We start from the raw sequence: 72,089 nt of genomic DNA, 5'->3' as shown, positions 1-72,089 counted from the left end.
GATAAAAATAATGCAAATTTGTTCTTCTAATTTTTACAGCTAGCAATTATGAATGAACTATCTATCTTCATTATGATATCAGACTTTATTAGAACCGTTGGTCAGTTTGGCTACATACCCTTGTGATTCTACGGTAAGTCTCATTAGCGCCCTCTGCTTCAAAAGGAGGCTTTCCGACTAAGAATTCATAGCAGAGTACACCTAAACTCCACAGGTCTACCTTGTCGTCATGCATGCGTCCCTCGATCATCTCAGGAGGGAGGTAGTCCATCGTGCCACATAGGGTGTTTCGCCTGGATAAAGATAAAGCAATGCAACTTAATAGGATCATCATCATGCAGATACCATGGAATTTGTAATGCAACATTATTCCTGCCCCAAATTTCTCTGAAAACAGGAATGCTGTTGAGGGTGGGACTAAGACAGAGCATTGATTCTGAAAATTTTACAAGGATTATAAATAACATAAGATCGGCTTTGTTTGGATTAATGTGCAGATTTACATTAGTTAGTAGTCATAGCATTCTTCGGTTTGACATACTAGCATATGATTTACAAGTTTTCATTTTGGAGGGAAAGGAAGGAGTTAGATTGTCTGAAATATATATTGTGATATAAGATAATGTAATTCTAGAAGCTTGGTTTGCGAATTCATTGAAGTTTCAAAGTAACAGAATTTCAATATCATTGTGACATTATGTAATCTTCCAAGATTTTCAAGCAGGGTGTTCTACATAACTTTTTAAATGAATTGCCCAGTCAGGCAAATAAATTTTTAAATAGTTGGAATATACTTGCCCAAAAATCTATTTCACTTGCTTGAAAAAAAATCATTGATTTTCAAAAGAAAGTTTTGCGGTTTTGAAAACCATTGACCTTTTTCTCTCTTTTAACATGAACTGATCTACTTTGTTATGGCATTTCTTTTTTCTAAAGTGATTTCATCTTGCCTGCCATGACCAAAATTAAGGTCAATTATCATATCGACTCTAATTTTGGTCATTCTACTGTGAGAATTTTGCTTGCCCAATTCGGGCAAGTAGTTTTGGTTTTCACTTCAAAACACTTGCCAGACTCTAAACTTTTACTTGCCCCAGGCAGTCGGGCAAGTGCTTATGTAGCACCCTGCTTTCAAGATTACCAAAGAAGAAGTTTACCTTGATGAAGGAGCATGAACAGACCAACCAAAGTCAGCAATCTTAAGATCACCTAGAAGACCTAAAAGAAGATTCTCTGGTTTGATGTCACGGTGGATGACTTTCTTAGAATGACAGTAATTTAGGGCATCGGCTAGCTCACGAATATACTGAAGAGGGAAGAGCAAAAATGCACGACATATATCATGTACTTTTTATTTAAAAAGAAAAATTGTTCAAGCTAGTGAGGTGACCGAAAATAAATATAAAAGCAAAAATGTAACCCCCCAAAAAAAATGACGAACAAACAAATCCGACTGTTAGTTCAAAACTTGTAAGACCACTGTTTAATTCTATTTTTCATGGTGGACTTGTCCCGCAACAATCTCTATGGAAATGCAATTAAACTAAAATAATTTGGAACATTTTGTATAAATTTGTAAAAATCTGTATTTATACTTACAGTTGCTGTTCTTTGCTCATCAAATCTCCCTACTTTCTGCAATTGCTTGTAAAGTTCTCCACGAGGAGCATATTCTAAAATTAAGTATACTCTACTGTCATCATAGAAATAACCAAAGAGCCTGAGAATATTGGGATGCCTGATAATAGAAAAGGATAACAGAAGTAGATATCAATAAATATTAGATAGCCAAGACAGATAGCCAAGCGCGATTGGTCCATAACGCATCACGTGATATGATTGAAATCAATGTATTTTCCCAGCCGGTCCACCTTCGATGAATATATTGACCAACCGGTCCATGAATATATTTTTCTACGTGTATGGCGCCCTCTTGTGGATTAGATGTTACCATGCATTATCGGCCTGCCTTGGGTCCTGGACCTGGACTGGGCTCAAACTTAGATTTAGATCTAGAGCTAGGCCTAAACAAAGTTGATTTGAATAGAAAAGGGTCATTCACTGCGTTAGACTAACGTTACTTAGATATCTATAGATCAAGATCTAACGTTAGATCTATACCAGTTCAATCAATCACTGTGAATATCATAAACATGCTGCACGCATCGTTGGCCTAACTTTATCTTCATCATTAGAGGCTATCTAATATAACAAATATTGACTGATGGGATGTGTAAAAAAAAATAATTCTTTGGACCACCTAAAGGATTAATATTTTCCCTCGTGATCATATTTTCCCTCAGCGCTGCACGCTTCGGGAAAATATAACCCCTCGGGGAAAATACAAATCCGGCGGTCCAAAGAATGTTTATATTACATACCGCATTAGTCAATATCTGTATAATATATGCTAAAAAAAACAACACAAAACAACAACAAAATAAATAAAAAAGATGTATGGGGGAAATAACATTATTTCAGATAACAAGCTCCAGTGATATAAGAAGTCGACCATCTAGTAAACACAAGGTCATAAATAATGAATGGAGCTTGTAAAATTGTGATGTAGATCCTAACCAAATGATTGGTTGAAACCTATCACATGACCACAGTCATTTATTAAACCTAAAAATAACAGGTTAATTTGCTTTTGACTGGCAAAAATGATTAGTACTATTTGACCAGTCATGGTTTTGAGATGATAGGATCCACATCACTGTCTTAGAAAACATATAATACACATGTATCAATTTGCTACCGGGGCATTAGAATAGTTAAACACCTTTTTAACCAGGCTTGATGGAATTCTTCCAAAGGTACCCTAATATATGTTTTAATCCTTACTAATGTCCTTGATGTGTAGATAATCATGGATTTAAAATAGAATCATCATAATTGTCCTAAAATATCTGCAATACACCAAAATTGGTACACTTACAACATAGTTTAAGGGGCAGAAGAAAGTAAAGTTGAGCAAATCAAGAGTTCCAGTATTACGAATCTGGGCCTGGATACACGAAGGTTAGCGATTAATTGCTAATTTGAAAGAACAATTTTGATTGGTTCCCAGTCAATCTACTAAGCAAAATGTGCATGCAACATTGATCTTGAAAGGCCATTTCATTTAGTGATTAATGACTAACTTTGTTAGTTTTATGGGACCCTGATATGAATGCCAACGAACCATACAGGGTCACACAAATCATAACTTTCCTAATAGAATACCTTGGGTAAATTTGCCATGACTTTTCACAAGATATTGACTAATTTTTCTAAAATCTCTGTCGTTTTTTGCTTTTGGAAAAGATGTATTCAAATGACACAAGCTTCCAGATATTAACTGACCTGTATGAACCTGATAAAGCTTCTACAACCTACCTAAGATGAGACTGGATTTCAATCTCTCTCCTCAACTGATGCTCCACTTGAGCCTTCTGAAGCTGAGACTTAAAGAGCACCTTGAGGGCCACGATATACTTGGTCTGTTTCTCACGTGCCAGGTAAACACTCCCAAACTTGCCCTTGCCCAACGGACGACCAATATCGAAGTCTTTCAACTTCCATGATTTCCTGTGTAAAGATGAATTGTGAAAATAAATGGTAATTGCAATTAGAGAAGAGGCAATGAGTAAAAACCTGAAAACAGCTGATTAACTCCATACATATTTATAACAAAAAAATTGGTGTCTAGCCAAAATTAAATGTTTCATGATCATTCATGATTATCACAAGAAGCTTGCGACAAGGTTGCCACTCAGTCACGCTAAGCTTACAGTGGCAACCCCTGCAACCTTCTTACATTGCTATGTTATAGAAAATACAACTTTGTTCGTTGTTTTCATTGCCAAATCTTTTGCTATGTCCCATGTATTTTCTATGTTCATTTGTTTGCAAATAATGGTGCAGAAATCAGTAAATGAAATGAATGGTTAAATAAACATTATAGCAGAACTTGCTGATTTAATCTTGCATGACTGGTCCCGTATGTAATGCATATATATATCAACAAAAACATTTGATAGTTCATCATGCATTGTGTTTCAAAGTGTTAACATGGCTTGCAATTAAAACTGTTCTTACTTCTGTTCATTGGGGTTTTCATCTTGTTTTCTGGTTTGCCCATGTCCACTCTCAGCTGGTTTGACAGGCTGTGTTCTGGCCTGGGCTGTTGTACCTCTGTTCAGAGAAGCAACCTGATAATAAAAGAAGACAAGATTTTAACAGTTAGTTTAAAATGTTCTCCCTGTGGATTGCATGAATTCAAGCAAAAGTTATTCAAAGAACAACTGATTTGAAAAAGAAAAAAAATGAAAACCCATGATTTATTGTTCGAAATAGACATGAAATACTCCAAAAATTTGCTTTGCCCAATTGATCGTGGGCCCGGCAGCCGCTGTGCAGTGCCAGATCGACGACGCTCTATCCCTTTCAAGGTTCAATGTAAAAATCAATACTTCAAGCGGGTAAAAAAAGGTCTACCATATGTTACCAAGTTTAAAATAAAAGAATGACTAGGCAGGAATATGGATAGTTCACATACAAAATTGGGAAGCTACAGCTGATAAATAACACCTTTTCATTCAACATGACCAATACCATACAATTCTTGTTTACCGGGAGAATTTACTCAAACTTTGCCTATCAATTTCTTACATACTTAAGGGCACAACTAACATTGCTTTTTCTAATTTCAGGTTGGACATTTCACCATAATAATAAATTTTCTCAATCAGAGCTGGATGGCTGTACATGTATGAAAGCTGATGAAAATATGAAAATTTAAGTGACCAATTTAGGGCTAAATTCTACAGTCTACACTCACATTGAAGTAGAGTAATCAATAGTATGAAAAGATACATAGGAAAAAATAATCGTGTACGTGTAACGACCCACAATTTGCAATTTCATTTGCAAGCAAAAAAAAATAAAAATTCTTTTACAAATTTGCATGGTAAATGTTTAAATATTACATTTTTAACTCTTATTTGATTTTTTAATAAGAAGCTTGAGAGGTGGAAGGTGATTGATAGGAAGGGAACAGAAGAAGGGTCCATATGGAGTGTGGTGACAGGAGAGGACTGGGTAGGAGGTAGGAGGCCAGTTCCCTGATCATCTCCTTAACTCACATAGGAATTTTTAACAGTTGTGGCCTGAACAGTCACAGTCTGGGACTGATAGACCGGCGGATGACCGACCGATGACCTAATGGCCTTAGTGGGTGTGGTTCTTACGTTTGAGCCATTTGGCTTAAGGATCCTCTTTGGTCCCGCGTTGGCCCTTGGTACACTAACGGGTGTCATGTGTGCCTGATGGAAAAATCGAAATTTGAAAACATGAATGAAAAGATCAAATTCCAAATGGAATTATACAATTCATATATTAATCATTATGGAAACATGGAAAGGTTTCATTTAAATCCTGGTATAAATCCCAATGTAACTATGGAAATTCAAATTCTAAACAATTGAGACTCAATTTATAAGCACATTTGACTTAGTTTTCTTTAACATTTTAGCATGATTGAGTCTACATGAAACATACATGTAAGAATGTTACACTACAATGTAAAAAAAAGAAAAAGAAATGGATTCCAATAATTTGGCAGAGACTAAAGACTAAAAACATACCCTAAATTAAACTGGACTTAAGTGTGTTGTCCAAAGTGTTGGTGTCATACTCATACTGTGATGATTTGTGTGCATAAAAAGTCAGTCACAGAGACACAAACATAATCTTATCACTTAGCTTGCATTCAATAAGAAATCAAGTATGTGCACATGATTGCACTTCAAATTTTATGCAACTACCCCCTAAGGAGTGCTTTTATTGGTTGAAACATGTACAAAAGAACAACATCTTGAAGCAATTTTTTTTTTTCAAATTTACAAGAAGCTGGGAGGAAAATGGTATTGGTAAACAAACCTTCGATGGCATGTGGGCTTGAGAAGAATTCTCTTTGCCATATTCTGAAGTCATCTGTGTGAATAAAGAAATGAAAGACGTGTGTGTTACTGTGTTATTGGTAAAACTGGTTTCGAACTGTCTCCATTAGTATTAACCCAGAGAGCTCTGGCCCCAAGAAGCAGGCAAGAGCCCAGTAGGTAACCATATGCTGCCATAGGTAACAAATACTAACATGGGTACCTTCAAGGTTGGGGTACCAAAAACACCCCAAATTAAAGAAAAAAAAAAGAAGAATAGAAATCACACACCCATCTTGGATGAAGGTCTAACTGATTGCATGAATCCTGACATCAAGGCAGAAGCCAGAGCTGCCAGACCCTCAAAAAAGGGGAAAAAAGGCTGTGTTCGTTCACTCACTTTCAAAATTGCAAACAAAACTGTCCGATCGATATACCAAGGCAGGGCACATGCGCAAAATAGACTTGGCCAAAATTTGCGCATGCGCCCTCGGTATATCGATCGGACAGTTTTGTTTGCAATTTTGAAAGTGAGTGAATGAAAGTGGCCCTTTTTGAGGGTCTGGCTACTGCCTCGATGTCAGGACTCATGCAGTCCATTTTTTCTTTCTTTATTGTGAGAGTTTTTTGTACCCCAACCTCGAAGGTACCCATCTTAGTATATTTATTTATTTATTAACTGTGACAGCCTATGGCTATCTTCTGGGCTCAGGCTTGCTCTGGGTTACATTAGTACAAGATAAAGATTTCTATCATACATATATAATTTCTCAATGATCCTGAGCACTTAATATTTCTAAATCAAGCAAATGTGATTTGAACTGATGTTGACATGCCCAATCATAAGTCAAGTGGAGCACAGTCAATATTGGAGCCAATATTTTGAGGTTTTTTTTTTTAAAGAATAAATATCTTCCATTTTAGAATTTTTTCATTTGGTATTAAGTTTGAGAGACAGATTTTGGTGTAATGCAATGTACATGTAGGCTGACTTTGAGCAAATTTCCCCATCAGAAATTGTTCACAAATGTCATGGCTAGTCTCTCAGTCAAATTTCAAGGTCAATAAACAATATACCCACTGCTTTTCAAAATGTCACAACCGGGAATTACTGTATTTCAACTCATATCTCAACGTTATCTTTCAAATTCTCAGTCAGACATCGCTTTCACTTCATTTCGGGTAATTTTCAAACTGAGCCAAAATTTTGTGTTGATGCAATACTTGAAAAAATACTTGTCAAGTTGTCATACTCTTTACATCCATGATCCATGTACACCTTATAATTTCTGGCAAGAATATACCATTCCAATATGCACAGCCGGAAAGGGGAAAAACGGAGTAGAAAAAAGGTGTGGGAAACAAAAGGGAATGGCATGGATGGCAATTTTTATATTTTTTCCTGTGTGGAAGCACAATTTTGTATGAAGAGAGAAGAACGTCTCGTTTAGGTTTTTATTCTTTTAACCAAAAAAGAAGGGGAAAAAGAACAAAGCTATATCTTTCTTCCCTTTTCTCCTTTCGCTTTTTCTTTTTCTCCTTTTTTTCTCCCCCTCTTTTTATTTTGGGAGCGTTGGGGGGGGGGCGACTGTCCCCACCCGGCTACGCGCCTGGGCACGGCCATAAAGAACGGCAATTACATGTAATGCCAATCATGCCAATGAATGTGACATTGCCAATGATGATGGCCGAGCAAAATAAAATAAAATGGCAACCATATGCATGGACAGTTTCATCAACACTGAGTCTATTACAACAAGAATGAACAAGCACCACTGGCACAGTCAATCAAAAGCAAGTCCAACATAACAACAATCCAACGGCAAAATACATTTCAATGTCTTTCTCTATAAATAAATCATAATTCCCATTGAAAATTGCATGGGCTTCAATCATAGCCATAGGGCATGTACTGTCTCTGGTATAGCGGACCCGCACCGGCAGTGCAGTGCAGCGCGGCGATTCACACTCAGTCACACAACTTAATTTCTAAATGCAATCAAGACTCAACCACAAAAAACACGTCTGTTTGTCAACTTATAATAATAATTACCTCGGAAATGACGAACTGTAATATTGGCTAACAGAATGATGAACTTCACTTGAAAAAAAAAAACCTATAATCTTGCAAATGATGGATATCTTGATAGGGATTTTCGCGGAAAACTCGATCACACAGCTCAATGACAACAATGCGGCTGGTTGGTTTCCTTTTAAATTTCAAGCCAAAATCGCGCAACGCCATTGGCTGACACCGCTTCGTGACGTTTTTAGGGACTAGGTGCGACACAAGGCCTGATTAGATTTTTTAAAAGTTGAAATAACATTTTTTTTCAAACAATTTTTTTTTTCGGCATAAAAAAGTACTCCTATGTGTTTTTTTAAGATCGCATGCTTGATTTATTATTATTTATTTGTTTACAAATTATAATTTCTCCTATTAAAGCTTGCTAAGTTTTAAGCAAGTTAAAGCAGGACAAAAAAAAAACTTTCTTAGCCAAGGGCTAATGATGTCTTTTTTATATTACATGTACAAGGCCAAATTTTTCTAGCTCGCTTCGTTCGCTGGCGACTTTTACAAATTTTGTCCTACTTTGAAATATTTTGTATAATATCCGCAACTGCTTTGAAGTAATGTGTTGCATCCGCGGTTTGATAAAAAAAAAATGCCATCTGCAATGTTTAAAGGACAAGTCCACCCCAGAAAAAAGATAATTTGAATAAAAAGAGAAAAATCCAACAATCATAACGCTGAAAATTTCATCAAAATCGGATGTAAAATAAGAAAGTTATGAAGAAGAAAGTTATAATTTTCGCTCAATTTCACACAACAGTTATATGCACCTCTGCGGCCATTATGCAAATGAGGGGACTGATGACATCACGCATTATTTTGTATTTTATTATCTGAAATATAAAATATTCTGATTTTCTCACCCATGTCATTTGAAATCGAGCTTTATTCCTCCCTGAACTTGTGGAATTAACATCGTTTAACATTATGTAGTTCAGTCAAGTTTAACATTATTGTCAATTCTGTATAATTTGAAATATTGTATAATTCAAACAATAAAAAAAAAAGAAATAGTGAGTAATGGACATCATAATAGACTCTCGCATTTGCATATCACTGAGTTGTGCATAAAACTGTTTTGAGAAAGATATGCGAAACTTTAAAATGTCATAACTTTCTCATTTTACATCCGATTTTGATGAAGTTTTCAGTGTTGTGCTGGTTAGATTTTTCTCTATTTATTCAAATCAACATTTTTCTTGGGTGGACTTGACCTTTAAAATATCACGAGGTTTCCGGGGCTCCGCTCCGGACCAGTGACGGCACCGAGCGGGCCGAGGCACGGGTGCATTTTTACCCCAAGTGAGTTCATGAGTTGCCCCCCCCCCCCCCACTTGCCCCCCTCCCGAAATTTTGAAGAAAAAAAAAGATGTGTAGTAAATGTTGTCATAAGCATCCTATCAAAGCTGCAAAGTGCTCAAAACAACTTTTTCGTTCTTTAATTTTGAAAATGTTAATTCCCATCCATTCACTGTATTTCCCAACAATCATGTCAGCACAAATCTTTCAGCTTATCACTATAAAAAAAATCAAAATTTCGCTCGCGCTTGCAGTAACTGATGACTGAGATAAGTAAATTATCTGTTCACATGGGTGAAATATGCTTCTCGGAATTAGGGTTTTCATTATTTCGTTTTAAGCGAGATCCTCCATGCGTATTCATAATTTTTATAAGTTTTCGGCCCGTGCTATACGCGCTCGCAGCCAGTTATAGCCATCCGATTCATGAAAAGTTGTTAGAACGTCCAGAGTATATCATCTCAGGTTATTAAAAAAAATCATTATTTTGGTGATAGTCATGCATGATCCAGTGCAAGCAGCCAGTCACAGATCCCTCTTCAAGTCAATTGTGCCTACATTGAAAAAAAAAATAGCTCACGCATCATTCTCGCTCGATTTTGTGAAATAGGCAAAAAAAATTGTGTTGCCCCATATTTTTAAAACAAATTTTTGCCGCGCGCGCCATGCTGTGCCCCCAAGATCTTTTATCACGCATTGAACTCAATTATGCTCTGGCACAATCACAAAAATCCTGTTCATGTCGACCGGGAAATTTTTGGCTTCCCCCCCGGCCACTGAGTGACCCCTGTTAAACCCCTGTCCAGGATCTGAGCAGGGACATTTCCCCGTTCTATCCAGGCTTATCAAAATAATAAACTTTGGCATGTTCAGAAGGGTGAGAATAAAAAAAAATGATTTTTTAAAATTGATATATAGGGCCTAGGGAATCAATGCACCCGAAAGAAAATATAGATAAATGATGAGTATAAGATGAACAAAGAATTACAAACTAAAAGTGTGTTGCACTTTGCGAAAGTGAATAGAGGCATTGGAAATTGCCTTTTTTCATTGATAAAGGTACAGTGAATTAACTTGACCTCAACACAATTATTTTTTATAAAAGTAATGCAAACAAGTATGCAATATCCTTGGAATTCGGGCATGGAACACAGTCGACCAGGGGGTGTTTCATCAATATTTTCGTCCGACAAGTTGTCAGATCTGACAACTTTCCTGGATTCTGATTGGTTGAGAAGCACTGTTACTATAGTAACTGTCGGATAAAACAGGACTTGTGGGATAAAACGTCCGACAAGTCCTTTCATGAAACGCTCCCCGGTTATCTCAATCACTGTGCATCTCCCATATTAGACTTGAGTACTGTTGCCCTTCTGAATATGCTCAAGGTTGCTTATGAGCCTGGTTAGATCAAGAAAATTTCCATGGTCAGAAATCCCTCATCAGATTCTGAATGATCGAAGTGGGTTGATATGCTTGGACAGTGCAGGGACGTGAGAGGGAGAAATATATATGGAAACTTGGAATGGGCTGAAAAGCACCACTGTTAGATAATAGAATGTGTATTCAAAACCGCTGAAGCAAGATATTTAATTGAAAATGATTTTTATTCTTGGAATTAATAAAGCCGTATATCAGAGGGACATTTTTTTTTTTGGGGGGGACGCGCTGTAGTTGCATTGTTCAATTTCAGGACAAAATCATACATGAAGTTTCAAAAATTTTAGCTCGCGCTTGCACGATATAAACATGATTAATAGGAGATTATTGTGTATTTATCTTGTTTTATAAGAATAAAGCTATAAGGTGACAGTAGTACCTCTTCCTTCAAATAAAGAAACAAATTAACTTTGAGTAGCCGATCCGGGGGAAAATATCACCGGTGAGAAAAAACAATCATCCCCCCCTATTGAAGAAGGCTCTATCCGCCCCCTTTTCTTCTTCTTCTTCCTTTTACACCAGGCGGATGTCTGTACTTGAGGAGATGAAGAAGAATTAGAGTCTACATGACAAAATTATAGTATTTTTATATTCATTATATAATAAATGGAACTATATTATGTAATTGAGACTAGCAAAATAAGACGAGATCACCTGACCTTAACCAATCACATGATTAATCAATATTCGCCGCATAAAGTTGATGCATGAAATCCGCAATGGAAGGAATCCCAAGAATATGGCATCTGAGACGTTTCTTTTTAATCATTCTCATCATTTCATCGGAGAAAGTTGTTTGTGGAACTCGTCCAAATATAATTGTCATGCTTATGGATGATGTAAGTTTGGCAGTTCAGGGCAGCACGGGGTGCAGCGGGATCGGGACAAACCAGTCGAGTCCGTCCCTGCTCGGAGCTCGGCTCGGGCTCAGCTTGGGCTTCTGCGCTGCCGCACCACAGCAGCAGGGGGCTCGGCGGCGCGATGGCCGATGCCGGTACATACTGGCGCGGCGCTGGCATATATCATCTCTTTCAATTCAAAGTTGCGACATTTAAATGATGCATGGAAAATCACTTTCTGCCGGCCCACGATACCATCAATTTTAATAATGCATTTTCTCGTTGCCCAATCAATGTCTTGATATTCAAAACCTATCATGTATGTGCGAATACGGGGCATCGCGAGCGCTGGTTTTGGTGGCACGGTTTTCGCGCAGGTTTTGCTGCGAGTGGCATCGCCTCTGTCTGGGCGGCTCGTCGCAAATGGGGTTTAATGCGCATGCGCACATAGTAGATGCAATCTCGTGCCTTTTAACAGACAGCTGAAGATGTGCTCTTTCTGTACAAGTTTCAATGTGGATACTCGCCTGTAAAGTGTGGATATCGGAGCTTGAAAGTTCATCAAATTTTTGGATGCGTAAATGTTCGAAATTTTTTTATGGTAAGTAAAACAACATTCCGATTAGGTATAAAAATTAGCTCTAAATATATTTAAATTATTAAAAAATCCAAAATCACGCCATTCTGACATTGCGCAGTCCAGATATAAGAGATGCCAGCTACCCTTGTCACAGCCGGTCTCTCGGCAGTCGAGCTGCCCGATGCGCCTGCGGTTGGCAGGGTGATGCTACCCTTGTCACAGCCGGTCTCTCGGCAGTCGAGCTGCCCGATGCGCCTGCGGTTGGCAGGTTGATGGGAGCGGTCGATAGTGAGTCGTTCATGCTGGATTGAACTAGATCTTAAATTGCTTACTTGATGATAATGTTGTGCCTTTTTGGGGAAATCTCTGTCATTATACCGTAGATAATTATTCTGATATTGATTTTAATACATACATTTGTCACAGAAAGATTTTATCATCCCAAGGTTATGTGACTCAAGTCAAGAGTCGAGGTGGTTGATTATCGTTTCATTTGGCAACTGGATTTGCTTTTGACAGTGGAATATCAATGTTGACTTTTCTAAAATTAAAATCATGGGTGGAAATCCCAGGGGGACACGTCCCCCTACCCAAAATAATAGGGGGACATGTAACAATAATACATTTTTTTTTCTTTTTTGGTCAAACTTTTTGGGGTTAAAATGACCTTACAACAGTTTGGGGATAAACTTTTTTTTTAACTTGTCAGAGTTGCCAGCATCCATAGGCGGCGAAAGCTGGGGGAAGTGTACCCCCCCCCGCCCTTAATTTGAGGTGGGGGACGATCCCCCCACCCCAATTTTTTTTTTTTGATACCCTTTTTCAGCGTTCTCGCCAGAAAAAAATTCACCCATGTCGGGGACTTTTGCTGCCACTCCCGGGGGTGGGTGTGGGAGGGGGGGGGGTTCACCCCTCCTGCGCGGAGCGTGGAAGCGACGGCCTTTTCATGAAATGAAGACGCCAAGGAAGCCCCATTGTGGCGTATTTTTAAGCCCACACAAATGCACATAAATGCTAGGCCTGGGAGTAAACATCGATTGATCAAATGGTTCGATTGGCATTCCGCCAATCACCAATCGATAAGCAAAATTTACCCAAATCGAATGTTCGGCAGATCCCGATTTATGACATTGGGAGAACTCAAATACCCAAGTAATAATAACAATATGACAAGAAAACAATGATGACACTTTATACAGGTTTAAAAATTATGTTACCGAGATAATTTTTCAAAAATAATCAATGATTGTATTACATTCACAGTTACACACCAACATGAAAGCGCTCCGAATTTTTTTTAATCCCACCCAACCTTGCCCTCGATACACAAAATGAGTTCATTGTCTGCGTGCTCAAAACAAGAAAACACACAACCAAGCTCACTTGAGCTGATTGGACCTTCGGATAGCCAATGAAACTTTTGGGGAAACAAAGAAGAAGGCAGTGGTTCCCTTATCAGGAGAGGTCATGACTTCAGAAATAATTGACCCCTCCCCCATCTGTGTGTGTGTGACGGAGAGAGAAAGATAAGGGTGGGAGCCGGAGAATTCCTTTGTTTCAAAACAATAATGCAACCTTTTTTCTATCCCCCTCACACAATGAAAACTACATTCCAACATGCGCCCCGTCTTCACCGGTACTTTCTCGACTAGTCTCCAAAAATAGACCCAGTTATACATGTAGGTTCAAATGATAAAAAATCGTAATTTTATAAGGTATTTCAAATTAAATATTTTGCAAAATATTTTTTTGAAATACATGTGTAGAATCGTGGGCAGTGCCACAAGTGGGGGCGGGGACATGGTGTGGGCAAGGGATGAAATTGTTCAAGAAATGCTCCACCTGGGGTCAGTCTCAAAGAATAGTTCATGAATGAGTTGTTTACATCTTTGGACTTTGCACTGGCAGATCTGGGCTGATTCATTCATATGCAGGGGTGTGGCACTTGGAGGGATGCATGCATAATACCAGAGTACCAGCATGGATTTAGGAAGGATTTTCATTGGAACAATAAACTGAAAGTTTTAATCTCATTTCATGTAGTTTCTTTTGATATAAATATCATGGAGAAGGGGAAAAAGGTCCTACTTTCATTTATTCTAAACATGTGACTTTGATGGAGATTTCACCATAAAGTAGGTCAACTATTGTGACTTAAAAGACCAGGGGCGGTATTCTGAAAACGTTCTTATCTTAATTTTGTTCTTATCTACGTCACTTTCTTAAATTGGTATTCTGAAAACGTTCTTATCTTTTTCTTATCTTTTGTTCTTATCTTTGTTCTTATCTTGCTCTCCACCCCCAATGCTGAGCGCGTAAATTTACCACTCGCGCATATAATACAAAAGTGCGCTAAAAAGATAAGAACAAAATCAAGATAAGTGGTATTCTGAAAACGTTCTTATCTTTTTTCTTTCTTATCTTTCACGGTATTTAAGATAATATTTAAGATAGCTAGAGGGTTATCACATCTCACGATGTCTGCGTTTTTTCTTGCTCAAAATCGATGGCCACTAGTAGTAATAAGTACCCACAAGTATTACTCCCACCATTTCTTTCATTCACCCTTTATTTTGCCCGTCTATTTTTTCTATCCCTTTTTCTTTTTTCTTCCTTTCTATTTGTCTGTCTTTTTTCCTTTCTATCTGCATGTCTTTCTTCTTTTATTTCATTCTCCATGTATATCTTTTCTTTTGTTCTGCTTAAATCTTTTAATTTTTTTCTTTTGCTTTGTTTCATTTATACTTCATCTTTCTTCCATTTTTATTTTCCCTTTTCGTTTCATCCCTTTCTTATTTCTTTATAGCTACTGAGTCTTTATTTCTTATTTTCCCTCTTTTCTCTTCCTTTTCTTTCTTTCTTCTTCACTTTTTTTGTCATCTTTCTATTTTTCTTCCTTATTTTTTCGTCCATTCTTTCGTTTTTATATATGCTTTTCCTTTTTGTTTCTTTCTTCCTTCACTTTTTTGTAATCTTTTTATTTTTCTTCCTTATTTTTTCTTCAATTCTTTCGTTTTTATATATGCTTTTCCTTTTTTTAATCATTCATTTTATTTTTCCCCCTTTTGCTTCCTTCCCTTTAATAATTCTTAATTTTTCTTTCTAAATTTATTTTATTTCTGCTTTCTGAAATTTTTGTGTCTTTTTTTACTTTCTTTTTTTTTCTTTATTTCGTCGCTCATTCTTTTTTCGTTCATTCTTTATTTACCCTTTTTCTTTACTTTGTTTCTTCTCTCTGTCTTTCTTCTCTTAACTCTTTATTTTCCCTTTTCGTTTTTTTTCTCTTTCTTTCTTTCTTTGAATTTACCTTTCTTTCCTTTATCTTTTTGTAGTCATCATGTTTGCGTTAATTTTCCTTTCATTTTTTCTCTCTCAATTTTATTTCTTTGTTTCATTTCTCTTTTTACATTTTATTCCCTTTTTCTCCTTCTTTTTTTTTCTTTCTAACTTTCTTTTATTCGTTTTTAGACTATTTTCTTTTTCGGTTCCATGTTACTTTTTTTAATCTTTTTAGTTTGACCTTTTTCTTTTTTGTGTGTGTGTTCCTTTTAGTTTCTTTCTTTTCTTTTTTTTTGTTCCTTCACTTTATCATTGATAATTGTTTTATTTCTTTCATCCTTTTCCTTCTTTTATTTATTCTATTTTTCTTTCTTTTTTATTTTTAAGTCCTTTTTGCTTGCTTTCTTTCGTTTACTTTTTATTTTTCATTATTTTCTGCTTTGTTCCTTTCATCTTTTTTCTGCTTCATTCTGACCCTTTTCTGTCTTCTTACTTTAATACCTACTTACTTTCTTTCTTCATTTTTTATTCTTTATTTGTACCTGCTTTATTTACTTTTTTCTTTCTTTATTTTGTGCACGTGGACGTCTCGAAATAATAAAATCAGTCATTGCGTATAAAATGCCTATTTCGCGCAATGCGCCAGAAACAGTGTACGCGCAGCGCCCATGATATTCTATTCACATAAGGTACGCTTCTATTGGTTAAACTGCCAATATAACGCGCATTTTGATTGGTAATATCCTATAAATGGGCGTGTTGAAGATAAGAAGAAGGCAGTCCTTACAAAGATAAGAACGCGTTAAGAAGATTTTCAGAATACCGATTTGCAATGATTTTAGCGTCTTCTTATCTCAGTGAGATAAGATAAAAGATAAGAACAAAGATAAGAACGTTTTCAGAATACCACCCCTGATTCCCTACGAACAATCGAATCATTCGATGATTTTTTCAGGAAATAATTGAATGGTAAAAATGACAATCGTCCCAGGCCTAACATCCATGCACCATGCATAGCGGTCACGCACAGTTCTCAAACTCCTTTGCTATTCGTTCATTGTGTGCAGAGAGGGCAGGATAAAATGACAAACACAGTACAACTCCTTTGCTATTCGTTCATTGTGTGTATAGAGGGCGGGATAAATGACAAACACAGTACAAGTACATGTTCCTTGTATATACAATGCATTTATTCCAAGTTCCACTCCCATCATATCAGTAAGCGCAGCTACCGGTAGGTCATGGAGCATAGCCGGTGTGATGTGCGGGGCAGACGGGGGAATAGGCAACGGAACAACCGTACCGTGCCGTCATATGCCCGCAATAGCAGCCGCGAGCTAGCTGGGCGCCTTGCCACTTTCCTAGCCGTAGTAGGCCTGTAAGTGGTCTTAAGTTGGTGGGACTTCGGCACAACCCGATAAATGAAGTTGATATCACTAAGATGAGTTCATGGAGTGTATTATTTTTTTCTGAATATTTCCATTTAATTTTTCCACGCATGTCGCTGAAATTTTATGCATGGTTCCACTTGGTCTCCATTTCCGCACGCATGGTGTTTGCACCATGCGTATTATACACTGGCGAGAACGCTGCCCTTTTTTTTTTCTTTTTTTTTTTGCTTGTCAAATTTAGTTTTCTGCGTCCCCCCTATAATTTTTGGTTGATAACCTTTGGTGTATTTTTTTGATTATCAAAATAATTTGGTGGTGGTCCCCCCTAAAATTGTTGGCTTTCGCCGCCGATGCCAGCGTCCCCCTACCTTCGGGGCCAATTTCCGCCCATGATTAAAATGCAAAAAATATGTTGTTTAATTTTTCACTCTTGTAAGAAAATACATGAAAACTCAGAGGAAATATTTCACTTCCACATGGCTCTATTGTCTATTTTTTTTTCTATGTTATTCATTTTTTTTTCTATTTTATTATAATTTTTTTTTTCAAGAAGGGTGCAGGGGGGGGGGTTGTGTTCATAAGTTGAAATGGGGATGGGATTTGTTTAAGTTTTTGTGTCACTTTTGTTCTCTTGTTTTGAGTGTTGGAGCTTTGATGCCTGTTTTTGTTGCTGTTCAGAGCTTTATTTATGTGCAGTGATTTCACGCTAGAATATGAACTTATTTTTCATTAAAAAAGGAGTGCTCGAACATGGCCTTTGTTGTAATCATACATATATATATTAAAGCTTAATTTTTATGTTTCCTTTTTGATACTTGAATTACATGCAATGCTACATCTAACACCCTCAGACTCTGCTGCTCATCCTTCCTAAAAAATTGTCTCCGAAATGAAAGCTACATTATCCATCTATAAACAAATTGTTGAAACAATAAAATACATAAAGAATTGGTGAAACAATCAAATACATCAGAAAAGCACACTTGTATTTTTATACCATACAAAGTACATGTACAAAAGGAATGATATTTTTCATTTGTAAAAAAAAAGACCCCATACATACATGTACACAATACTAAAGTTGAAAAAGAGCTAATTGTAATTTATATCAGAAAAACAAAGAAATACATTAGAAATTACAAAAACAATACTTTAAACAAATTCATTTAGGAAATTATCTACATGATGCTGTTTTGATGCCAACTAAATTATATACAAATTATCTCTCATTATCACCTTCATTTGGCAAAAAAAAGAGGCGAGTAATTGTGATTTTGCATAATTTGCATAATTAATTAGAATTAATTAAAAGAAATTATTTTACACATATTAAGAAGAAAAATTACCAAGTGAAATGATTACACATCAATTGAGTTTTCTTTCACCTTTCCATTGATACCTAAATTACTTCAAAGGGCTCAAAAACAAAGAAGTTAGAGCCCTTTGAAGACTTGGGTTCAAAATGGTCACAAAATGGTCACAAAAATCGGTTATGCACTCCATTGACTTTACATTAAGACAATGACCACAAATTTGGATAAATATGCGCGACTTAAACTGGAATAACTTTATAATTTCTTGATGAAAATTTGAGTTCTTGGTATCATTTGAAAGGTCTTTTGAAGGGCTTTCAAATGATACCAAATTCATTGAGATTTGAGGATTTTCATTTTTTTTGTCACATACCTATATCATGCCTATACTATAGACACGACTAGCTGGAGTGGAGTGAGAATATTTATTATTATGTGGTGCTACAAATTTTTAGCTCCTCAATCAAAACAAAAGTAATTGTTTTTGCAAACAGAAATTTCTCAATGTTATTGTTGTTATTTTGAATAAGCAAACTAGTCAGTTTTTACTGTTGCCTTAATTGCTTGCATTCCCCTTTTCACTATAAATTTGTTTATTGAAATCAGTGAGTCTAATTTTCAGGGGCCCGTTTCTCAACACCTGGACAAGTTAGTCATATCTTTATCCACAAACCACGGAGTTAGTTCCAATCTTACTAAACCTGTTTCACGAAAGGCTTCCTAACTAAAATACCTTGATATCGATACTATCGGTAAAAAGAGCAGACGAGACGTAGCCTTAGTAAAAAAATAGCATAATTTTCAAAAATAAAAATTATGACAAAATTGCAAATATTGTGATGAATTGGGAATTACCGGTATATCTTTTAAAAATAATAGCACAGGTAAATTATGCATCATACATACTTAGACCATGAAGACTGGGGCATTCAATTGCTGAAAAATTGAATTATGAATAATTTATTTCATGACTAAAAAAATCACATGTGGACGTTGAGATGGGTACCCCCGGGATATCCAATTTTAATAGTTTACGAAAGTAAACCATAACGGTTTTCTTTGTAAAATGATGATAATAAATTTTTGATCCCAAACGTCATCAAAATATAGTTTAACAAAACATTTTTAATCATTGATACCGAAACATACGATATTTGACCGATTCTATGCATAAATTACAGATAGAATTTATCCAACTGTTAATAGGTTTCTGAAAATAAGAAATACGAGTTCATTTATGGATGGCCTGATGTGATAGAATCTTTATTGATTAAATCATTTAACTATTTCAAAATGAATGGTCTTGTAGCATTTTACCAACAGTTTTTTATAGTTTCTTTGTATCAAAATTATCATTGAATGCATTATCCCCCTTGTTTTGTGATGTAATTTCAACCCCAATGATTGATTACGTAAGATTATAGTTTTAAAATTTCTAGGCACTTTTGCATGTCATAGTCTACCCACGTGATGCCACTACGTCATCAAGAAAGAAGTTATGACAGGTTCGAAGGTGTCAAAAATATTTACTGAGGTTGTTGTACCAGATCTTGGTAAAGAGGGCTTCGTGAAACGGTTAACGGACAAGTAGCTCACTATCTCCGATTTAGTCAAGAAATTATGATGGTGTTGAGAAACGGGCCCCTGGCTTCCATGACACAAGCAAAAAAGATGATTATAAAAAAAAATTGTCTGAAGTGACGTACTCAGTTGTTTATTTACTTGCTACATTTTAAACTTTTTCTGATTTAATTTGATAATCAAAATGCCATGACAGTTTTTTACCTTCTCTTCCGGCTGTCCCATGTATTTGCATGTGTACATGGCTACATAGTCAATGTCATATATATATGTGATTAGAAAATTAGAAAGCATAAAGAGAAGTTACATTTATGATTGTTGGAGATATTAATGATACTGAAAAGGACTTTTATGAAAAGGACTTTTACACACTTCTTGCAAATAACATTGTCAACAATGTAATTATTAAGCGAGGACAAGTTGTTAGGTTTTTTTAGGACTACCCTTTGGTTTCTTCCCCCTGCTAGGCCATTTCCATGTACTCTAATGTCCCGGGGGGGGGGCACTTCCATTTACGAGTGGATAATACCATGCGAGACCAAGGGGTCTCGAAAAGCACCAGAACAAGTATTTTCCATATTCTGAAAATGCACCCCTTAACAAGTATTGGCATGTGAAACCCTACCTTTAACAAGTATTGGAAACAAAATGATACTCTTAACTGGCAATCCCCTGAATTGAACTCCTAAACAAGTTCAGCGGTATTTCAATTATGTCATGGACGTCGATCGTCGGTTTTACCTTTACCAACATCATTGGGTTTAGTACGGCACCACCTTGCGCAAATCGTACTCTAAACACGTTGTGTTGACTGTTGGAGCAAAAAGTACATCCTTTATAAAACATTTTAGTCTTAATTATTTATACCCTCGCAAATTTTACCCTAAACACGTAGCTTTCCTGCAAAATAGATACCCTTTTTAAAGTTATTTTTGTGTTTTTGACACCCTTATTATGTTACATACGTAATGTGCCCTATCTTTAAAAAGACATCCTTTTTACGTGTTTTTTTTGGTCACACATGGTATCCTCTCGTCAATGTAAGTGGCCCCTCCGGGTCAAATGTTTCTTATGTATAATTCTTGATTGCATGTTTATATATTCTTAATAGTCTTCTGTCCTATGATTTTACTCCCCTTTTCATGTCGTAAGCGTACATTCTGTCATATTTTCATGAATTGCTTTTTTTATAAAAAAAATTCCAGGTTTTAAATGGATGATTTTAAAAGAATTTACATTGGTCGAGACAGTAATTTGCTATATTTATTCAAATTAATTCATAAAAGGATTTAAAAGATATCTATATATTTTAAGGTCAAGTCTACCCTAGAAAAAATGTTAATATGAATAAAAGATAGAGAAAAATCAAACTAGCATAATGCTGAAAATTTTATTAAAATGGGATGTAAAATAAGAAAGTTATGACACTTTAAAAGTTTCGCTTATTTTTCATAAAACACACAACTCAGTGACATGCAAATAAGACAGTCGATGATGCCCCCTTGCCCCCTTTCACTTTTTCTTTTGTTTTCTATTTGAATTATACAATATTCCATTCTTTACAGATTTGACATCAAGGGCCAACTTGACTGAACCATTTAGTAAATGCTAATTCCACATTTTCCGGGAGGAATTTTTCTTTGTTCCACTTGACAATGAGGAGAAAATTAGAATTATTTGATATTTCATACAATAAAATACAAAGGAAATAGTGAGTGGATGAAGTCATCATACCGACCAGGATGTGCATATAACTGCTTTGTGAAATTAGGCAAAACTTTAAAATGTCTTTCTTATTTTACATCCGATTTTGATGAAATTTGCAATGTTATGCTTGTTTGGTTTTTCTCTTTATTTAAATCAACTTTTTGTTGGGGTGGACCTGTCCAATATAAGTCATGTATGATAATCCATCCTAGATTATGTTAACAGTTTAGATTTATTGAAAAAATGTTTGAGTACTGCGTGTAGATCTGAACGTCTACACAGTATTTGAGGAAACAACAATCAAGTTGATATAATTTTCTAATTTTGACTGTAGAAGCCTGTAGAGCTGGGAGGCATTTCATGAAACAAATATTCAGTGATTTTTACTGACTAATTTATTCTCAGCCAATCAAATGCAAGGATTTGCAGTAGCTTATAACAAAAGATGGTGAAAATCATGCACTATTTGTTTCATGAAATGCTCCCAGCTGTACATGCCTCTATGCGTGAAAGCAAAATCGAAAATTGATTTTGTTACTATTTGCCACTATAGGGTTTTTATCATGTTAAAATTTAAAAATATAATTGTCTTTGAAATATTTACCAGATGGGATGGGGAGATCTTGGTGTCTATGGCAACCCAGCGAAAGAAACTCCAAACCTGGATCAGATGGCAGCAGAAGGCATTCTCCTACCAGACTTCTACTCAGGGAATCCTCTGTGCTCCCCATGTAAGAATAGTGATGATTCCGGAGGATTGTTTCAAGATAAAACCATCCATTCCAAGTTACAAGATGCTGATTCATGCCATTGATTGGCCAATATCTAAAAATTTGTAACAGATTTTATCTTTTATCGTTGATGACAAGTTTCATGAAACTGGGACTTGCCTTGACCATATTTGATTCATTTTGTTTTATTTGTAATTGTTATTAGTGGCTGTTTGCAATTACCATTATAAGCTACTGAAATCATGCTTTTTATTCTCTGAACCTGAAGGAAATACATTATTGAGCTTTCGAAATTTGTAATTATCAAGAATTTTGTCACTGAAAGGAAGCCTTAAGATATTGTATCTAATCTATAACTATATCATCAATGTATAATACACGTGAAATGGTCAGTTCATATTCTCTTTTGCACTTCTATTTTTCTATTGTCAAAGCTGCATGATTTTAGATATTTACTATTTTATGATAATGCATTACACCATTAGTCTTAAATGTAATGAATTCTTTTAATAGAAATGCCTATTTTTATATCAGTGCAATTATATTTGTTACAATTCAGAGTCAGTATATCAGTATACTATTAGAACAATTTGAAATATCTGAAAATACTATGCACTTTTTTAATAAACATTCTTTTTGAAATCTTGATTTAATTTTCCATCAGCAAGAGCAGCGTTACTGACTGGAAGACTACCGATTCGCAATGGGTTCTACACAACCAATGAACACGCTCGTAATGGCTACACCCCTCAGATCATTGTAGGAGGCATACAAGACGATGAAATATTACTTCCAGAGCTGCTTCAGAAAGCTGGTTACAGGAACAAAATTGTTGGGAAGTGGTATGTCACATTTTTTTTTTCAAGATGCTACAGTAATATTTCTAAAAGAAATCGTAATACATGATTATGGCTTTTGCTTTACCAAGGACACTGATTTTGAATTGGATTTTCAAGTTGATTGGAAGCGCCGTGATGTAGCGGTTCTGACTCTCGCCTTGTAATCAGAGGGTCGTTTGTTCGAATCAAACCATGGCCAAGCGCCCTTTGGCAAGGCGTCAATCCACACTTTGCCACTCTCACCCAGGTGCTAATTGGGTACTGGTAGGAAACAACCGTCATTGTGGTTGGTTTAGCAAGTTTGCGCCGAACAGGCTGCTTGGAATGCTATGAATCCAGTGACCGGGTAATAATAATTCTGAAGCGCTTTAAATACTCATAGATTGATAAAGCGCTATGTATGCCAATGATTATCATTATTATTATTTCAAGTACAAAAGGAACTGGCAAGGTGGAAGCTCTTATTAAGCTCTTTCATTTTTGTTTCTGTCTCCTCTATCTTTGAATAGTTATGTTACTTTGTATGCAATTTTACTGATATTTGATAAATGAAATGAAAGATACCATACCAATTTCCTACTTTACAATTTGTAATTACACTAAGCACTTAATAATCCATTAATTTCCTTATTTTTAAATGTAACAAGATGTAACATGATGAATAATTTTTTATTGAATTTACAGCCATGCAGCAAAATCATACAAAATAAGGCACAAACAGTGGTTCAAAGGCATTGCTCCAGCAACAATTGCTCCCAAGGAAAATCTGCACGTTATTAAGCCAAACATAAAATCTAACCTCCAAAACTTAATAAACCCTAATTCTTTTCTTTACATTATTCATCCTCTTTTTATTTTTGTTTTTATTTTTTATTCCCCTCTCACATTTTTATCTTCTCTTTCTATTCGTAATGTGCAGATTTCTTGTTTGTTTTGTCTGATCTGGTCTTTGGCTTGTTATCTGTACTGTTTGTTTCTCTGTCCTCTTTTGTCCTGTCTTGTCCTTCTTGGTACACTGTCCTTGTTTTGTGTGTTTTTTCTCTGTTAATATTCCCTCTTGTCTTGTTAAATTTATCTTACATACAATATTTGAATCGTTATCTTATATATATAATATTTGTATACCATGGGTTTGAATATATTGTCTTGATTGTATTACTTTTTGTATAGTGTATAAAAATACGAAGCTTGACCCCATTAGTATTCTTGAAATATTCTATTGAACATTGTTCATTTCTATTTGTATTTGATAATTTTAATCAGTTATTTATTTCAGGGGACTCACATAAACAAGCGAAGCTTTCCAGTGAGTTCCCTTTTTTCATTTCTGTTATTCATATTCTGTATTGTTCCTACTTTGTCAATTTGTTTGTTTGAAATGAAGAAAAAAATAAATTCAATCAATCAATCAATCAATTATTTTGAACCAAAAACTCTATTACAATCGTAACTCTAACCTTATGCCCTCTTAGATACTGAGACCGGAGCAAATGTCGCAGGAGTAAATTTCGTGTCACCTAAACAGTACTATCAAAGTTAAGTTTTTGTATTCAGAACTAAACATCCATTGTTATCATTTTTGTTATTGTATTATCTTCGTTCAATTGATTTGATTTTCTTAATCTATGTCCATTCCAGGCATCTTGGACATCAGCCTCAGTTCCATCCTTTAAAACATGGATTCCATGAATGGTTCGGATCGCCCAACTGCCATTTTGGACCTTACAATGACAAGAACACTCCCAACATCCCAGTATATCAAGACGCTGAGATGGCTGGAAGGTATTACGAAGAGTTTGCCATTGATAGGAAAACGGGGGAATCTAATCTTACACAGCTCTATATCCAGGTAAGTATTGGGGCACAAGTTCCATGCTGACCTTAATAATAATAATTATAATAATGATAATAGATATGATTTGTAATATGCTAAATCCAGAGTACAGAGAGCTTGAGGTACAATGAAAGAAAGAAGAATGAAGTATGATAAGTAAGAAGAAGAAGAAAATTGTCATAGAAATGTGAGTCTCAGATGATGTCTTCAGAAACAAATTTCAGTCTCAATTCTTTGTTTTAACTTTATAACATTCAAATAGCTTGAAAAAAATGTCTGCCCAATGATTGAAAGCCCATGAAATTTATTTTTTGTAATGCAGAATCGATGTATTCTTTGTATGAAAAATAATTTCATGACATAATTAATGAAGATGATAAGAATGACCAGGACAATGAGGAAAATTAAGGTGATGAAAATGATGGCAGGGATAAAGGTGATGACCTTTAACTTCAGTTTTGTTATATTTCAGAAGATGCATATTTAAAGGAAGATTCCATTTTGACATTTATATATCAAATAGGTTAAGAAGAGTTAGGTAATCTGAGTTCGACTGAGAAGTTTTTTTTGAGCAGAAGATGAATCTCTGACAACCGTTTAGACCTCTTGATTTTGTTTTAAAGGGGTGGTCCAGGCTGAAAGTATTTATAGCTTAATAAATAGAGTATAATTCACTGAGCAAAATGCTGAAAATTTCATAAAAATTGGACAACAAATAGCAAAGTTATTGAATTTTAAAGTTTAGTAATATTTTGTAAAAACAGTCATCATGAATATTCATTAGGTGGGCTGATGATGTCACATCTCCACTTGTTCTTTTGTATTTTATTATATGAATTTTTTTCCTCCAAGAACTAGAAAAATTGGATTGACAACTGATTTAGTGCATAAGATATTTATTACTGCAACTTATTTCATCATAAGGGAGACATAGGGGAAGGTGGGGTAAGTTGTGACACTTTTTGCATTTTGCATGTTAGAATTGATATGACTAGTACTATTGTAGAAATAAGTACCTTGCCTTTAAATTTGATTCTTGGGAAATGTTTTTCACCTACATATAACTTTCTACCCCCACACTGAAAGTCATAGTGACATTTGAAAAAACCGATGTCAAATGGCTCAACTTGCCCCATATATGGGGTAAGTTGTGCCACCGTCTGGGGGTAAGTTGAGCCACAAAAACTACGTACAAAATGTATGGGGGGAGAACCAGCATGTCAATTTTTTGTTTAAAGTCTTTTCACTTGCTAATTCTCTATAAATACTAACATCCTTTAAAAGGAAAAAAGCAGTCATGTAAATTTGCTCCTTTCAGCCTGCATTTCAATCGATTTTTATGGTTTGTTTTTTAAAATACATTACCATAAGAATTACAATGGCTCAACTTGCCCCATGCTGTTTGGCTCAACTTACCCCAGTCCGAACTTAGTGCGATAATTTTGTATCCACACATTTATTATGCATCCATCATATAAAAGACTATTGCAAGAATGAAGATCCATACCTGGACTAACAATGTTGTTATCATGTCTTTACTATATTTAAAGACGTGTGTGTGAATAAAGCACTTATCTATTTCACACTCTTTTTTACTTTTTTGGCTGAAATTCATACTTTTCCCTCTAAAAAACGACTTTTTGTTTCAAAGTGGAAAACAATGTGGTGGGGTTAAGGGTTATGCTATGGGTCATCAATACATGACACCACCACAATGTCTGACTCATTCATTATTGGCCTTGGGCTGGTGGCTCAACTTGCCCCTATGCTCAACTTACCCCGCCTTCCCCTACTATTCACACAAGTATGAAATAATGAAAAAAATATGATTTTATGTAATAGCATAAGAAAACGGAAAGTGGAGATGTGACATCATCAGCTCGCCTAATGAATATTCATGACGACTGTTTTCACAAAATATTGCTAATTTTAAACTTCAATAACTTTATTATTTGTTATCCGCTTTTGATGAAATTTTCAGCGTTTTGCTCAGTGAATTCTACTCTGTGTATTAAGATATAAATATTTTCAGCCTGGACCACCCCTTTAATCATGTAGAAGTTCACATGAGTAATATTCCTTAAATGTCATTGAAAAAAAAATTGATAATGAGAAACAATTATATTGACATTGAGTTATATATGTAAGTAACAAGTCAGGTCAAGATAGGAATTCTATTTCAAGCTTTGTTTGCCAACCGTGCATACAGGAAGGAGTCAGCTTTGTAGAACAGTCTGTGGCGGCTAAGCAACCGTTCTTTCTGTACTGGACCCCTGACGCCACCCACGAACCCCTTTATGCCTCCAAGTCTTTCCTGGGGCGTAGTCAGAGAGGATTATATGGGGATGCTGTGATGGAGTTGGACTATGGTGTAGGCCAAATTCTGGACAAAGTCCAAGAGCTTGGGATAGCTAACAGTACCTTTGTCTTGTTCACGTCTGACAATGGTGGCGCTGTGTATGCTCGAGAAAGCGGTGAGCATGTGATTTGTGAATGCTCAGATACACAAGGGATTTTGCCTGTTGGTATTGTCTGTCATTGTGGGATGATGTTTAAGCACTGACAGTATAGTTGTTTGTCACGATAAATCACTGTTTAACCTCTGTATATTGTGCATTAATACTGATATTGGATATTCGTATAGTTGATGCTTAAGGTTCTCTAAAATATCCCTGATTTAGGCTCCTAATAATATAGCCCACACCATTCAAAGAATCATCCCGACTATGTCACATTTCCTTCAATAATATTGTTAAATATTTGGGTGTTACTTGGTCTTCAAAAAAAAAAATTATCCTTTTTTTATAGAAAATAATTCTTTGAAATAACTATCACTATATGCCTTGGTACACACTCCATGCTCACATCTTTCCTTTGCTTCTTTGGCAATTCTCTTTTCTTTGAATTATGTAACTTTATCTTAGAATTGTTATCCTAATAATGGGTCCAATGTGTAATGTTTAGAGTCCACTTTATGTCATACAAGGTATTTTGTAATCCCACCTATTACTGATTGCCCTTAAAAATATTACATCCCAATGGTAAGTTGCAGGGGGACTTCAGCCATAAACCAAAACCAGCTATATTATGACTACATAGACACTTAAATTCTAAAGTTAATCAATTATGTGGAAGCTTCATGATACACTAGGGCAACTGTTGCTTCCATCCTGGGAGAGTTTATGATTTTTTTGATATCTTGGTCATTTTGCTTATTGACTAAGCTGATGTTCAATCATGGCGGCTGAGGTGATGATTTTTCTTTTTTCTTTTATTCAGAAGCACATTCACAGATATACCATGTGATCACATTTTCTAGTGTTTGGTGTCTTGAGACATGTCTCAACATGTTTTAACACAGTGATTATGTGTCATTATGTCTACAGGTTGTCTGTCTGTCCAGCCGTCTGTCTCTTAATTTGTCTAGGCTCATCAGTGGGAGATGTCTTGTGTTTCTGAGGATGATACTACAGTGAGACACTGAAACAAAATCTGAATTTTGAGGAGTTAATCTCACTGCTTTGTTTCAATCTGTAAGTGTTGGTTGACTTGAGACTTGTCTCTGTCTCAAGATAGTCAATGCTTGTCAGTCTCTTGACTTGTCTTTCTTGGTCTTGGCTGATTTAGGACACAAACGTCTCTGTCCCTATACTTTGTTTTGGATGTCATTGTCTCTCTATCTCTCTATCTGAGGGACCACTGCTTGGTTAGTGTCTAAAAACTGTTTAAGATCCAACATTGCCTTTTTCTCTCTGTTTAATAGATCTTTTCTTTTTTCAAGAAAGTCATAGAGGTTACCGGAATCAACCAGTCACTGAGTTGATGTATAAATAACCTTGATTCCTTGTCTGCTTGTATATCATGATATGTGTCACTGGTGAATGATGATGTGACAAACATTGGTTTGAAAGTTTCTGCATAAAACGCTATTTTTGTTGTTGGCTTCAGTGTTTTATTTGCGGTTATCTTGTTATTCATACACATATTTTATCTGCGATTTCCTATATATTTTATAAATTATGTGCTCACAATGTTCCCTTGCATCTTTCAACTTCATGTTTCCATGGGAGGAGTTGTCATTGGAGCTCAGTTTTGTCCTGGAATCCCCTGCGAATATTGCATCTGTGACTTGACATATAAATTTGTTATGATAACAGGGAGGAGATGGATTGTTGATCTGGTGCAGTCATTTCTGAAGTGGCCCGGTTTACTCTGTTAGTAGTTAATTATCGGTATTCTTCCATCTCTTTTATACATTCCACAGGAGGCTTTGACTTTCATTGACAAGAATGTGGCCTCCAAAGCTCCCTTTTTCCTATACTGGGCCGCCGATGCCACCCACGGACCCCACTATGCATCCCCAAAATTCCTAGGCACGAGCCAGCGTGGACTTTACGGAGATGCTGTTCGGGAACTGGACTCCGGTGTCGGGGCCATTCTTAGATCGCTGAAGGAGCATGGAATCGATAATGACACTTTCGTGATTTTCACCTCTGATAATGGTGCCCCTCTTAACGACCATAATGGTAACACAAATTGATGAATATTATGAAGCATAAAGTGATGTTGCATGCTTATCATTTTTCATAGCAAATATACCTCCTTTTTCCTGCTTTTTATATTCAGAATATTGTCTGGTATTTGTTTTGAAGTATCTCTTGACTTGATATCATATGGTTCATTGGACAAGTCCTTCTGCAACATTAACATACCCCTGAAAAAGACATTTGTTTACATTGGTGACCACACAGTATAAAACCCACAATGAGTTGACAGGGAAGGTTTTTTTTTGTGTGATAATCAAAAGTGCTAATTTTTAGGTTTCAGTTATAAAAAAATAACAAATTGTCATTTCTTGAAGTAGAACTTTTCTACTACCTCCTATCCAAAATGTGCAATCATGAGATTTAAGTGAACAAAAGAAACCGGAATTTCTGTAAGCCTTTTTTTTCTATATAATGCTGGTAGTTTTCAAGAGCTCTTGTATTTTTTAATCAGTCATTGAAGTGATTCTCATTCAAAAATCATATTATCTTAACAGTATACATTAATGTGTGATCATATCTTAATGCCTAAAGCCAGGCTAACGCTTTGGTAAAGAGTTGATAATATGAATTAAACTCAAGTATCATCTAACATTTTATAGAAACTTCATTGTTATGCTTTTTTGACTAAATTGACTCATTCAAATGAACTTGTAATGGTGGATTGACCTTTTACTAACTCCTTTCCTCTATATCATGACTTTAATCTGATGTTCATGCTTTGTTTGTCCTGTGTCATATACATGTTTATCTATTATGTATCTCTCTTCACACTCTAATTCTTTTAATTTTAACAGTTCATACCTTTTTTTATATATAAATTTACATTTCTAATTGTTAACCTCATGCCAGAAAAAAAATGTGTTCTAATGACCCCATTTGCAAAATTAATACATCACTCCATGTATGTTAGAACTGCACTGTTCCAAATACTAAAGAAGTACTTCTATTTTTTGTTTAAATTTCAAATTGAATGAACACTTCTTGCTCTATCTAATTTTCTCTCCTTTTAGAGCACTATCAAAGACATATTGCAAATCATGGAATTACCATATTTGTTTTATTGTGGAGGACATTGTAAGTTTGAAATATACTTACTCTGTCTAGAAAAAGAAACCAAGCAAGCCTTGCCCAAAGGCTAAATGTGATGCCCCATCCCCACTATACATTAAAAAAAAACAGAATAAAGCTATAGAAAAAACAATTTTTTTTTGGTTCATTACAAAATGAAACTTTAAGAAAAAAACCCCACCATTCAGAAAATACTATTTTACTCTCTTACAGAACACTAATGAAATTACAAAATGTGAAGTTACAGTATGTAACTTAAGAAAATGTTGGTTAACCTCAAATTTAATACCAAGGAATACATATTCTACAAGAAATTATGACATAAAGATACTGCAGGTTGACTTATGCATAAAGATTTACTCTGAATCATCTGTTTCTCTCCATCTCTCTCTCTCTCTCTCTAAAGGTGGCATCAATGGGCCATTCTTGTGTGGCAAAGAGACTACCTATGAGGGTGGTATGAGAGAACCAACTATAGCCTGGTGGCCGACTCACATCAAACCAGGAGGGGTAAGTTTGGATCATCATATCCGTGTTAGGCATTAAGATTGTAACTTTGTTATCCATGTATTTGACTGCACCATTAGAACCCCCCCCCCCCCCGGATGCTTCATTGATTAATGGCAGTTACTAGGAAGAACATTTTAATGTTATCATCAAGCCACCAAAAGTAATTCATGATTTCCTTGAGCAATTACAAAGTGCTTAATCACAAGTTTTGAAGACTGGACAAACATTTCACCCAGAACTGCACATATATGTTTGGAGCCTTATAAATTGGAGTTTCCTTTAAGATGTAAATATATTCCAGTATCTAAACGATTCATCTGCATCATGTATATTTCTATCTGTGTTCTTGTCAATTTCTGCTATCTGAAATATATTTAAAAAAAATGAACTTAAGGTACATGCCAGTTGTGGTAACGATATCAAAATGAGTTCGTACAGAATCCAATGAAATGACCACCAAAGTGTCAGTTTGCGTAAATAAAAAATATGTGCCAAAGGATTCTGGAAGAAATTGTATACAGTAACTGCTGAGAAATTGGCAAATAAGCACAGGATTCAGGTCAAGCGTCGGGCCGACATTCAGAGCAATAATAATACACTGTCCCATGTGCGTTTATCTGTGTTGGTGATCTTCAGTGTGAACATTTTTCAGCATAGATTTCAAGATTTCACAAAGTTCATTTTATGTAACTGTACCAGATCTAGATCCTCAATGATATACTGACAATTAAGCCTGGTTTTACAGACTTTCTCATGAATTCAGAATTTACAGCAACTACTGGTATTTCTCTTTAAACACAAATTACCGGTAACCTTTTAACCAATCACACTGTAGGGATTTTTTTCACCTATACTATGCCTTAATAAAAACTACTGCATGAAAGACAAGAAGGTTTAGCATGGTTGAATACATCAGATTGCATCTGTGCATCACCATTGGTTGTGAGTCAAAGAGACAATCAGATTCTTCTTCTTTCTTGCAGGTTACTCATCAAATTGGCAGTGTCATGGATATTTTCACCACCGCTCTGAGTCTGGCTGGTATCGATCCTCCAAGTGATCGCTTTATTGATGGGGAGGACTTGTTGCCAGCCCTGCTCAGTGGGACATTGGATGCCAACAAGACGATGTTCTATTACCGTGGAAACGAGATGATGGCGGTCAGGCATGGGCTGTATAAGGCACACTATTGGACATGGACCAACTCCATACAAGAATTTATGAGCGTGAGTGAAGTAGAATGTACCATGGATTAAAATTTAAAGGGGAAGTTCACCCTGAAAAAAAGTTAATTGTAAAATTAGCAGAAAAAACAATGAAAATCCACGAAAGATTTTAAAAGATCATTCGAATTCAATTTTTATTTTATTTGTGGCATCATATGAGAGCAGTCTCCCACATTATGTCGAACCCTCGTTGGGGAGACGACCACTGCTCAGACCCTGAACTGCGGTTTTATACCCAACTACAAAAACCTTGTTAGAAGATCCAAGTTATTTCATTTCAAAGCTTTTGCAACCCTGCATGACCAATTTAATCCCTCTTATCTAACTTTTCACCTCTGCAGGCAAGCCTGAGTGTTGCGCCAGGGTTAAATGATAAACAGCAGCTGTGATATTACGTAATAGCAGTTCTGCCTGTAGTAGGTCTTTCAGAATGAAAATACTGTATATAGTATTTAATCAAGTTTTCAAAGGCATATTGTATTTACAAATCCAATGTTAATGTATTTTCAATTTCAAAAGATGAAAATCGACCCAGAAATAAGGAAAATATTAAGGAGAATAAAAATGACAATGAGAAGAGATTGCTGGGATCTTCTGCTTTGGTTAATCAATCTTACCTAAATTTTTACCTCTGAAGGCAAGCCTGAATGCTGAACAAGGGATAAACGATAAACAGTAGTTTCAAAACTGGGGTATATCTCCTCTAACAATGATTTTTCTTCATGCATGTATTGTGAATTTAAAAAAAAATCAATGAAATGCTATTTCTAAAAAAAAACAGACAAATTATTTCACACAGGCACTCCTGAAGGGAGAGCATTTTTAGTCATCATGAACCATTAAAAAGATTGAAATTCATGCATTTTATATTGCATAACATATGGGGTAGCAGCATGTATATGACATCACAAATCAAAAACTTCAAATTTTAATAAATTTCTTTATTTTTGGTGGATTTTCCTCAAACCTTCAGCAATATATTTGATTATTTTTTATCTGGTATTTTTACAACAAAATTTTTGTCAGGGTAAACTTCCTCTTTAAGGAAAACAGAATGTTTGAACTATATATGATCATTTACAGCATCCAATGTTACATTTTAACTTGGGTTCTTTATTCCCTTTTTTGGGGGGTGGGGGAATGGGTGTTAAATTTGACCCCCACTTTGGAATTTGGTCATCAAAGGTTAGGTCAAAGCAGACTTTGGCACAGATATTGGGATTCATTTTTTTAAAAATGTGATTTATGTTTTTGGAAGGACTCATTCCTTGCCAGAATTATATTTTACTATATTATTTTTTTCAACTTGATGGTGATTTAGGGAGTGAACTTCTGCCATGGTGAAAATGTGACAGGGGTCATGACCCATGACCAGGTCAACCACACCCTCTCTCCGCTCCTCTTCCATCTTGGACGTGACCCCGGTGAAAAGTACCTCATCAAGTAAGTATTTTTAATCTCATATCTGGCTTAACTTTAAAACACCATGATCTGAATCTGAGGTTCAGTTGCTGCACCCGGTCATATCAAAACTTTAATTTATACCTGATATTTCCTGTATTTCACCAGAATTTTGTGGTCAACAGTGCTATTCTCATTTAATATATTTTTGCTATTGCAAAATGGTGTAGGTGACTCAAAAAATTTTTAATTCAAATTTGAAATAAAAGGTATTTATTGACTTTCAAACATGTTTTATACATTATTACATGTTGACAAGTTTAAAAGCATAACAAGTTTTAAATGTAAACAGGTAATGTACATGCATGACAAATAATGGACCCATTTCTATGTTAAGAGTGATGGTCCTTCAGATATATGACTCGTGATACTCATGACTAGTGGGTTTGCCCCTCAAACGACTTAATACATTTTTTTTTCCTCAGGGACACAACAGCAGAGTATAAGGCAGTGATGCCTCAGATCAGGCAGATAGTAGACGATCACAAGACCAATCTCATCCCTGGTACACCTCAGCTTAACATGTGTGATAATGCTGTCATGGTATGTATAGAATAGAGAAACGTCTTTCAAAGTTTGATGAATGTCATTTCAAAATGTGCTTAATTCTATGTATATCTGGTCTCAGAGTTTGCTGATAGATTAACTGTCAAATGTTCTAATATTATCCTTGGTTATCACCAAGGCGTGGGACTGAAGCCTCCATTGCTTCACAAGGCATTGATCCCTCCTTATTTATTCCTCCAGGCAATGTTATAGCGAAATACATTAAAAATTGTTCCTTGAATAGGATTTTAACTATTGGTTCTCTCTAGAGTAGAGTCATAACTTTTGCATATACTAAGGTGTAGTGGTCCTAGAACAATTTTCCAGTCAGTTTAGGAGAAAGCTATTGGCTATGCTGAATCAGTTTAAGTTCCCCTATCATAGGCACAGTTGGCACCAACTTCTGACAAATATCAGTGACGGCATCACTGCTGCGTATTATTAACATAATAACTTCAGTTTTGACTCTTACATTTTTGCTCTATTCTTTTCCCTTCTCCTTTTTTGTCTGACAGAATTGGTCCCCTCCAGGTTGTGAGAAACTGAATAAGTGTCTAAAAGGGCCTGCATCCAACCCACAGAAATGTTATTGGCCTCATTGATTATTTGCCTTCCATCCACTGGGGCCCTCTTAGAAGTGTGCTATCTATGGAAATCCAACAATGTCATGTCATCTAAACATTATACACATTATGAAATAGTGTATTTCAATACTTGAGAACTATACTCAGATCTCTATGTTTTAGATGACACAATTATAGTGTTATTGGCATCCCGGGTTGAGATGAATTGTAATTGAGCCAAAGTCTTTATTATAAAGGCCTTATTTTGATCACCACTTTGTATTGTGATTTGATAGTGCATGGTCTATCTTGTACTAATTTAGATTATGGGTATTACAAAATACTGCATAATGCAGAGTACACTTTGTTTTTTAAAGGTCAAAGGCCTTGGATATCCTGAAGTATAGCATTGGTGCATCATGGTATTGTCATTACATTTAATTATTATGGAAATTGAGCATTAAATGGTCATTTGGTCTGAAATTATTATTGCAATCAAGACTTCAAACAGTATGTTGTTAAAGAGCAGATACCTGGAATATTACCTTGTTATTGGGAAAACATTTGTAAGATTGTTTTCTTTATATCAGGGTTGTAACTTGTATTACGTGTATCATGTTACTTCAAGGAAGTACTATGAAATGCGCTTTAACTATGGGCTTGAGAAGAGATGAAATTGCAATTGAAATTTTGGAATATTGAAAAAGAATTGAAAAAATGATATTTGATTGTAGCTTTTAATTTGAAAAAAAATCAAACTTTCTTTGGATTTTACTCAGGAAAATGTAAATAATGAGAAAAAAGCTATAATTGCTGCAAGTTGATGGTCCTATTTAACTTGCAATATCACCTGATTTCGCACAAATGATCACCAGGACTCCGTAACATGAAGGTTTGCAATCGATCGCTAAATACCAATGACCAATCAAGATCATATACTGACCGGGAACCAATCAGTGCGGTTCTTTCATATTTGCAATTCATCGTAAACCTTTGTGTTACAGAACCCTGGTCTGCTGTTGTTCAACATTCAATTGGTAATTCAATAACAGATAGAGTGGAGGTTCTAACTAGTATTATATTCTGAGTGGTGTATTGCCTCAGCATACTCCAAAATGCAATATAAGGACTGAATGATAATAGACAGACAAGGAGTGTCAGTGTGAGGTCGAGGTGCCTATGAATTTGATAGAAGATTGATAATTCGGTAAAAAGAGGGTCTTTGCATTCAAAGAGGTTACATGTATTTGCTTTACTGTACATTCCTGAAAATGTCTCTTATGTTTAAATCTAATAGAATACTTGCTTATGCAGAGTGCATTAATAGGCTTGATTTAACTAATTTTCAAAAGTTTGACATTTGATAAAGGCCCTGCAATACTGTGACCTTAATATCTTATCATATAATTGTCGCTCCAATAAATATTGAAGTTTATTGATCCGATACTTTTTTTTTCTGAGACGGACACACAGTCTGGGGACAATCCCTGAATAATCAAGGCAATAGGCATTTTCCTAGAATGATCATTTTTTGATAATAATCAATACAATGATTAAATGAGTCATGATGTCACATTCATTTATTATTAAGAAAATGGTCATTTAATATTGTTGCCTCAAGGAAAATTATCAGATGATGAAATTGAATGATGTACAGGTCATTTGCATGCTATTTGGGCCAAATAATTAACGATTTGTAGTAATCCAGATGGCGACTCAAGCACAGTTTATTATTTTAGTCACGAAATAAACAAGCAAACATTCATTACTTGTATATTATTCAATTTTAAATATATGATTCTATATATTTCTATGTAATTTGAAATATTAGATGTTATATACATATTATTTGTGTTACTGTTCATTCTTGTGATTTCACTTCGTAAGAGGCTCTTCACTTCTAATTACTTAAAAGGACAATAAATATTGGAAGAATTGTATATACATATATGTACTTATTTTTCTACAATGCCATTTTCATATTGGAATTTATAGAATTGATAGTTGAATATAGGATTTTATAGAGAATATTATGTAAAACTATATAGCAGGAAATGTTTTCAGCAATTTGAATGAATGTTGACATGGCAACTAATTATTCTGAGGGGGTGGGGGTTGCGTGCCCACCCCAAGATCTGTGTCTGAAACAATTTACAAATTGACTAGTTGTAACATGTATTACTTTATAACAGTCATTTATAAATTTTGTTTGTATAATCACCGAGTGACTCGTACATTTAATTCCGAAAGTGCTCCTTTTCAAAATATATAATAAAATGAAAACAAAAATCTTAAAATTGTTGTTTGCAGTTATTTTGGATGACTTTCAGCGGAGAGTAAGGAGAAGTGGGGGAGAAATGAATATGGATAGTGATAAAGAGAGAGAGGGAGAGCTTGAGGTATAGAAAAGGGAAACTTGTGAAGCTGAGGGTGGAATAAACAAACCAAAATCACAATTGACTAACTTGAGGTTAAAAACAAATTGAGGCCTATAATTATGAGAAAAAAATTGTCTTTGTGGGAAGAGCCCCGATTGGTCAAGCCCTTGAAGAGGGCTCGGGTCATACTCATTCCTGATTGTTTACAATCATTTATATGCTTTTTATTTGTTTATTTACTTTTATGAAATGGGGGCCCTGGAAAGCATGCTTGGTAACCATGGTAATTATAAAATGTGAAGTTAGCACATCATGCATTCATGATTGGTTACTTTTTCAAACACATGCCTTCATCCTTTGATATAGTTCCAGTAATATGTAACCAAAGTCAATTCGATAGATGAACTACATGTATAGAGTGTGAAATAAATCAATATAGACCAATCGTCCAACTCATTGATTTGAAATTTAATAACCTTGCAGATATATCTCTTCCAATTTCAATTGAAAACAGACAATAACAATAATTACATACACATGAACAGGATTTTAAGACTCATGTATGACATATTGCTATACAAAACAACTTCAAAGAACTTTGATATTGTCATAATTTGGATCAAAACTTCATAGAGTATAAATAAATCAATATATCAGCGCACTTATTTTTCTTTTTCCAAATTTCAGGGAATTGAAGAGTTATGTAATGCTATATCATCATTATTTTTATCTTCATAATTTGTAAGTACATACAAACAAATAAATGATGTCTTAAAAAAAAAATTCAAGAACCCATGCATTACAAATGACACTTTGCAAGAAAGAATGTTTGAAACAGTTAACAAAATTTGTTTTCAGTGAATGACCAAAATCTATGTTGGAGCTGAAAAGAAAGGTAACCTCATCTTTCATTTAATATCAATTATAATCTCTAAGTAGTGCAAAATGACATATAAATAAATCTCACCTGCTAAAATCTTAAACATATATGCTTTACTCTTCAACATGTGGACATGGTCGGAAAATATCACAAGTACTTTGGACACAATGAGGTATACTATTCACAATTATTATCTATATAGCTGGTTTTATCGGTACACTAAAAATGCATATTTTGGTATGCATGGTCTAAAGAATGGCCATTATAAAAGTAATCATATTTGATAGCTTTTCTTCACAGGCATCTGTCGGTACACAATAATACTAGTGATATACATCACAGATTCCAAGGCTAGCACTATCTGCATATCAATATTTTCAAATGTTATTACATCACTGTTGGAATCTGGTATAAAACGATCACTGATATTTCAAAACCTTGTCTTCAGTTTTGGTAAAGGGTCAGTCATGTAAACTATCATCAAACATTACAATATTACATCTAGGCAAAGTAGTCATTGAATGCATTATTTACCAATCAGAATGTAAATATGGTATTTTGTTGTCTGTTGGGATTTTATATTCAAATCTAGTGCCCTCTCTCAATAATTTTTTAAAATTTTTATTCAAAATAGCTGTTTGAGCACCTACTTTACACATCTAGTAATTGGATGTTAGAAAGCTAATAATACAGATTGTGTCCTGAAATTTTCAGCCAATTCCACGCTTGAGAAGGTGTTTTCTATAAACAAGACCAAAATATGTTGATATTCTATTTTGCTTCGGAACCTGATCGAATTAAAATCTGATGTTAAACCTGTGAATTTATCCAATAAAAGACATTCTTATGGGGTTTTGCAAGAAAATATTTACAATCAATTGCAAATATTCTGTTGCAATTTTACGATTGATTGATCACTTTTAACTATAGCATATCAGATTACACTCCTTGTTTCACCTAGCAAGCAGATTAGCAGTCAATCATAAGTCTTGCAATTAATTGCAACACTTATGATTGACTTTGGGAATGAAAATAGACTTGCAATTAATTGCAAGGTTCTTGCAACATCCCATTAGTGTATATCCTACGCATCACAACTGTTATGGGCACACACATTGATGAAATATAGTAATAACATGGAATAGTGACATCTGTGCCCCGTGTTACAAAGAGTTACGATTGATCCAATCAATTGTAACTCCATAATAATTTTTCCTACTGGAAATTTGCAAAATGTCCTTTTTAAACAAAGGCGAACACACAATTTTTAAAACAAAAATGCATTATTAGATGTGGGCGTTGCTGGCTTTCCATAGTTGAGGTTGTACTGGGGCCTGTTTCATAAAGAGTTACAACTATTGTAACTTTGCCATTATGGCAACTACCATGGGAACCTTGATTTTGACTGCTGAGCCCTGTTACCATGGTAGTTGCCATAACGGCAAAGTTACAACAGTTGCAAGTCCTTTATGAAACGGTGCCCAGATCAATCGCAACATTTTGTAAGATGGGGCGGTTGACATGCACTTTACCAAAACCAAAGACAGGCCGCCACATCACAGAATTCCCAGCCAAATGATGAGAATATCTCCCATCAATATGGAGAGAATATCTCCCATCAATATTGATGTACTGGTATGATATGGATACCAATAGAGTTTTGTAGAGAAAGGAGATTGTGGATCAGGCATCGGCGTTGAGCTGTCTACTTGATAATGAGATTTTCTCTCCTGGTTTGAAGGCGGGCATACCAAGGTAAGGACATGTTGAACACCTGAAGGCATCTCCCAAATAACACTAAATAAGGAGAAATAATAGAAATATTCATACATATTTAACATTGCACTTCTGTGATTAGTTGGATTCACATCATGTGATGGTGAGTGTATTATATTGCACAATTGGGTGATTCCATACGTGTCGTACGGGACATTTTGACAACAATTTCTAGTTTCCTGGCCAAATGCTTGAGCAATAAAATATTTTTTTTTGTCAGTGATAAAGCTATAGTGGGTAGTCATGTGAAAAACTAATAACCAACACAAAAAAATTGATTATGGGTAAATAATAGGTGAAAATGTTGTGTGTCATATGGGACGCAGAAATGTCCCGTACGACAAACAACATTTTAAGCTCTAATTCATCTATGGACGACATATTTTGGTTGGTTGTCAGTTTTTTGCATGTCTACCCAGTAGTACTTTAATATTACCACAAAGCAAATTGAAGTTCTTCGTTCGTTTGGACAGCAGGTTGATAAATGTTGTGAAAATGGCTGATTTTTCTAGCATGGAATCGCCCAATTACTGTAGCCACCAAGTAATCTCAAATGGCACAGCACAAAACAGGATCACACTAAACCAAGCTGCTACCACTTACTTCCATGACCCAAAACATGAACTATCAATAATAGATAGATAGATAGATAGATAAATGGTTTATTAAAAATCAAGACATCATCGCGGCTAAGGCCGAATTGCGATGTATTACAAGGTAATAATGATAAAAATATATATTCGAACAGTAACAGATAAATACAAAATAAATGACACGGATAAAGTATTATATTGAAACTAATTGAGTTGTAGAAATCTAGAATGAAATATTAACTTAAAGTGAATTGTGTATCTAGGAAATGAATAGTGTGTATGCCATTGTAGTTTTCAATTATAATAAAATCGGAAATTATTAACAAATTAACGGAAAACATTAAACAAATTCGCAAGAGATACTTCAAATAACGAAAAAATAAAATGATAAAGGAAAAAACTATATGATTCATGCATGTGCTATTATGAGTTTAATATGAAAAAAGTGGGCAGCGTATGTGTTAATAATTCGTTAAGTATACTGCCAGTTTCTTTAAAGTTTTACGTTTATTGATTTCAAGTAATTACCTATTAAAAAAGTAATCTATTAAACACAAATATAATGAACAATCCTTAAATCAGTGAAAATATTAAGATTATGGTCAGAAGCGCTTCCTAGTGTACAACCAAATTTGAATAATAGAGATATACTGGCGGGAAATAAGTAAACATCATTAAAATTACTCTAAAATTAATGTCACATAAACAAATCAATTAGCAAATATTACAAATTAAATCATGGCATTGCATATGTATAGACTATGATAAACAGGTTTATTTAAGCCGACCAAGCTAAAACAGTCCATTCTTATTCAGTAGTCGGACGAGAAATGGCAGGGCACTACTCCGATACCGTACAGTCCTGCATTTGGGTTCTCTAAGTTTATCACTATGTCTCAGGGATCTATGAGTGCTCTGAAGTTCAGGTAACCAGTCGCGAAACCTGATAAGGAGAGACTTGGCAAAATTCAAGCAGAGCACGTCCCGTCGGTGATAAAGAGTGTCAAGTTTGGATAGTTGGAGAGCATTCTTGTATGTCACATACTGATCACCATAGATGAGACGCAATGCTCTCTTTTGAATCCGTTCGATTGAGGTACTCTGTTGTGCAGTGATAGAGGAATGCCACACCGGGACGCAATACTCCACGTTTGGGCGAACATAGCAGGTGAATATTGTAAGTAAGTCCTCCACTGGGGCCCGGTATCTCTTCATCACACGAATGATGTACAGTTTTCTGGAAGCTCGGCGCACAATATCGCTCACATGGGAATCCCACTTCAAGTTGCATTGTATAGTAACACCAAGCAGCTTTATCTCCCTTATATCTTGAAGAATGGCATCATTGATCTCAAGAACTAGAGGTTGAGGTGGGATTTTGGAGAAGGTAACCCGCATGGCCTTACATTTAATGGGATTCAATCGCATGTTTGACTCTTGACACCATTGTGTTAGCGACTCTAAAGCATCCGAAACCATACTTTCTCCACTTATACTGCAAGTATCTGCAAATGTCATATCATCAACGTATTTCCATCGTGCCACATTTGTTGATGTTTGGAGAGCACTATTTATCATCGCTAGGAACACAAGTGGACCTAGGCGAGTCCCTTGCGGAACACCTGCATTTGCTGACCCCGGGGTAGACAATTTGTCTAAATAACGCGTTACTTGCTGGCGATCACTTAGAAAACTAGAAATCCAGGGAATCAGCGACGGACGAATACCCATGCAATGCAGTCTGTCAATTGCCACGTTGTGTTGGACAAGATCGAACGCTTTGGTGAAGTCCGTGAACACAAGTGTCGTGATGTTACCAAGCTTGTCCGCGTTGCGATGAACATACTCCATGAGGTTAACAAGGTAATGCGCTGTTGACATGTTGCTTCTGCTTCCGAACTGTTGACTGTCAATGTTATGAGCAATATCACCGAAAGCCAACCGATAAACTACCAGCTCGACAAGCTTTGAGAAGTGATCCGTCAGGGAAATCGGGCGAAGCTTTGTCAGTTCGCTTGCAGGCGATTCCTTCGGTATTGGTACAACGATAGACCTTTTCCACTGACGTGGAACTGTCCCTTCTTGAAGCGAAGCATTGACAATGTATGTAATTGGTACACTAAGTTCAACGGCAAACTCTTGGATAAGCTTGGTGGAAATTCCGTCTGGTCCACAACTCTTTCCAGGTTTAACTTTCTTGAGGTCCTTGTAGATATTCCATGGTTGGACCGAAGGAAAGTCTTGTGGGCGGCATGGAAAGCATGTTGGAAGAGAGTCTCTATCAAGCCTTGGGATATCACTGGAAATGTTAACGAAATGATCATTGATCGCGTTAGCAATCCCTTGATGGTCCGAAGGCTCTAACCCAGGAATATCGAGCGTGATACTGGGTGCAGAGGTGGACGTCTGGAGCTTGATGAACTGATACCAAGCTCGAGGATTCTGCTTCTTTAACCGTTGAACTCTGTCTCTGTAATACTTCTTTTTGGCTTCCCGTATTTCTCTTTGCACTTTATTCCTAAGGCGGTGCCAATCAGAAGACCTTTTTGCAAAGGCAGCCTGTCTCTTCTTGATTAGTGCTTTGATTCTCGGGGTAACCCATAACTTATCTCTCGAATGAACTTGGATTGTTTTAGCTGGGAAGAATCTATCAATTGCTGCATTGAGATCTGAGTAGAATTCATTGCACTTAGCATCAACATTTCCAGCATCACGGACGTTGGACCAATCATGGCTAGATATCCACTGGCCAAATTGTCTCACATCAGAATCCCGCATTGGACGAATGACCTTTCGCTGTGTCTTATTTGGAAGTTTTAGGTGGTTAGAATCTGGCGACCAAAGGACTCCATTGTGGTCACTTCGTCCGATAGGAGAGAGCAAAGTTATGGGAGCATAGAAGGAGTCTAGGTTTGTAATAATCTTGTCTAGGATGGCGTCATTACAGGTAGATTTATTGACCACTTGCTTTAAACCATGACCTTGTTGGAGTGGAACAATGTTTAAACGATTGAAATCACCCATGACAACTATTCCAGCATCAGGATGCCGAGACAAAATGGTGTCTACTGCACATAGAAGATATTCGACAAGAGAGTCACTGTTTGGGTTATCCAATAGGATGTTCCCAACACACATATCTGAAGAGATGAAATTATCCTTTTCTGCAAGAAATAAAGTTCAATTTGATCATGATTTTTTGTTGTTGAAAAAGTAGAAGATATTTTCTCAAAGTGACCGAGACAGGATGTTCATCAAGCAGAACTGGTGTTCACTGTATGGCATTTTAATCACCAAAATGATAATAAATTGACTAAATACATGCACTGCACACACACAAAAAAAGCATGTGTGGGGCTGCATACAATCAGTCAGCCTTAATGACTCGGCTGTCCTTTGCTATGGATCATACGGCTGTTAAATATCATAGAGAGATATTGATAGCTCACAACAATTTTTTTCAGTCTTTCAAAACTGTAGGCAAACTATAACTATCCTTCACTCAGTAACAAACAAAAGTAGAGACAATGATTTTCTGTTTAAAAAAAAATGGTCTTTTCCGTTTCTGAAAATCTTTAATTCCGTTTCAACTTGATCTAAAAATGGAAATTCCGTTTTTTAGTCAATGAAAATTTACACAGCAAAAACCTGAATTCCGTTTTGCAAAGGTGAATTCCATGAATTTTGACATGAAAAGTATTAGAACCAAACAGAATTTCCGTTTCATTTACCGGTCAAATGGAAAATCAATGTCCCTACAAAAGGCCTTTAAGCAAAATTTCCAGTTACAAGCCTATATGAATGTTTAAGGACATTTTATTTAACATTGATATCAAACATATCAAGTAACTACAGATAATTTGCTATAATAGATAGCAATTAATACTTACACTGCCACATGATGATGTCACAGACTTTGCCTTGGCAGGTTTGCCTTGCTCCAACTCTTCAGCAAAACCACAAGTACTGTAAACCAAACATAACAGTACAGTGCCTTCATATCTCTCATTGCAATCAACTACAAATGATTTAAAATTTGGAATGAATCAAGACAGCGAAAGGTGCATTACTGGGACGTGTTGCACAACAGTTACTAGTATGGTTACTACCTTGGAAGCGATGCTCAAAACTAAAAAGCCAATTGAAATCAAGGATTTCAAGGAAGTTCCCATTGGATGCCATAGTTACAATAAGTAATAATAATAATAACAGGCATTTAAATAGCACCATCTATCCAGATATATTCTATTCCGAGGCGCGTTGTTATTATTATTATTACCCCGGCTTTAGCTTGAGCTGCCTCTCAGCGCTCATGCATTCAAGGAATTAATCCTGCCGGGTACCCATTCACCTCACCTGGGTCGAGTGCAGCTCAGTGTGGATAAATTTCTTGCTGAAGGAAATTACGCCATGGCTGGGATTTGAACCCACGACCCTATGATTCAAAGTCAGAAGACTTATCCACTGGGCCACAACGCTCCACGATAAAGGTAAGTTTTATGCCATGGGGACTAGATATGACACTGGTATATCTCATGAGAGCATACAATGATATAGGGGATGCTATGTCAGACATGCCTTGCAGCAGCTGATCGATACTGTAAAGCCAAGCTACTGATCATCCATTGGGGAACTATTCATATGACTGCTTGTTGTTGAGATGACCGACATGATGACGTCAATGCAGGGACCTATTGCATAAGAATTACCATAGTAACGATACTCAATAGCCAATCAAAACCAAGAGTTCCATGGAAGACCCCATTGCATGTAAAATTGCGAAGTAACAATAAGAATGATTTTTTTTTATGTTACAGGGCCTAGGGACATTTTTAGAGGTGCTTTATAGCAACTTTGAATAAGCATATCAATTTAAATCAACTTTTATATGGTTTACAGGTATATTAAATGTATTTCTATTCTGAATGACATAAGTTAGGATTGAATATGCAAAATCCATGATGTACAATATCTACAATCTTCATGAAAATAGTACTACAAAAATCTTTACTATAATTAAATGAATGATACATACCAGTTTTTGCAGGCTTTCCTTTTGCCCGAGTTTGGTCCACATGTGGCTGTAGAAGAAAAAACACAGAGAGACACATATCAAAATGTAAGGCAATTTATAATAGTACGTACAATCTATGTTGAGATTGTATACATAATTATGTTTTTGAACCATTTCTGGTTTGACGTGCATGTAAAAATTCTGTGTACCGGTAATATTATGTTGCTGTGAATATATTATCATAAGATTTGGTAGACTTGGAAGAAAAGAGTATGTATAGTCATTGTAGATTTTTCGTGATTCATAAATATTACATGAAGCATAGAGGCTTTGTGGGTGTTCAACTTAAACTACAATAACAAGGAAATTCTCTATCTATCAAACTAATTTTTTTACTAGAGTCAATTTTACAACAGTGGGTTAAACTATATATGAAAATATTTTGATGGAGCTACCAATTACCATTTGATTCAAATTTGAACTTTGTAACAATTAAATTTTAACTTATTCAGCTTCTGCTGACTACAAATTGATTTTCTTGTGCAAATATAACTGGAATGTAAATAGTATTGAATATTTTCCATAAAAATGGCTATGATATTGAAATGGAAATATTACCTTTTAAAGATTCTGGGTCTGGCTTCATTAGGTCTTCTTCCTCCAAAAGTGCATCTGAATCAATGATGTCCTATTCATCAAATGTTTGCAACAATGAAAGAAATAATATTAGAACACATTCATGAAATAATGATACTGTGGGCCCAAGAACACCTGGCGACGGACCGTGGAGGGTGAAATGCCTAACCTCTGACAGACCAGGGGATCACTTCAGAGACTGGCCCAAGACAGACGGGAGTGGAGAGCTTTTGTTGGTGGGCAGTAAGTATTTTAAGAGCCAGGAAAAAATGAATTATTCTTATCACAACCTACTGCCTAAATCTCCAACATAGAATATGTCTTAACAATGTAGCGAATGAGGATTTTCCTGGGCTATTTTTGTTAAGGGCTCTTTTGAGCATTTCGAGGCGAGCAATATTCCCCCTTGCTGAGAGCATACTGAACCCCGCCTTGCAATCAGTTTCAACTGATCCGATCATCAAAAAATATGCAAATCCAAGCAACGCTGGCATCTCGAAGGCATACATCCATTCAAAATGCTTTCTAAATTTCTATGCATAAATCATTGCTTTGACAAATTAACACCAAGTACCTTTGTTTCTACATGAACACTGTTTACACTTCCTTTATGAACAATTATGACATTGATAGATTTTCATAGTTATGACTGATCAGATCAATTATAACTCTTGTAAATCGAGACCCTGATATAACAAGAACAAATGGGTATACCCCTTTCCACAAAATACCTTTTTTGTTCAACATGATCATAAACTCTATGTAAATTTGGAGTAGAATAAAAGTGACTTTTTTATGGTATACTTTGATAACACACCTTTATAATAGAGATACAATTTCATACAATTAAAAACCTGTAAACATACAGGTGACAATAATAGTTATAACAGAAATTAAACACAGTAATATGTTGCATTTAATGAAATAGTAAAACCTATTCATATCATTTCAAGGGATATTGGTCACATGTTGTATTTAGTAGTATTCTAAGTCAAGCGGAAAGGAAATGATTATCAGCATACCACATCATCATCAGCCATATCAAATGCTGAGAGAGTCCAAACTTTTGCCACATCCCCACTCTTCTTTGCTGGCTCTGAAAGAAAGAATAAAAAATTATAAATTTGACCAAAGATACAGACTACTGCTACATAAAAACTGTGTACAATTACTTCTCAAAATGTACCTCATTAATGATTTTTTGGTATATATTTTTCAAATTCTTTTTTTCAAATAAGAGTTAGTGCTAGCATTAATTTGATATGGTATTTTTTGTCTCAATGACTAGCCAAGGTATCATATTAATGCTTGGAAAATGCTCCATGGAATTCCAACCAAAAATAGTCGTACTAATAATAAAAGAACACAAGAATATATGCTACAGTATTTAACACCGGCAAACTGACTGCAGGGCCCATGTCATACAAAGAGTTACAATTAATTCAATGAACCTCAACTATATGGGAATTTATCAATGTCATATTTTATTTATTCTACAGGAAATTTGCGATGACCTTTGTGAACTAAGCGAAGCAAACTGAATTTTCAAGAAAATGACTGATGTATGAATATTCTTTATATCAAGAAAATATTTTGAATACGGTATGCATTTTAAATGTTGACATTGGCATCCTTCCATAGTTGTGGTTGATTGGATCAATCAAAAGCACTTACAATGGTGGGACAAACTTCTATTCAGTACCATCTTTATCGTATTTACCTGATTTAGCTTTCGGTGCAAATGAGAGAGGTAGAGAAGCGGTTGATCCCACCTCAAAGTCTGGTTTATTGCAGCTCACTTCAACCATCTTTAACCCATTGATTTCAGTCATATTTCTACTCTGAGCTATTGAAGAAGGATCTGAATCTTCAACTACATTCTGTTCATTGAAATAAAAAAAAGAAAGACTTGTGATGTGTACATGTATGGATCTAAATGATTTATGGTTGAGTGTTAAAGTGAAACCAAAGTACACGAAGATTAGTTATTCAATAATAATCTAATTAAGAAAATAGCATGTGTGAAATACATGTAATTGTTCCTTTATAGCTTTAGAAAGCAGAATAAATCCAGAATTAAAATAGTTTTCTTTGCATTAGTGAGTGACCATAAAAATATTTGAAATTGTAAGAACCCCAATACTATTGTACAGAAGAAATTCACATAAGGGCTGAAAGTAAGCTGAAAATCAAACCAAAATGCTGAATTCTCAAACCTTTGATGCAAAGAACGATCACTATGACATGTCACTTGTTCTCATGTATGATGGTTAAAACTAATCACAAATTTCTCTTTAATATGTATGCATGAGCCAAAATTGAATTGAACCATAAATTATTATAAGTTAATGCAAGAACAATCAATATCATGTTCATCGCTGACTTTAAGTTTAATCAGATCATTGTCATATGATTACATGAGCAATGTAAAAAAAAGCGATTGAACAAATTCGATGGATTTAATGGATGGACAAACAGATATGAGCATAATGTCTCTAGTTCCAAGAAAAAATAGATGTCAATGGGACATGTAAATTTTCAGCATGTTTAACAAATAATATCAAGAAAAGGGAAAAGCACAATTTGACTTTAACAATTATCAGGGACAGTTTGGACGATAGATATAAATATGAATATAAATGGATAATAGATCTTAACAGAACCAACACATGCCCATGGAAAAAATACATGGTGTACCGTGAAATCACTACATTCTTAGATCTTATCAAGGTTAGGTCACCTCCCATAATGTAGACTAGATACCTGTTAAAAAAAAGAAACACTGTAGCAGTGCTTTCAAACAACACTTTTGAAATATGAAATACCTGATTAATATCTACAAATCCACTCAGCTTTAATGCTGATCCTAGCTTGGCTGGTGTCCTTATTCCAACTCCATTCTCTACAAAACACAAAATGAAACAAAACTGTATTCATTAACACTTTGCAGTAATCATGTCTTGACAAAATTTTGATTTTTGTAGCACTTCAAGTTTGTATATAGAAACAAGAACATTCACAGAAACAAAAAATAAATTAAAAAAAGGCTGTTTGCTCATGAGCTAATAACATGCAATGAACAACAGAATATATATATTTTTTTGTTCCTTACCCATTTAAGGAGATGTAAAAAACTGTGGTTTCTATTCAGCTATCTTTCCACAGAGCTCTTCACTGCAGAATCATAGCTACAATGTACATGCTACATCCATAAATCACTCCAAAAGTGACAATTTGTCCATCAATCAACAGATAGCAAGTAGACACAATAGGTACAAAATTTTGCATGAAGTGAGGGCATAAATGGATCTAATGAACTTGGCTTTTCCTCACTAAAACAGATCGTCTCTCTTTTACTGAATGAATATTTTGTACCACGGTACAAATTTGAATATTCTCTATGTTGTACAACACCTCAGAATCTGAGTACAAATATACACACAAACATAAATAAACACTCCTTGCATTTATGGAAATCAATAAAGATAATGAGAAAGCATTTCAGGTCCCATGACTGTGTAAAATATCCATGAATTTATTTTGCAAGCTAAACGTGACATCAACCCCAAAATAAAGTGTTATAATCTCAAGTGCAGTTGGCATTTGAAGCCGAGTAGGCAAATATTACATAACAGTGATTATTTAGATGTACTGTCAATATCACTTATTCAATTTACTCAATAAATATCCCAAAAAGGAATGTTTTGATCTTCTGCTTTGGATCTACTTGAGAGTGACTGATGGTTTTGTAAAATCCATCAGATATAGCCCCCTTCCCCCCCAAAAAAAAGAATAAAGGGAAAGGTGATCTTGTATACCTGACTCTGATACAGGTTCCCGTAACAACAACTGTCCCTTTGGCTTGAGGATTCTGGCTATCTCTGCAAGAGTTTCAAAGGAGTGGGTCTGTGTTGATGGCTTGATTGCTCCTAACAGTGCTACATCAAATGATGAGGCTGGATGTGAGGCTAGCACAAATCAAAAGAGACAATCACTACATCTGTCATCATGAAGTGACACCCGGATATCCAAATGAGCAAAGACAACAATTTCTTGAATTAAATTCAGAGAGTACCTTGATTGAGGTTCAAAACAGGAGAGCAAAGTTGTGATGCCCACCTCAGGAACATGAATTGCTTTTGTTATACAGTGCGTATCAAAAAAAAGTTTACACTTTGAAAAAGCCCTGGGAATTAAAAAATATACAACATATGAGTACTTTTTTCACATATTATCTTGGGTTTGGGTCTCATCTATCAAATGAAAGTAAAAGTTTTGACAGAATGTTACACTTGAGTGAGCACTGTCCATTTTTGTAAAGCTCGCAGAAATCTGTTTGCGCAGAAATGCTCGTTTTCACGCTGTGTCAAGGGGAAAGGGCGAAATCAAACTTACCCTGCTAAACATTTCTCATAAATTTCCCTCGGACTTTTGGTCAATTGAAATAAAAGGGATACATTCAAGCATTTTGTAACAAATTAGCCACCCAAATTGAAATTTCAACACTTAGTAAGGACAACCTTTACCCCTTTTGTGCCAGCTGGATCTGAGGACATAACTGAATCTGAATAAAAGTTTATCTCAAACATTTTCACCTTTTTTCATTAAATTTTTATCATTTAAAGTGGGTTTACATGTCATTTTTTATTTAATACTTGTTTCTCCACACTTTTCCCAAGCTTGACAATGATTAACAAAATGAAAATCAAGCCTAAGCCATTTCATGTAAATCGCAGCTCAGTGTAAAGCAAATATCGTCACGATGGCCTCGGTGTGTGGGGGTGTGGGGTGGGGCGTAATGCACTCTTCGAAGTGTTTTGGGCAAGGAAACAAGTTAAAAAGGTAAAACATATCTTCAAATCAATTTTACTAGCTAAATTCTACACGTTCTTCATGATTTAGGTCTAATTTTATTCGCATAACTATTTCAAAGTTCTGCGCAAATCATTTTTCACTAACTTTTCAAAAGTAAGTGGTGCTCACTCAAGCGGAAATATTTTTCGACAGTTATATCGTCATTTGCTTAAATGGATCTGTACCAATGTTAAAATGTTGAAAAATTTTCAGGATATTACAAATGTATAATTTTACAGGATTTTTTCTAAGTGTAAACTTTTTTTTGATACGCACTGTATATCACACCCAAGCATCTTACAGCAAATTTTATATACATGTACTATTTACATAAATTCATTTATATCTACACCCTTTGTACTCTAATTAATACTAAAATATTTTAGTTCATTGACTAATAATGAGCCCTTCATGAGGCATTACATCCAATCCCTCTCCCCATAAAGAATCAACACAATAAAGTCTGCTGTTGTTCTATACTATCATGGGATGACATTTAGTCCATTATTTATTCAACTTTTCATTTAAAAGGCCCAAGCCATGCTATACAAAATGTCAAAAACCAGGGCTCCACACTAACCTATTTTTTCTACTGGTCCAACCTATTCATGTCGGACCAGTAGATACCCAGTTTTTCAAATTTTTACTGGTCCGAACGTAAAATCTACTGGTCCCAAAAAATAAAGAAAACATTTAAAAAGGCGCAAGTTTATTTTTCTAGCCTTTTGTTACCCCCCCCCCCAAATAAAAAGAAGGAATGAAGGACAAAAAGAAAGCAAGACAGAAACGAAGAAAGAAAGAAAGAAACGAAGAAAGGAAGGAAGGAAAAAAAAGAATAAAAGGAAGGAAGGAAAGGAAGGAAGGAAAAGAAATAAAAGGAAAGAAATAAATGAAGAAAGGGAAGGAAAGAAGCAAGCAATACAAAAAGAAAAAAGTAAAAGAATAGATGAAAGGAAGAAAAAAGACTGAGAGACAAAGAAAGGAAGGAATGAAAGAATAAAGGAGAGAAAGGAAGCAAGCAGTCAAAAAAAAGAAAGGAAAGGTAAAAGAATAGATTTAACAACTTTTAGGGAAAAGGAAAGAAAAAGACAGATAGAAGAAAGGAAGGAATGAATGAAAGAGAGGGCTGAAAGAAGGATGAAATGAAAAAAAGAAAGGGTATGATGGATGGAAGAAACAAAGAAAGTAACGAAGAATGAAGGAAAGAAAAGGGTAAAAAGAAGGAATGAAAGAAAGGATGAATATAGGATGGATGGACTCAAGAATGAGAGAAAGGAAGGAAGGAAGGAAGGAAGGAAGGAAGGAAGGAAGGAAGGAAGGAAGGAAGGAAGGAAGAAAGAAAGAAAGAAAGAAAGAAAGAAAGAAAGAAAGAAAGAAAGAAAGAAAGAAAGAAAGAAAGAAAGAAAGAAAGAAAGAAAGAAGAAAGAAAGAAAGAAAGAAAGAAAGAAAGAAAGAAAGAAAGAAAGGAAGAAAGGAAGGAAGGAAGGAAGGAAAAGAAAGGAAGGAAGGAAGGAAAGGAAAAGGAAGGGAGGGAGGGAGGAAGGAAGGAAGAAAGAAAGATAAAAAAGAAATAGAGAAAAATATTTTCTATAAGGATAGAAAGAATGAAAGGAAGGGAGAAAGAAAGAAAGAAAGAAAAGATAAAAAAGAAATAGAGAAAAATATTTTCTATAAGGATAGAAAGAATGAAAGAACGAATTAAAGAAAAAAAGGAAAATAAAAAAGAAAAACTTTAACAAAAAATGAAAGAAGAGAGGGAAGAAACAAAGAAAGATTGAAAAGAAAGATTGAAAAGAAAGAAGGAAAGAAAGATAGGAAGGAAACAGAGGAAGAAAGCTCCATGTAAAACCATCATCATAAATATTTTATCAGTATCTTTTTGGCTCAAGTAGCTACGAAAGAAAGTCAGAAACCAAGTGTATCAACACACACATAAATGCATATGTGGGGCTAATATGTATTCAGACGATGCCACCCGAAACCCGATCTGTTTGAACCAAACAGAAGTGAAAATTTTTCCTTTTACTGCTTACAAATGACAGAGTTACTCCAATTTTTAGGAAATATGGACATTATAAGAGCCTTTCATGAGTATGAACCGTGAATTTTGACAGTTATGTGAGAGATTTCTGCCAGAGTTTAGCCAATTAAGTTTCGTTCGCGCAGCCAGTAGAGAATTTACCATGTGGATCGTGTGGCTGGCTAGCTACATGTACACTGTATCTACTCTAGTAATACTTGCGTGTGATTCATTCTGTGTGTATTCTGTGTGTGAATGACAGAATTTGTCGGGGGGAAATGGTTTGCAGTGAATTTGACCATTTCTGGAAAAGTTATTGGCCCAACAATGGTTTTTATTACTTTTTATGTCGGACCCTAAAATCGTGCTATTTTCGGAAAAATTACTGGCCCGACAATATTTTTTACTGGTCATGTCGGACCAGTAAATCTTCCTATTTCTGAAAATCTACCGGCCCGACAGCGATTTTTACCGGTCTGGGACCGTCGGACCGCCGCTAGTGTCGAGCCCTGCAAAGACCATGCTTTCATTTAAGTACTAAACCTAGTTTAATGTGTAATCGGAACTCTTGAAGCAGTCTTGGAAGCAATTTAAAAACCAGTTCGAAAAACCAACTTGCAGTGTGATTTTCAAGACTGGTTTGCCTTGTTAAACTAGTATAAATGTAGGTGAGGACATAACTGTTTGTCGGGAAGCGATCTTCGGACATGTTTGGAATGCTACTCTACACACTGTGTGTAGAATGCCTATGCTGCAGTTTCAAATTCTAAAAACAAGCGACCCCACTGAGAATGTTCCTATAGCAACAAGAATGCTTTCCATGAAGTTATTCTGAAAACCACTTTCTGGTAATCAAGACAGGAATGCGAGGCAAGCAATCTTCTAAATTGGTTTCCTAAACCAGTTCCTGAACCAGTTTTAAGGGAAACAATTTTTAGAAATGAACAAGGGCAAAAATTCTATTGAGGGAGATTACTTGATATATGTACTTACACATAGAAAGTCTCTCATCATTCTCTACCTGGACACGCCCACTCTGTCCGACCTTACTGCTCAGTCTCTCCACCACTTCCTTAATTTGCTCTGGAGATTGACCTTGACTCCATACAACCAACACACTCTGTCCTATTGAAATCTTGTATTCCATATTGGATCTGGGCTATATGTAAAGAGCAAGTAAGGTAAAAAAAAAAGTGTAAAAGCCACAAGGTCCAAATAATTGAGAATGTCATTGGTTATGAGGACGAAGGTTATTGGGTGGCAGTTTCACCCTTTGACTTGAGTATGCTATTAACAGTAGATTACCTGTCATCAAATACCTGTAGCTCACCTCTTCTCTTTCAAGACTTGCTATCTTCCCATTGACTTGATATTCAACTAAATCATGTTTACTGCCCTTGTTTAGCCATATGACAGGTGATCGAAGTTTCCTACATTTTATGTTACGTTTAACAAAAAAGTCCTATGATGATCCTCATTTTGGACCTGCATCTCTAAAAATCATAAGTACAGTTTATTATTACAAAATATCATACAGGATCCACCTCCTTTTTGTAAAATAGGGAGAGTGTTATCCCATTTAAAAAAATTCCCTTTTCTGCATCAGAAAATCTTAAATTCTGTTTCAGCATGTCAGAAAATTCTGTTTCCCTATTGACTTTGTGTACATGAAAAAGTGACAATTCCGTTTACCCATTCAGTAGCAATATCACAACGCTTTAATAGGCTGGTCAAAATTTGTATCTGCCACTGTACCAAAAACGCAGTAGAAGCCGCTCTAATCGGATCTATGCCGGTACACAAAAGTATTTTGACAAACACATTTAATATGAATACATCCTCACTGTTCACATCATTAGCATTATTTTACGGTTGAATGGAATTTTATCGATAATTTTGGGGTTTTGGGAACGTCGTTTTGAGCAGTCAACGATTTAGGCCTATCCGCCATTTTGGATTTCAAAGCATGAATATTGTGCTGTTACATCTTCACACGTAGAGGACAGCAACACACGACCATGTTGTTAAAATCAAACAATGTGTGCATGTGAATGTTTTCGATACGGCCGACCCTGCCACTGGCGAAGGGCCATGGTGAGGGGTACGATCAAGTGTGATGAAGTCAAGAGCAGTCACGATGTGTGGATCGTCATGATTGTAGTGAAGTGAGATCATGTTTTGTGGCCATTTAATATTCGCATTTTGCTGAGATTTTGGAGTGATTACTGTTGCTGTTCTGTGCATTCTGAGGAAAAATTTTTTCTGTGATTTTCCATTTGAAATGCCACTTTCCATGAATTCCGTCTGTTTTCCGCGATCGCGGAAAATCAGTTGCTGTCCCTAGTAAAAGAGCTTCATTTTTTTTTTATCTGTGAGGGGGGTGTGCATTGCAGGTGCATATCTCATATGATGGCACACTCAGGTCACATCAGGAATAGGCATACAAAATCAATAACTCAAACCTTTTTCAAATTTATTTATTTCCAACCTTTTCCTCTAAAAAAAGATTGTCTACACAACAATTGTCAATAGATGAGAATCAAATAAATCAAATGATTCTAAATCTAGAAATAGAATAAAATAAAACAATGGCAATCGTAAAAATAAGTATATATGATGCAGACGAACATAACTGCTCCAAGCCAAGCTTGCACACATTTTAATCAAGTTGCCAAGGCAATATTGAGTTCCTTTTTTTGTCATGGACATGATTACGTTTTTTTGGGGGGGATCTATTATTTAAAAAAAAATAAGTAAAACTGGGCACAACAATGTGACCGTCTAATTTTAGATGCACAAGCATAGTACTACTAGGGACAGCTTCCGTGACTTCATATTAATCAACAACACATCACTCATCAGAAATTTACTGCATCTTCAATCAAAATTCATGGAAATGCAACTTGTCTTTGACCTAGTCTTTGTGAATAAAAAAAAATCGTCATACACGCGAGATAATAACACAAACTTCAGCGAATGGGACTATGAACAGGTAACGTAATTTAAGATCTCTTTATCAGTAGAGTCCTTAAAAGTAAAACTACACTAATGTGTTGTACAGATCTTGTCTAGCTACATATGATAATTTGAAATAAGAAATACTGCACAATCATAAATCACTATAATACTTAAAACCAAAGGCAAGGCCGAACCGGCAGCTTACCTGAATAAAGTTTTGCCTTTCGTCTTTTCGATCGTTTGCAGCATCGATCATCCACCATATGTGACAGTCACACAAATACTGTTAAATCACGTGATTTCGCAATATGTACACGTAGCTAGGCCGTACATCGGCCATTCCCCTTATCGGTCAACAAAAGATAACTTTGGTGTGACTGATCAGAAATCTTCACGTTATTGACGTAATTCAATATGACGAGGCAAAAAGCAAAGGCCTGTCATGCCTGTTGTTACTAGACAGCTGCACGTAGCTCTTTTTTTTTGGGGGGGGGGGACGACTAACTTAGGTCCTACGCATTCCCCTACTTATGTTAAAACAACTGTAACGTTAGGATTTTCGTCAGATGAAAAAAAAAAATGCAATCCCCATGCAGTGACGTTAATTGACTAGGGGAAATCATTAATAGGGGCCAGATCCTCCCAAATCCATGATCAACCCAGATAATCACTCTCCATTATTTCTCACCCATTTCTTGCTTCTTTCCTCCTTTTGCCATTTTTTCCTCATTTCCTTCTAGCTTTCATCTATTTTCAAAAAAAAAAATTTCTCTCTTTTATTTGGCCCTATAAGTGGGAAGGGCACTGCTTGCACATGGGCATATGAATCTGATAAGAGTACTGTAACAAAATTCTGGTTATTTGAAATAAGGCTTGAATTTCAATAATTTCATAAAATGAAGAGGTTTTACAGGCTAGCGTTCAAACTCACTCGACGCTCCGTTTTGTTGACGATCAGCCATGCATTAACTCTTTTGTTACCGTGCGATAGCTTCTGTGGGAAACTGGTGAAAACACGTTTATTTAATGAAATTATGGAAATACAAGCAAGCATTGTTTTGAGGGATCATAACTCTTCTACTTCTTGACCATTTTTTGTGATTAAGGCATCAAATAAAAGAGCAGATATTGAACTTTTTAGTCATGTGACTTTAAAATTTTTTTTTAGATACCCCCGCCAAATGAGTTTTTGGCATCCTTTCTTTGAATTGTTTTTGCTCACTCATGCGTGAATGAGGAATAATCTAAGTAGTATCAGATGAAAGAAGAGATTCTAAGCTTTACATTGGTAGGTCATTTGTCTATTTTATTTATGATTAGGTTATGATAAATCACTAAATCTTGGTTTCGTTTTTTCTGGGACGCACTGTATATATATAGTGTGTATCAAAAAAAAGCTTACACTTAGAAAAAATCCTGTAAAATTATATATTTGTAATATCCTGAAGATTTTACCACATTTTAACATTGGTACAGATCCACTTAAGCAAATGACGATATAACTGTCGAAAAATATTTTCGCTTGAGTGAGCACCACTTACTTTTGAAGAGTTAATGAAAAATTATTTGCGCAGAACTCTGAAATAGTTATGCGAACAAAAGTATACCTAAATCATGAAGAACACGAGGAATTTAGCTAGTAAAATTGATTTGATGATATATCTAACCTTTTTCAACTTGTTTCCATGCCAAAAACACTTCGAAGAGTGCATTGCGCCCCACCCCACTCCCCCACACACCAAGGCCATCGTGACGATATTTGCTTTACACTGAGCTGTGATTTACATGAAGTGGCTTAGGCTTCATTTTCATTTTGTTAATCATTTTCAAGCTTGGGAAAAGTGTGGAGAAACAAGTATTAAATGAAAAATGAAATGTAAACCCACTTTAAATGATACAAACTTAGTGAAAAAATGCTGGAGATGTCTGATATAAACTTTTGTTTAGATTCAGTTATGTTCTCAGATCCAGCTGGCACAAAAAATTCAATTTAGGTGGCAAACTTGTTACAGAATGGTTGAATGTATCCATTTAATTTCAATTGACTAAAAGTGCAAGGGAAATGGATGAGAAATGTTTCGCAGGGTAAGTTTGATTTCGCCCTTTCCCCTTTACAAAGCGTGAAAACAAGCATTTCTGCGCAAACAGATTTCTGCGAGCTTTACAAAAATGGACAGTGCTCACTCAAGTGTAACATTCTGACAAAACTTTTACTTGCATTAGATAGATGAGACTCAAACCTAAGATTATATGTGAAAAAATTACCCACATGTTGTATATTTTTGAATTCCCAGGGCTTTTTCAAAGTGTAAACTTTTTTTTGATACGCACTTTATATATATATACAATCATACCCTCAACACGAGGTAGGTGAGAGCTTGTTCAAAGAAAACATGGTTCAGGAAACTAATTATTAGATAGATATACAGACAGACCAGACCACACAGATTGAAGAAATACATAAATACGTAATTTCTTGAGACAACAGTTCTATCATAATTCAGATGAGCAAAGGTTTTACAGAGCTTTAGGTGATGCTATCCCAAGGCCATACATTCTTGCTTTGTAGGATCCCCACCCAGTAATTAATATGCTCATTTCACAATGATAAATACTTTTAAGAAATTTGTACGACCCATTGTGGAAGTTGTTCAAGATAGATTTATGTTATTGTATTTTGCCCAGTTTATAGGAAATGATCAGAGAGATATATTTTATTCAGGAACATGGCTTTGGTCAATGATTTATTGAACAAAACTGAATCGAAATACACACTTTAGGCTTTATGCCAGTAATTAAAGTACTGATGGATGATGAGCATCGTGACAATTGTACAAAGCATACTCTATAATCATTACAAGACAAGGCAATTTCCCTCCAAGACAACTTCTTGCCCGAGTGCTAACATATATAAGGAAAGTTCACCTTGATGAAGTTTATTTTAAAAATAGCAGAAAAAATATTACAAATATTGGTGAAGGTTATAATAATAATAACGGTATATTTACCCAGGGTAGCCACTTCAGTTCCGAAAACTGTTCTCCCAGCGGGCCCTGCTATTATTTTTAGTTTGAGGAAAATCCATCAAAGATTAAAAAAAAAATTTTTTTGTCAATTTATGACATCATACATAATAAAGAAAATTAATGAAATATCATTTTCTAAAAATACCAAAAATGGTTCTTATTGTACCTTCAGTATATCAACAGGCAAATGATTTCACTTTTGCTCCTGAAGGGGGTAAAAATAGTCATCCATGAACCATTTAAAACTTGGGAAATTTATTTGATATTACATAATGTATGGGACAGCTGCTTGTATATGATTTCACAAATCAAAAACTTAGAATTCTATTAACTTTTTAAATCTTTGAGGAATTTTCCTCAAACCTTCACCAATATCTTTCTACTATTCTTTCTGGTATTTTCACAACAAACTTTTCCTCAGGATGAGTTCCCCTTTAAGCTACTTTCTCTTCTACGATATTTTGTTGCTGGGCTGTTAAAATCTCATATCTCAAAATTGAAGCATTTGGACAACAGCTCTAAAAAGCCGTATTGAAGAATTATGACATAAGCATCAACCTTTTTTTGCTGAGAAAGAGTACAAGAATTAAAGAAACTGTTTTCCGACAATATTTCTAAAATACATCTTTTTCTGAGCTGCCCTCAAAGTTTATATATTTTGAGATGATTCGAGTAAACAATTCTACAGTTTTCACAAATCTGGTTCTAAATTCATGACAATCTGCATCAGTTTAGAGTTATCATGATTGTCAACAGATTATTTTCTCTATCCCCCAATTATTTTCTTGTACATTATCAATATATTTTTTATTACACTGTGATATTTTTTATTACACTGTGATATTTTTTATTACACTGTGATACTATCCAAGGGGTGAGTAACTTTGTGCAGGTTTTTCAAGTCTCTGTCTCAATATTTAGTTCACTTGAATACACGAGTATAGGAATAAAAATACTCATCATATCAAAGTATCTATGAGTTAATGCTGCCATTTCATGAAATAATCACAAGTCATGTTCAGTTAACACTGCACTTTATGTGGAAAAAGTCTGGATTTTTGGACTCATTAACTACTTCTTTTCCAAAGAGTACAATGTGATTTTTTAAACCATATAACAAGTTATTATTATATTTTTATAATATTTAAAAAACGAATAATTCCTGTATAACTGTTATATCTGTAATTTTGAAAACAATAGGGACAAATTAAGAAAAAAAAACATAACAAAAAGATATTCAAAATTTAATTTACAAATGATATATTTATTACATCAGGGACATATCTATTATTTCATTTTTTAATTTTATAGAATAGGTTACTATAAATCTAGGGTTTCTTTTCCTACATCCATCTCAATCAGCTCACCTGAGACTATAACAGAGAAAAAGATAAATCTCTTATTATAAATTATCTCTTTATCTGGATATTATTTCTTTCTAAATGAACAACAAGAAGTTTTTTATTATCCATTTGATACACAAAATGCATATATACTATGTGTGAGTGTATTTTAGTGATGATGCAGTGGCTCAAAATTATCAAAAGTACAAGGAAAAGCATTGTGGATACAAGATGTCTGCATTGCCACTAGCATCACACAGTGGAAACTATGCATTATTTGTTTTATAACATGGGTTGGCAGTATGGATTATACTGGAAATAATTAAACCCCTGCATAGTAGCAAAGAACGAATGAACATATACACATGGTGATCACCATCTGCTTTCTATCACAACACAAAATGTATACTATCTCGCTATTCATTGTGATTTGCAATACAGTAATTGCAGCAGAGTCCTTGTCATTGCCTTCTTTTTGAAATAATGCATATTTCATCCAGCCACTTTTGTACACCTAAGATGTACAGTGATGCATCCAAAACGTCAACCAGGGCTTAAGCACATGTGCACTGTTCACCTCACCTAACCCATGTCCATGTCATCTTTTATTCACATTGATTTACAAACTTAACCACCGCTGGGATTAAAGAACAGAGATGTTGAGGATACACCTACGGAAGCCATCTTCGCACTTGGCCCAGCAAGGCCTGGAGAAGACCAGGACAAACCCTGGCATTCACCTGTCCATCTTTCATCTGCTTCGGTCACATCCTCAGAAAGGGCACTCAACTGCCATCTTTTAGATTAAGAGCGAACCTCTCCAGTATAGGGCATTCATCTTGTGAATTCTAGTCAATGGTAGACTCGCATCATCTCTTACTCTTCTTGGTGTCTCCAGATCCAAATGCAACTCCCAGTTCATTCTTCCCATATTGTGAAGGTCTTGACACAAAAAAAGGAAGGAAAAATGCAATTAATTCCAAAACTCAGAAGTCATTTTACTGATCAATTTAGCTATAAAGGTTATGTATACTGTTGGAAATGGCACTTAATTTGTCAGAGTATTCAAAAGCACTGCATTTTATTATTCTTTGAACATATAGTGTCAATAGAAAATATATATGCACTATTCATAATCACTGTAAAAAGAGAAGATGAACAAAATTCATAACCTAGTTGCAAATTGTAATCAGTCATGCATGTTGATAGTAAATCATTGAACATGATATGTTATTTAGACCTTTCTGTGGTTATTGAAGTGTAACTTGCATCGCTTCAATGGTCTTGAATTATTTCTTATTTTTGAGAGGAAATGAAATAGTAACCCTTTTTTAGTCAGGGAGGTAACAAAAGGCGATATTCATACCTCTGCAAACGTTTATAAAGTACATGGTAATCATTAGGCCCAACACCGAAACTGCTCACAGTGAGCATTTGTTGAATTTGAATTAAACTGAGTGAGAAGGATAATTTCTTACCTATGCTCAGGCCTTGTGTTGGATTTTCTCTTGTTACGATGATGAGGGAATGTTGGCATCAAGGCTTTGTCACAAGCTGTAAAAAAAAAAAAAAGAGAACCAAAACTGCTACATTACATTATATTTTATCCATTAGCAATAAGAACATAGCAGCCCCTGTTAAAATGCAGAGGCATATGGCGTTTCATGAAAGGACTTGTAAGACGTTTTATCCGACAAGTCCTGTTTTTTCTGACAGTTTCTATCTTAATCAAGGAAAGTTTTCAGATCTAACAACTTGTCAGACAAAATTGTTGATGAAACGCTACCCTGAATAACATGGAAACAAGGCAAATCATCCAAAACCAACCGAATTGCCATAATGAACATATATCAACACTAAAGAGAACAATGATATTATGGTCGAAATTTCCCACCACCCCCTTAACTGGAGTTAAGATCATATCTGACTTGAAAACACAATATATCACATGATGGAAATAAAAACACTCACGTAAAGGCTGTTCTTTGAAATAGGAACTCTGTAGGCTCTCCTCTGCTGAAGCTCTGCAATGGAAATGACAGAAAATGAGTTCAAGGCAATTGTGTATTTGAGATCATATCAATTTTAGATGATGTTTAAACGTTTGCATGATGGGATGAACAATTGCAGAAGTGGGTTACTGCTCCTGCTACTACTCCATTCGCCGACTCAAACCAGCCTTCTCTCATCTACTCAAGCCTTCTACTCAAGCCTCTCACCCTGCCTACTACTCATCTTTCAACTACTTCTGGTTTACAGTCCTGTTAGGGATTACACTCATTTGAAAAGAAAACTCTACTTCCCAACCTCCACTTTCTCGCCTTTCCATTTCACCTTCCATTTCTATCCACTTTTATCTCAATCCCTCCCTCACTTTCCACATGGTGTACCGAAAACCATTTCTATGAATATAAATTTTACTTTAATATCAACCAGGAACTCAGTCTTAATTGAACATTACATTTCCTCTGATGTGAAATTGTACATCTTTGAAGTTCATATGGACTTGCCTAGAATGAGCTTTGACATACAATATAAATGAATGATTATCACATTCATGAGATTGCAAAAAAAAGGTTTCATTTTCAGTTCATCACTTCATACTTCTGAATAGCAATACAAACTGGCAGTATGCATGTTACCTTTTCCTTGGATCGTACATAAGAAGAGAGTTAAGAAGACGCAGGCCAGACTGGGATAACCATTGGAACTTGGCTTTCAGATTATTGTAAGGCTGCTTCTTCAAAGTAAAATTCTGGACCATAGTAAGCTCTGAGAATCCCTGATAATAAATAGATAATGAAATACAATTTATTGATTTCTTCATCTTGCATACAATGGTATGTGTACTTAGTAGAGCTTATAATCTCTTATATCAAAACATCAGAGCACAAAATATAAGATCTCATAAAGTGGAGCCACAGATGTAGATCATAGAGGATCAATATAATTCATGTAGAGTATACCGGTATTCAATGAAACTTGCCTTGGTGAAAATTATTCCTGAGGAAAATAAGCATGTCATGTGAGACACTACATAAACTTAAAACTCTATGCAAACCCTAATCCTATGTCTTCAGATAAATCCACACAGACCAACTCAAACTGCAATATATCTACATAACTTATTTATGCTACAATAAATATAAATTTATTCATCAAATTTGATTTGAGAAACTCACGGGCCAGATGGTATCATTAGGTGTCCCGACAAGGTCTATGATGTGGTTGATTTGGTGAAGTTCTGAAGCTCCTGGCATGAGGGGTTTGTTGACGAGGAGCTCACCGAGGATGCATCCTGCTGCCCTGTGAACCCAAACAAAGGATAAAGACAAAACGTTACACAAAAATGCCAGTTGTGGTAAAAATGATTTCAAACAGATTCTAATAAAATGATCATCAAGTTTTTAAATGATGTATAAATAAAAAAATATGTGCATAATGATTTATTTACTTGTTTCATTTATTCGGTTTAATTAATTCTGGTAGACAACATGAACCTGATGATGAATTTGTAAGGCAAGCATGGCATTCCAGTCAGGTGTATATGTACATAAAAGTCAAGAACTACCGTGATATGGTGGCAACTATCCATGACTTTAAAGACTTTCTCATGAAATTGTTGTTTGCTGAAAATACAGGTACTTAGCTTTAAAAAGGTTACCTAAGGTATGGAAAATACTTTGCACAAAACCCTGACATATTCAATTTCAAAATGGTAAAAATTCCTTGTTAACCAAATAGGTCATTTTGCAGAGAGGAGAAGAAAGTATCTAGAAAGAAACAACATACGAAATATGAGTTATGATAGTAACAATATTCAAATGTGTGAAAAAAATTCAGCAAAGATTCATGGACATTTAACATTACACAGGTGTAATTCCAGGGATGTTAAAAGCTTTGATATATACCCTTGGGCAGTATTTACATACACTATGTTTACCTACCACATGTCTATGGCTGTGGTCTGATCTGCGGAACCAAACAAAAGCTCTGGAGCTCTGTACCACAGGGTCACGACCCTAGGGGTCATAGGTCGAACAGGGAGACCATAGCGCCTGGCAAGACCAAAGTCAGCTAAAGAAAAGAGTAAAATAATTGTATTAGATCCACTAAATGCAGTACAGTAGCACACTTTTTTTCTAGTATAGGATTAAATAATTATTTTCAATACAGAAAAAAGGGGAGATTTTATTTCAAAAGTGGTAAGAGATTAGGAGTTTAATGAAGACATTATCACACATCAATCATTATATATCTACTGCGCTAATTTTCCTTTTCCGTTTTAAATGACTCTTATATAAGGAATAAACAAAGGAATGTTGCAGTCTAACATTGCAATTCCTAGCACATTTAATTCAGACAGTACAGAATTTTTTAAGAGCCATATATTCTTATGTATCATTTTCACTTTTCAACAACATTCAGAGAAATGGGGTGGGGGGGGGGGAGAGCGAAGGATAAAATCGATATGGGAGACAATGGTGAAGGTATGAACTTAATACCAACTGTTGAAATAACATTAAAGGTCAAGTCCACCCCAGAAAAATGTTTCTTTGAATAAATAGAGAAAAATCAAATTAGCATAACGCTGAAAAATTCATAAAAATCGAATGTAAAACAAGAAAGTTATGACATTTTAAAGTTTAGCTTATTTTTCACAAAACAGTTTTATGCACAACCCAGTATACATGCAAATGAGACAGTCAATGATGTCCCTCACTCACTCACTAATTCTTTTTTTTATTGTTTGAATTATACAATATTAATACAGACCAATTTGACTGAACCATATAGTATTAAAACAATGCTCATTCCACATGTTCATGGAGGAATTAATCTTTCTTCCACTTGACGAATAGGAGAAAATTAGAATAATTGATATTTCATAAAATAAAATACAACAGAAATTTGCATACCGACCAGGATGCGAATATAACTGTTTTGTGAAATTAAATGAATCTTTAAAAACTTTCTTATATTTCATCCGATTTTGATGAAATTTTCAGTGTTATGCTTGTTGGATTTTTCTCTTTTTATTCCAATCAACCTTTTGTTAGGCTTACTTTCCTTTAAAGAGTTCATAGGTCCATATAAAACCAAATGTGTGATTCATGCAAATTTTAGAATACGGAAAGGAGGGACAGTGGGGAAGAAGACAGAGATGGGAGAATGTACAAATTTTGAAAACCTACCTATCTTGAGGCAGCCCTTGTCTGTCAACAGGAGATTAGAGACCTTTAGATCTCGGTGGATGACAAAGTTGTCATGGAGATAGCGCAGTCCTCGCAGCATCTGGAGGGCAAGGCATTTGACCTGGGTCTCTGTGAACGGGGAAGGCATGTTGTCAAGCAAGCTGGCAAGGTCCTGCTCACAGTACTGCATCACTAGAAATATACTGTTGATGGAAGTAAATGGTCAGAAAATGGGGGAAAGTCATTTGGGAAGAGAAACAAACTATAAATTGAATTTGATGATCTATAAACAGCTTGGAATAGATCATTGCAACTTGATAATTTACTTAATAATAATTAATAATTTACTTACTTAATAATACTCTTGATTGACAAGAAGTGTCAAAGCCAAAGCCATCCAAAATTTGAGCTGAATCAGCTTTCAAAAAGAATAAATAGCTCCAAAACTGACATAATTTCATGATGCGATATAAAGGAAAGGCATTATGAACTAAGCATTGTTTCATGATTTTGAAACCTGCAATTTTCTGTTCAGGAAGTACATACATGTACACATGATGAACAAGTCTAAGCGAGAGTTGCAAGAAACTTAGAAATTCATTACAAACATCAGTTGCAAACAATTGAATGACATTTTAAATTTGTGGATCAATATCCACTAGAGTACATTAACGAGTAGGCTAGAAACTTAACTTGCATTTGACTGCAAATATTATGATTGATAGGGACCTATGATGAAATGTATGTTTTTCTGCCATTCCTTCAAAGACCCCCTCTCCTCTCCTCTGAAGAGGAACGAGAGCAACAATACCTACCTATCAAGATGCTGACCAACAACTACCTCTCGGAGTTCTACCACATTCTCATGTCTGAGGTTGATCAGGAGATGGATCTCTCGAAGGCCACTAATTGGTAAACCTAAGAGAAGATCAAATTAGTACTGGTTATTACAAATAAATTCTTAATTCATAGCCATTTTCTTTACAGGATAAGCAGTCAACAATCAGAACCACTTTTCATTTAAGATTATCACATGCAAGGCTAGTTTGGATTTCAAGAAGTAAGAAAGTCATAAGTTCAAAACTTTGATAGTTCCATACTACCATTTATTTCCTATTTCTTTTCTTTTTCTTTCCTGCCATTCTTCGCAATGCCATTTTGCCAGATCTTTTAATTTACTTCCCTTTCTTGCCAATCATGCTAATGTATAAATTTTTGGGGTGATTTGTTCTTTCTCACATGTTTTACCTTTTTTCACAATACATTCTTTCTTTCCCATTTCTTTTCCCTTACCCCTTTCCCAGCAAAATCTGCTTGGGGGGGGGAGCAGCCACCCCCTCCCTGTTACACCACTGCTGTCTCTCTTTTTCTCTCCATTTTCCGCTTTCATTCACTCTCCTTCTCTCTCTTATTTTTATTTTCTCATCACCATCATCTGTGTTCAGCTTATTATTACTACAAATTTTCTGTAAAAAAATCTAGATCTGCAAATAAGAGCAGAAGCAGTTATCAATATTTGAAAGCAACTTTGAAGAAAGCCTACCATCTTTCTCTTTCTCCATGCGAACTTTCTTCAGTGCCACAATCTCCTTGCTCTTCATGTCACGGGCACGATCTGATAAGAAAATTAAAAGAAGGGTTTGAGAATACATGTCTACATCTATACATGACTAGATCCAATAAACCACGCATTGCAGGCACAACTCGGCAGATTAACATTTGAGGATTTAAGACCACAATTCTAACTTTTTATGAATCTCATTCTTTACTGTAAGATTTTTTGTTGGCTCAAACAACCGTAGACTTTGACTTCGAAACCAGCAATATCAAATACACATGTAGCTTTAACTGATGACCCAATTGAACTAGTTTTGTAGAATTTGATAAAATACTTAATTTGAATTTATCTTAAATAACCCTTTTTTTTCACTGACATCTGATATTCTAAGTAAAGAATCAATTTGATAACCCTTGTTAATCTATTTGGACCATGATTCATCAAACTGGACTTCTTGTCTTCATCATACTTTCAATAATTTGGTCTAAGTTGTCTTCACAGTCTGGATATTGCATGTGTCAAGTTAGTCCAGTTTGGACCTTGTTGTTTAGAAGTACCCTTTCCCCAAAGCTAACATAGTGGGCACATGTCTCCCAATCTCTAATCAGCGCCAAACCACTCAGTGGGGAGGGAAGATGAGTGGTTTGGCGCTGATTAGAGATTGGGAGACATGTGCCCTCTATGTTAGCTTTGGGGAAAGGGCACTTCCAAACAACAAGGTCCAAACTGGACTAGTGTCAAGTCAATTTTCGAGACCAGCAAATGCAAATCAGTTCCATTTGAACAGACTTTGTGGTCCTAAGATTTGACTGTTATCCTTAATTAGGCCGGGGGGGGGGTTACCGATTACTACATAGGGTAATATTTTCGGAATGCGAAAAGCTATCCCTGCAATGTTTTGTGACTTTTTTCTTTTAAGTTTCCCGCACCTTTTCTAAATCAAAGTAGTACAACAAAACAAATTTCTAAATAAGTAGTTTGGACAACTATCTATTAAGGGTAGCTGAATATACTTACACACAATGCCATAAGTTCCTTCTCCAATTCGATTCAGCTTCTCAAATTCAGAAACACTTCTACACAGGCCAAGCTGAGAATTAAGAAATTAAACAAAACTTTTGCTATTCATCTACAGTACATCATAATTAATGAGTTTAGTGATTTCCATTAAAAACTGGATTTCACATTGATCTACTTTTGGGAGACTATGGTTGCAAAAGGTCAGTCAAATATTGTTATGAAGATATAATACAAATGATTCTAGTTGGTAGAATATTTCAGGAAGAACAACAATTAAACAATTTAGTATCAATGGCTCAACAAAAATATCAATTTTATAGCAGGGAAACAAGTTAAACAGGGGTATGGGGCGATTTAGCCCCTGAAATGCTCAAGAGAGCCCTGGAAATAAACAAGAGCCACAGAAAATCCCCATTTCCTGCAGTGTTTATATAATATTGACTGGCCTTGAGGGGAACATCAGTCATATTGCCAGCAAAAGAATCATATTGGCGCGAGTCTTTAGACGAGGGGAAAAATGATTCTTTTCAGAAGGTGTGGAGGAGCAGGAGGAGGAAAAGAGAAGAAAGGGGGGGGGGGGGTTGAGAGTCAGAAATCAATAATAATGTACTTACCCTATCCTCTTCTGGTATCTTCATAAGTTGACCTGTAGCTATAGAGGTCAGGTGAGTAACCTTCTCCGAAAGGCTGGGAGGGGACCCAGAATTATCAGATGACTGCCGCCTAAGCTGGCTGGAAATTTGACCATCTCCGGTGCTCATACTTATGTCTGTTTTTTACTCAAAATATTCAATTCCAAACTACCTAAAAAGTAGAGAATAAGAGAGAAAGTATGAATGAAGAGAGGGAGAGAAGGTGGAATACTTACTAAGATGACCATTAAGAGATACCTTTCCAAAGGTATGATTCAGAAACTTGACTTGCATTTTTTTCAGTCTGTATAACTTTAGCAGCCTTAACAAGTTAACATTCTTCATTCCGATCCTGTTGCCAATAGCCTAGATAGCACCACTTTGGCACTCGCATCTAACAGGTAGGGTACTGGTGCGGTGGACTAATATATATAGATCTATAACTCTTTTCATAGACATCTTCTTCTTCTTCATGATTCAATCATATTAATTATTAAATCATTCAATTATTTAATCATATTAATTATTAATCATATTAATTATTAAACATATTAACATTAACACAATAAATTTTTTAAACTTTCATCATACATAACCAGTAGTTCTCATATTAACACAATAAATTCTTTAAACTTTCATCATACATAACCAAAAGAGTAAAAATTTTACCTAATAAATTTCCTATTTTATGATTTTAAGCTTTCAACTGCACCTCTGTTCGGCCTTGGCTCAGTTCTTAAGTTGAAAATGTATTACGGAACATGTGTTTTCTTTTGGAAAAACAATGAATAAATAAAATCACTGATTCAGCTTTTGAAAATAATAAATTAATTAGAATTAGATCTTAATGACACTACTTTCTGATGCATAAATTCACAACCACATGACAATCAGACCTTCATTTTGAGGAGCGCGATCGCCCCGGCGCTCCTACCGCGCTCCTAAAAAAAATAAGGAGCAAAAAATCGCCCTCCTGAAAAAAAAAAAAATGAAAAAAAAAAATTGCTAAAATTTCACATCTTTAAATCCATGACATGGCCTTTTTTCCATAATTCCTTGAAATTATTCTGATTTAGTTGAAAACTATTAGAAAAATTAAAAATATTCATCTCTTTTCCGAGTCTGATTTGAATTCAAACTCGGTCAATATTGCAGTCCCTTGTAGTCCCATATTGAGAATGGGTCGGGGAACGTAACAACACTCAGGCTGAGGAGGGCGCTGTTCGTACAATGTCTTTCAAGATGTAATTTTTGTATCCCTTGCTTCGAAGCAAAATTTCGCCGTGTGGATTTGTGATCGAATCTCCTGGATTTACAGAATGTTCTTTTGATATGATATACACTATCCTTATATAACAATGGATCCTTCAAAGAGTACACGTCAGCTGGAAAACACTCCAAACAAATCGTCCCCGCTCTCCAAGAAGCCGAAAATTGTTGACTCTAGTCCCACCGCTTCCCAAAGCCGTATGGTAACGAACGCGGACGCTGTTCCCAAAGGTCAGTACAGAAATGATTCGGCTACGCATTTGGCTTCGTCTAACACTAGCGCCAGGCGTTCTCTTGGTTTAGAGTCCACAGATGCTCCTCCTACCTGGTTTGTCACCTTTTTTAATGACTTTGAATCAAGATTTGACTCACGCATTGAAGCTTTGTTGGATAAAAAATTGAGTGACATTTCTTTAAAGGTGTCTGATCATGATGAAAGAGTCAAGAGCATTGAGTTTGATATGGGGTCCCTGAAGGATTCTGTCAAGCAGTTAGAGAAGGAGAAGGAGGTGCTCATTGCCAAATTGGATGACCTAGAGAATAGGGGAAGGAGAAAGAACATTGTTCTGTTTGGGATTCCTGAACATCCAAACCAAGATCATGAAGATTGTTTGAAAACTGTCACCGATTTCTTACAACATGCCGATGTCTCAAAGGATGATTGTTCGCAGATAGAAAGGTGTCACCGTACCCCCACATATCGATCTGAGACCAGCTCTAGGCAGCCGAGAAGAATCCACATTGCCTTTTCTTCCTTCACAACCAAAGAACGGGTGAGGAAAGCGTGTGTGAAGAAGCTGAAGGAGTCCAATTCCAAATATCGGGATCGAAAGGTCTTCGTTGCTGAGGATCTATCAAAGAGAGTCCTTCAATTACGCCAGAAGAAGCAGGAGAAGTTCAAGCATCTACGATCAGAAGGAAAAAAGCCTTTTTTCGCATACCCAGACAAAATTCGGTACAGAGACCCAACCACTGGGAAAGTCTTTTCAGCAGATTGATCCTATTGTATACAGAATGTCTTTTTCAAATGAAAACATCTACTAATGGATCTCATGAACACTCTTCCACGTAGTTCTACATGTTTAAAGGTTGAACTGAATGGACATGCGTTATCTTTTTTAAGTGATATTTATGGACTCTGAAATTGTTTAATCTTGTATGATATTTTATAATTTTTTACCTTTTAACAAGTAGAGTGAGAACAGCTGTTGTTATGGCTCGTCTTATTTGTTTATGTCTTTGAATACAGGCTGTTTAACTGACTTATTTTTGATACTGATTATCTCTCATCTATCTGTGCACAGGAGTGAACTTTATTGTTGTATTGATATATATTTTTTGAAGTTTACCTGTACAGACACTTCTTTATCTCATGTGTAGATACTACGTGTATCAGTGAAGCTTGATGCTAGTTTTTATCTCCCTGCCATAGTGACATTTTTATTACATTTATAAGGTAATGTCTTTTTCATATCTTTTGAAAATAATGTGCACATGTTTTAATGTACACTTTGATATATTTTCAAGTTACTACCCCTTGGCTTTACTCTCCTTTGTGATGGGGATCTGAAGAGTTTTCTTTTTTGTTTGCACTGTTTTCTTTTTTGTTTACAGTGTGTTCCCAAGAGATGTTTTTCCCCCATAAAGCTACTCTAGGCATTTGTGAGCATTTTTTATATATTGACTCTGTTATTCCGATTTACTTGTAAACCATACATGTACGAGTGTTTTGATTTCTGTATTGGCTACTGACTTTTGCTGATGATATATTGTGTGTTTTTTTTATTATGCCCCTTTGTAGATCATGATTTATATGTGATTCAGAGAGTCCATTTTGTTTGTTTTTGTGGTTACACGGTGGATTTTGCTCAAGGCTGTTTCATATTTCTCGTTGTATGCACCTTTGGACCAGGGCTGAGACTGATTTGAAGTCACTGGCCACTATTCTTGGTGTCATTTGCACCCTCCTATCGATTTTACCTAATTTGTTGTTGTTGTCCCCCTCCCCTATTTGTAATATGTTTAAATTCAAAGCAGTTAATTGCTCACTTTGTTTGTATACAAGCTCTTATTTGCTAGATATGGTATCTTGTGATTTTACATGGTGGCAAGCAGTCATGTGCCTTTTACAGTGTTTATTCTTTTTTCAATTTATCGTGCAATGCAGATACTTCAAAGAGTGGTATGG

General features: G+C 35.4%; 4 protein-coding genes across 5 annotated transcripts in view; 1 reads left to right on the top strand and 3 right to left on the bottom strand.

Moving 5' to 3' along the window:
* The window catches only part of LOC121407643 (aurora kinase C-like), a 12,270-nt gene extending 4,136 nt beyond the window's left edge, over positions 1 to 8,134 (bottom strand). Inside the window, exons 1-8 of the mRNA XM_041598814.1 lie at positions 7,975 to 8,134; positions 5,923 to 5,976; positions 5,232 to 5,306; positions 4,081 to 4,193; positions 3,379 to 3,570; positions 1,600 to 1,738; positions 1,158 to 1,306; positions 119 to 293 (exon numbers count right to left, since the gene is read on the bottom strand). Coding sequence (XP_041454748.1) covers positions 119 to 293; positions 1,158 to 1,306; positions 1,600 to 1,738; positions 3,379 to 3,570; positions 4,081 to 4,193; positions 5,232 to 5,306; positions 5,923 to 5,976 — 897 coding nt within the window. The 5' untranslated portion in view covers positions 7,975 to 8,134. The remainder of the gene's footprint in view (positions 1 to 118; positions 294 to 1,157; positions 1,307 to 1,599; positions 1,739 to 3,378; positions 3,571 to 4,080; positions 4,194 to 5,231; positions 5,307 to 5,922; positions 5,977 to 7,974) is intronic.
* Positions 8,135 to 11,436: 3,302 nt separating this feature from the next.
* LOC121407641 (N-acetylgalactosamine-6-sulfatase-like) lies at positions 11,437 to 39,247 on the top strand. Of its 2 annotated transcripts, none has more exons than XM_041598812.1 (10): positions 11,437 to 11,573; positions 22,032 to 22,155; positions 22,820 to 22,997; positions 24,633 to 24,843; positions 29,093 to 29,354; positions 30,850 to 30,953; positions 31,937 to 32,179; positions 33,501 to 33,622; positions 34,066 to 34,183; positions 34,702 to 39,247. In XM_041598812.1, the coding sequence occupies exons 1-10, from the start codon at positions 11,442 to 11,444 to the stop codon at positions 34,786 to 34,788; spliced, it is 1,581 nt and encodes a 526-aa protein (XP_041454746.1). In that variant the 5' UTR covers positions 11,437 to 11,441; the 3' UTR covers positions 34,789 to 39,247. The 2 variants fall into 2 exon arrangements, with proteins under 2 accessions (XP_041454746.1, XP_041454745.1); XM_041598811.1 differs by lacking the exon at positions 29,093 to 29,354 and adding an exon at positions 27,038 to 27,302.
* A 192-nt stretch (positions 39,248 to 39,439) lies between these two features.
* LOC121407642 (anamorsin homolog) lies at positions 39,440 to 56,136 on the bottom strand. Its single transcript, XM_041598813.1, has 10 exons — positions 56,064 to 56,136; positions 53,894 to 54,059; positions 49,845 to 49,994; positions 48,852 to 48,928; positions 47,747 to 47,906; positions 47,049 to 47,122; positions 46,009 to 46,078; positions 45,412 to 45,457; positions 44,267 to 44,342; positions 39,440 to 39,804 (listed from the first exon to the last, which is right to left on the bottom strand). Exons 1-10 carry the CDS (start codon positions 56,112 to 56,114, stop codon positions 39,691 to 39,693), a joined length of 984 nt encoding a protein of 327 aa, XP_041454747.1. The 5' UTR covers positions 56,115 to 56,136; the 3' UTR covers positions 39,440 to 39,690.
* A 4,902-nt stretch (positions 56,137 to 61,038) lies between these two features.
* On the bottom strand, positions 61,039 to 68,718 carry LOC121407640 (cyclin-dependent kinase 10-like). The gene is made up of 11 exons (XM_041598810.1): positions 68,615 to 68,718; positions 67,998 to 68,070; positions 66,966 to 67,037; positions 66,238 to 66,340; positions 65,423 to 65,625; positions 64,175 to 64,304; positions 63,410 to 63,533; positions 62,870 to 63,009; positions 62,199 to 62,251; positions 61,706 to 61,781; positions 61,039 to 61,169 (listed from the first exon to the last, which is right to left on the bottom strand). The coding sequence occupies exons 1-11, from the start codon at positions 68,636 to 68,638 to the stop codon at positions 61,097 to 61,099; spliced, it is 1,071 nt and encodes a 356-aa protein (XP_041454744.1). The 5' UTR covers positions 68,639 to 68,718; the 3' UTR covers positions 61,039 to 61,096.
* Between the last annotated feature and the right edge of the window lie 3,371 nt (positions 68,719 to 72,089).

This window comes from Lytechinus variegatus, chromosome 2 (assembly GCF_018143015.1).
Source record: "Lytechinus variegatus isolate NC3 chromosome 2, Lvar_3.0, whole genome shotgun sequence".
NCBI classification, from domain to species: domain Eukaryota; kingdom Metazoa; phylum Echinodermata; class Echinoidea; order Temnopleuroida; family Toxopneustidae; genus Lytechinus; species Lytechinus variegatus.
The sequence above is the reverse complement of the archived record's forward strand: the minus strand, read 5'-3'. Positions and strand labels throughout refer to the sequence as shown.

What these genes read in the sequence shown, in the direction of transcription:
- LOC121407641 (XM_041598811.1), top strand. Translation starts at nt 11,442, where the DNA reads ATGAAATCCGCAATGGAAGGAATCCCAAGAATATGGCATCTGAGACGT. An exon ending in AACAAAATTGTTGGGAAGTG is followed by an intron (nt 22,998 to 24,632) that starts GTATGTCACATT and finishes TGTCCATTCCAG; the next exon opens with GCATCTTGGACATCAGCCTC. An exon ending in GGTGAAAAGTACCTCATCAA is followed by an intron (nt 33,623 to 34,065) that starts GTAAGTATTTTT and finishes TTTTTTCCTCAG; the next exon opens with GGACACAACAGCAGAGTATA.
- LOC121407642 (XM_041598813.1), bottom strand. Translation starts at nt 56,114, where the DNA reads ATGATCGATGCTGCAAACGATCGAAAAGACGAAAGGCAAAACTTTATT. An exon ending in AAAGGCAAAACTTTATTCAG is followed by an intron (nt 54,060 to 56,063) that starts GTAAGCTGCCGG and finishes CTTTACATATAG; the next exon opens with CCCAGATCCAATATGGAATA. An exon ending in TGACATCATCATGTGGCAGT is followed by an intron (nt 39,805 to 44,266) that starts GTAAGTATTAAT and finishes CTCCTTATTTAG; the next exon opens with TGTTATTTGGGAGATGCCTT.
- LOC121407640 (XM_041598810.1), bottom strand. Translation starts at nt 68,638, where the DNA reads ATGAAGATACCAGAAGAGGATAGG. An exon ending in AGGAACTTATGGCATTGTGT is followed by an intron (nt 67,038 to 67,997) that starts GTAAGTATATTC and finishes TTTTCTTATCAG; the next exon opens with ATCGTGCCCGTGACATGAAG. An exon ending in AACACAAGGCCTGAGCATAG is followed by an intron (nt 61,170 to 61,705) that starts GTAAGAAATTAT and finishes TTTTGTGTCAAG; the next exon opens with ACCTTCACAATATGGGAAGA.